The sequence below is a fragment of the Pyrus communis genome, chromosome 1, assembly GCF_963583255.1.
Source record: "Pyrus communis chromosome 1, drPyrComm1.1, whole genome shotgun sequence".
In the NCBI taxonomy this organism is placed as follows: Eukaryota; Viridiplantae; Streptophyta; class Magnoliopsida; order Rosales; family Rosaceae; genus Pyrus; species Pyrus communis.
In genome coordinates, this window is record NC_084803.1 from 34,095,113 (window position 1) to 34,166,149 (window position 71,037).

At 38.0% G+C, this 71,037-nt stretch overlaps 6 protein-coding genes, 1 long non-coding RNA gene and 2 pseudogenes across 7 annotated transcripts in view; 7 read left to right on the forward strand and 2 right to left on the reverse strand.

Moving 5' to 3' along the window:
* The first annotated feature begins 16,832 nt into the window (after positions 1 to 16,832).
* On the forward strand, positions 16,833 to 18,412 carry LOC137730646 (pathogenesis-related thaumatin-like protein 3.5; annotated as a pseudogene).
* Positions 18,413 to 21,882: 3,470 nt separating this feature from the next.
* Positions 21,883 to 24,161, forward strand: LOC137710754 (pathogenesis-related thaumatin-like protein 3.5). The gene is made up of 3 exons (XM_068449879.1): positions 21,883 to 22,516; positions 22,933 to 23,596; positions 23,880 to 24,161. Exons 1-3 carry the CDS (start codon positions 22,456 to 22,458, stop codon positions 24,010 to 24,012), a joined length of 858 nt encoding a protein of 285 aa, XP_068305980.1. The 5' UTR covers positions 21,883 to 22,455; the 3' UTR covers positions 24,013 to 24,161.
* Positions 24,162 to 29,967: 5,806 nt separating this feature from the next.
* LOC137748813 (ubiquitin-fold modifier 1) lies at positions 29,968 to 32,355 on the forward strand. Its single transcript, XM_068489005.1, has 4 exons — positions 29,968 to 30,104; positions 30,227 to 30,324; positions 31,362 to 31,394; positions 32,058 to 32,355. The coding sequence occupies exons 1-4, from the start codon at positions 30,037 to 30,039 to the stop codon at positions 32,153 to 32,155; spliced, it is 297 nt and encodes a 98-aa protein (XP_068345106.1). The 5' UTR covers positions 29,968 to 30,036; the 3' UTR covers positions 32,156 to 32,355.
* A 12,767-nt stretch (positions 32,356 to 45,122) lies between these two features.
* Positions 45,123 to 49,380, forward strand: LOC137737195 (O-fucosyltransferase 10-like). The gene is made up of 10 exons (XM_068476606.1): positions 45,123 to 45,608; positions 46,122 to 46,200; positions 46,370 to 46,437; positions 46,571 to 46,659; positions 47,148 to 47,345; positions 47,447 to 47,651; positions 47,751 to 47,918; positions 48,006 to 48,173; positions 48,281 to 48,471; positions 48,591 to 49,380. The coding sequence occupies exons 1-10, from the start codon at positions 45,228 to 45,230 to the stop codon at positions 48,769 to 48,771; spliced, it is 1,728 nt and encodes a 575-aa protein (XP_068332707.1). The 5' UTR covers positions 45,123 to 45,227; the 3' UTR covers positions 48,772 to 49,380.
* Positions 49,381 to 50,452: 1,072 nt separating this feature from the next.
* On the forward strand, positions 50,453 to 52,015 carry LOC137726696 (pentatricopeptide repeat-containing protein At4g08210-like). Its single transcript, XM_068465670.1, has one exon. It carries the CDS (start codon positions 50,734 to 50,736, stop codon positions 51,454 to 51,456), a length of 723 nt encoding a protein of 240 aa, XP_068321771.1. The 5' UTR covers positions 50,453 to 50,733; the 3' UTR covers positions 51,457 to 52,015.
* Positions 52,016 to 52,371: 356 nt separating this feature from the next.
* On the forward strand, positions 52,372 to 53,268 carry LOC137726316 (pentatricopeptide repeat-containing protein At4g08210-like; annotated as a pseudogene).
* Positions 53,269 to 57,462: 4,194 nt separating this feature from the next.
* Positions 57,463 to 59,481, reverse strand: LOC137714972 (uncharacterized). Its single transcript, XM_068454162.1, has 2 exons — positions 58,550 to 59,481; positions 57,463 to 58,165 (listed from the first exon to the last, which is right to left on the reverse strand). The coding sequence occupies exons 1-2, from the start codon at positions 59,247 to 59,249 to the stop codon at positions 57,528 to 57,530; spliced, it is 1,338 nt and encodes a 445-aa protein (XP_068310263.1). The 5' UTR covers positions 59,250 to 59,481; the 3' UTR covers positions 57,463 to 57,527.
* Positions 59,482 to 67,141: 7,660 nt separating this feature from the next.
* On the reverse strand, positions 67,142 to 67,744 carry LOC137709095 (uncharacterized). Its single transcript, XR_011064842.1, has 2 exons — positions 67,601 to 67,744; positions 67,142 to 67,415 (listed from the first exon to the last, which is right to left on the reverse strand). It is a non-coding gene; the product is annotated as an uncharacterized lncRNA (long non-coding RNA).
* Positions 67,745 to 69,113: 1,369 nt separating this feature from the next.
* The window catches only part of LOC137709103 (serine/threonine-protein kinase MPS1), a 5,695-nt gene continuing 3,771 nt past the window's right edge, over positions 69,114 to 71,037 (forward strand). The window contains exons 1-3 of the mRNA XM_068448233.1: positions 69,114 to 69,472; positions 69,907 to 70,308; positions 70,462 to 71,037. The exon at positions 70,462 to 71,037 is cut by the window's right edge and continues 437 nt beyond it. Coding sequence (XP_068304334.1) covers positions 69,307 to 69,472; positions 69,907 to 70,308; positions 70,462 to 71,037 — 1,144 coding nt within the window. The 5' untranslated portion in view covers positions 69,114 to 69,306. The remainder of the gene's footprint in view (positions 69,473 to 69,906; positions 70,309 to 70,461) is intronic.

The following is a 71,037-nucleotide window of genomic DNA, read 5'->3' on the forward strand; positions in this document are numbered from 1 at the left end:
GCTCGAGTACTAAGCCTAAACTATATATTCTCCACTACAAGCATACATATTTATTGCCGGAAAGAAGAAAACAAGCAAGCTTATCAATGCAATATGTGCAAAAACTCACACCCAGCAAGGCTAGATAAGTTAAATCAAACTTGTCGTGCCAACAACAAACATGCTAATCATGTGAAGTACGAGTGCATACCAATCTGTTAACCTTGCGACTGAAATGCTTTCGAATGGCAGAAAAAATGGTATTTCCTGCACCAATGGTTCAAGCAAGAGATTTGAGTACTTTAAGCCATGCAAGTATGCTGATTCAAGAATTCCTAGCTGTATGTATTTCAACATATCGAGCAAGTCCCAAGCATTATCAGCCTCAAGTAATTCAAGAAATTCAAGCATTATAATTGACTCAAGAAACCTTAGGCAAAATCAACAATGCCTACACCCTATACCTTTTAAGGTTTAAGTTGGTTGCCAAACACCATGTCGATTGTTTACTATAACTACCGCTTCCCCGCCTAGATTTAGTTGTTTCCCTATCCAACTGTTTCCACTATAGTCTTACATGCTAAGCAGCGTCATGCCTTCATATCCAAAAACCACAATTTCAATGAGCAACTTTTTGCGAACACCATTTTCACCAGCAACTTTATGCGAACACCCTTTCTACCAACAACTTTACGCGAACACCATTTCCACTAACAACCATGAGAACCTTATTATCTTCATCATGCTCAGAGCCATCCTCGTCGTCTCCTACATCTAGGTCGTAGTCAGGATAGGCCAAATTCACCTTTTTGTAGAACTCCACGTAGCCTTGGAAGCGGAGTTTGTTGGCGAGCTCCTGGCCAATCGGAATTTAAAAGTAGTTGTCCATGTCTTAACCACCAACCTAGGAGGATTCATCCAAGTCCTTTTGCATGCATTTTTTCTCCTTCCTCAAAGCCTAAGCGGCATCTTAAGCCTCGCCCAACTCCATGGTAGTCTTGAGCTTGCTTGTGGAAGATTCGCTCAACTGCTTTCTTATGCACTTGGTCTTCATCTGCAGTTGAGCAGCCTCTTTCTTAGCCGCCTTAACAACCTTCTTGGTGGATCCGAACTCCATCTGTTTGGCCTTCACAGCATCTTGCAACCTCTTCATGTCTCGCTCGTAATTGGCGCTCTGTTTTCTCTTCTTGAAGAGGTGTCTAAGCCTTCAAAATTGGCGAAAAGAGCCTGCAAAGGGAAAAATAATGAAGATTAGCTAAAGGAAAAATTGTATAGATCATGACATGCATGAGGGAAACATGGAACCTGATGAAAGTTTACCCCAGCCTGAAGATCAAAGGCAAGGGCCACCTGCTCATGGGTGTCCCCTTCAAACCTCGCATGGCGTCCGCGATGCTCTCCCCATGAAAGACTCCCTTACGGATGTTCAAGTATGAGTAAATCTCTTAGGGAAATGCATCCTCAAAGCACACGACAATCACATAGGTTGGATCCTACCTATAACCGCTAAGGGGCGGAAGAAACAACCGCCAGCCTCTTGCAGTAGGGGCGTCCGAGCCGCCAGTAATCAGGCACTTGCCCGAGGATTTGTCCCTCCCCACACTCGGAGGAGTACTCAATACCAGCTTTAGAAGTAGGTTGGGACTGGCAAGCTAAGTGTTTGGCCCGCTCTTACCAACACCTCAGGCGACTATCTACTTTTAAACGCCACCGGGAGCGTTCTTTTTGTGCATAGCTCGGCGGGCGATCTTTTCAACCTCAACATCCATTTCTCCATTTGTAAAGTGAAAAGAAGTGTTGAAAAAATGAGCAACAAATAATATAAATCCACCAAGACCAGACCATAGATGAAGGCATTGAGGTTTGGTTAGTTTACCTCCTAAAAGATCAATCATTCTTAAACGAGATTCGGTATGTATGGTGGCAATGGAAAGCTCTTTAGAAGGCAAGGAAGTGATGACTGTCAACTGAAATTCTTCTTCTTCAGAAAAAGAAACTTGGCCAAACTAATCAACTACAAAAAAAGAAGATATTTTCGTTAAATTAGAAGACTCATACAAACCACGAGATATGGAAAGTGTTAGTTTTGTTTCAACCCTTGTCCCTAAAGCATCTAGCGACTCGAGCGCCAGTCGCCTTGACCTCAGTCGAGCTCACCCAGTTACCGTTTACAAGGAACCAGTTTTCCTTATAGGGCCTTTCGTTTGAAGGGTTGTCGGCAAAAGTAAGCAAGAGCCGAACACATGATAAAACCCAACATGGCCAAGACTGTTCCTCAGTTTATAATATGGGATTTATTTGAAAATATTGCCACCAGAGCACGTACATGCTAAGAAAGAGACAAAAGGCATTAATTGATTGAGTGGGGGCTAAATTGGAGTGGACTATAACACGGTGAAGGAATGAGTGTAAAGGTAGCCGAATGCTAGACTTGAAGAGTTCAGCAGAAAAGGCTACCCAATTGTGTGGTGGCTGGCTAGGTTATTCTCCTACAACTGGTGCTCACATGACAACATCGTTGGGAATGCTATATTGGTTCTTCAACTCTTCCAAATGGGTTATGATGCTGGGAATGTGGTCGACACTATGGTCTCAAGCGTCATAATAATTAAAATACAGTTTTTACAAAAAGACTCTTCTATTCCTATGCCAACTCCTCTCTGAGGAAGAGAACTTTGGCCACGGCTGATATTTTTTTTTTTTTTTTTTTTTTTTTGGGGGGTTTCCACAAAGATCTTTATCATTAATGCAACGAGTCAACATCTTAGTAAGATTTAATCCCCCACTTTACCGATTTCTCAGAACCGGAGGAAGATCTAATAAGGGTCGGATGAGACACCAACTTGGTACATGTATGAAAGGCTTCTAGATCTTCTTTTTGAACCCACAAGAGGATCTTCCTTATCAACTAAGTCTAGCAATTCTTTATCCCCCATCTCGCTAAAAGCCATTGGATCTGTGTCACACTTTAGGTCATCTTCATAGTAGCTAGAGGAGGATTCTTCTCCAAGAACATAATTTGGTAAGTCTGTGATGACTCATCCCTAATTTTTCATGTAACTTTCTCCCTGAGTGTGTAAATTGATGTTTGTCCTTTTTGGCAAAAGTGAAACCTAACGTGGATGTAGTTATTCGACTCTTAAATTATTTTTCTCGTTATCGTAATTAAATAGTACTCGTTGTTACAAATGCGTGAGCACGAGTTAGATCCGAATCGGAGTTGTAACGAAAAAGTTATTCACAGTTAAAGTATGTTAACAACAGGAAAATTTGGTACACGCGTGTGTTAATTTGTCAGTGTGGGCGACACTATTATTGATAAGGAGATAGATTTTTTATGTACGACTTACTGTACAAAATTGGAAATTCTTATCTGCTTCTTCTTTTAAAAATTGGACCCATGCCCTTTTCCTCACCACCAATCAATTACTTTCCCATACTATTGCACCCAATCAGATTTTTCTTCTTCTCAGCGAATCAGAACTCATCTTCTCTCTTTCTTCTAATACTTCTCTCTCTATGCCAAGACTCTCTTTTCTCTACAACCACTAAGATCAACCACCAAACTCCACGGATTTCCTCCATCACACTTCTCCCATCCTTATGAAGCCAACCATACAAACCGATCGTGAAATGGTTGAGTTTTGAACACCCAACTCGGAAGCTCCGACTCGAACGAGTTTTCCCCGATGTGTTCCCGACTGAGTTACAAGCTTTTGGGACATTTGGAAGCCTCCACACAACTCCCTCGAGTCAATAGTCTAAGTTTAAAGTCGAGTTGACATGGAAACACATGGTTTCAAGGCGAAGAAAATAAGTCTGAACCTTTCGAGGCTTTTTCAAGCCACTTTTGTCCACCTTTTAGACTTTGAAAGGTACAATCTTGTTTTGCTCCTCAAGAGCTTCAAGTCGATATATAGTGCGTTGAAAATGGTTGAGAAATGAGCAAGTTATAATGTTTTGAAAAATTTTCCAGAAACCGATGACTTTTTCCAGTTTTCGGGGAAACCAGACAGAGGCGAACGACAGAAGCCACCTGAGAAGAAGGAGAATATTCCGTCAAAGTTGACAGAATATTCTGACGCCGTTACGTTTCGTTACTATTTAACGGAATATTCTGTCAAGTCTGACGAAATATTCCCTAGGTCTATCAGTTTCTGACCTGCGCGTGGGCACGCGTATGGCCTCCGGCCAGTGTGTGCTTGACATGTACGGGTCCGTGACATCGAGTAGAACATTTTCGTATATTTAAATCCTCCATTTGAGCAAACTATAGGGGTTTATCCTAGCCTCTTTGTGTATATGTTAATTAATTAATTATTTTAGTTATTTCACATATAGGAGAAAATCATCCTGAAGAAGTACGAGTTCAAGTTAGGCAAGGAGGCTACAATCTGACCACGTATCAGTGAGTGGGCATTTGTTTTTATATATATGATATATAAAGTTTTATATTTTCCACAAATGCTTTTGAATTGATTCATGCCTATTATGCCATGATTAAATAATGTTATAAGAAATGTTGTACTGTTGTGAAATGCTAAAGTAATACTACGGGATGCGCATGTAAGTTTATTATGTTGACTAGAATTTTAAATTGTTATGGCATGCTTATATTTATGTAGTTTACTCATCATTGCTGCACACGGTGTTAGTGCTCGCCCAGGGCCAGGGCTAGTCTCTCATGTGTATGTTCACATCCGCACCGCACACTCGCCTTGGATCCAAGTAGGTGCAAGTCATGTCGTGCAGGTTGCAATAGGCAACTTCAACATCTTGTCGTACAGGTTGCAATAGGCAACTCCAACTCGTATGTGACCATGAATAGCGCCAGTCTTCACGTAATCGTAGCACTAAAGCGCATACTATTATTACACCCAATCCTGTCATACAGGTTGCATTAGGCGACTTTAACTTGTGTGGTAGCATAGATCGATGAGCATCTGATTTTATTATGCTGCTGTTGAGATATTGTGATTATCATATTTCTGGAATTATTGTTGATTTGCATTTGATTTCATACTTAGACATAGTATGATTTTCTGGAAACTATACATGTTTTACAGTGAGGGGTTAGTATGTTCAGATAATAAATGTGTTTTATAAACCTTTGTTTTTGCCCACTCACCCTTCTGTTTTTCGCCCCTCCAAGTCTTAGATAGCTGAACTCTCTGTGACATATGAGGAATCTCCGATGGTTCTGACATATCTATAATTAAATGTAGGAATTGTTCCTGTTCTATATTAAGTACTTAACTAGTTTCGACTGCACTACCTATGCTATGAACATTTGTGTGTTTTGGGTTCTTCCCACTACTGCACACACATTTTATTAGCTTAAATAAATCCTAGTTTCAATTTAAATTTATCCATATTTTTATGCATCACTTTCCTTTATGGTTACGTCACCTTCGGGTGTCAGCCAACACGCCTCGACTTCGGTCGGGTTGTGTCAGTTTAGTATTAGAGCATAGGTTTGGCAGTCCTGCATCTTTCGTATATGCTATAGGTTCTAATAATTTTGTATCCCTTATGTCAAAATCATGCCACCATGTAAAGCACCATTTGTCCCTCCTGAGACTAATTTTCCCAATTTTGGGCAACTTGGTAAGGCTATCACCAGCGCCATTCAGTCCACACTTCATCCTCCTTAAAAGACTACCCTAGAGACCATGTCTCATCTTCAGATAAATATTTTGTTTGGCAATAAGGGACCTGAGAAATTCAAGGTTTGGATCAACCATGTTGTAAAAACTTTCTGCATTATGCAGCGACAGGGGAATCTTCTAACAGAGAAATAGGTCGAGATAGCGACTTGGTTTTTCCGTCTGGGAGCTGGATCATGGTGGGGTCAGGAGTCACGCCTATTGTCTGCTTAAGATGTCACAAATTTGGATTTTTTCAGGTGCCTATTTAAGGCTAGATTCACACCTCTGGAGTTCAAGGATCGAAAGAGAAAAGAATTCACAGAGTTGAAGCAAGGTAAAATGTCAATCATAGAGTACCACTAAAAATTCACTGACTTATCCCGTTATTGTCTCGAGATCGCTGGGAATACCAAAGAGATGCTCCATTATTTTAAGAAATGGACTGGTAAGCAACTACGTTCTTTGGCAACTTATACTTCATGCTCCACCTACCATGAATTCTTTGAGGTTCTGCTTCGTGTTAAAGATTCTGAGAATACTCCTAATGATGATGATGATGATGATGATGATGATGATGCGGATAACAGTAATAACCAAAGGAATAATAACAGGGGGCAGTCATCCTTTGGTCTTTGAAGAACTCAAAATTTCAAGATAAGTGGTAATAGTTCTGGATCGTCGAGCGGTGGTTCAAGTTCCAATACGCCGCAAAAGGGCGACAAGTCATAGGCAATTCCCACTTTCTGGTGTTTCGCTCTGTCACAAATGCACTAATCGTCATTTTGGTGAATGTAAAAAGGGAAATAGTGGGTGCTATACTTGTGGTCAGATGGGGCACAGAGCTAATCAATGCCCTCAGAATCAAAAACCTTAACCTTCTACTCTACCACCTGCAATTCCTCTCCAACAAATTCCAGAACCTGGTACCTATCAGCAAATAGGTTATGGTGGTGTTTTCCACTACCAAGGCGATGTAACCCAGCATCCAAAATGAGTGTATCAATACCTACCTGATGTTCCCTATTACCAAGGTCGCTATCCACAGCTCTAGAGGGTTATATGCTATATCAGGGTGACGGAACACATTGGTATGTTGAATGACAGTACTAGAATGTTGATGTAGCTTCCAGCAGTGGTGGCTCGACCAGGCAAACTAATCAAACCAACCAAGGTTGAGGTAATCAGGGATGCGGCAACCAGGTAAACAGAGGTCGAGAAGGCAGACAACAAATGCAAGATCGCCTCAACAACATCACCTAGGGTAACCCCGGCTTGATTATGGGTATGTTGAATGTTCTTGGCCATTTTGCTAGAATTTTAATTGATTCAAGTGCTACTCATTTGATCATTTCCCATATGTTTACTCAAAAGACTCAACATCACCCCACTCCCCTCGGTTATGATTTGGAGTTATCGATGCCTAAGGGTGAAACTTGTTATGTTAGTTGGGAGTACCGAGGATGTCCCGTCCTTATCGAGGATGTCGTAATGCCAACTAATCTTGTTCTCTTGGATATCGTTGATTTAGATGTTATCTTGGGTATGGATTGGTTAGATTATAATCGTGCCATGTTGAATTGCCACCAGAAAATAGTTACTTTCCATCGATCGGGCATACATGTTGTAACTTTCGTCAGTAAACATAACGACTTGAAGCACGGAGTTATCTCAACCATGAGGGCAAAGCGAATGTTGAGAAAGGGTTGTCAAGGCTACTTAGCTCATGTAGTGATGACTAAAGATACTCTACCTCGTGTGGAAACATTCGGGTAGTCAAACACTTTCCTGATGTTTTTCCTGACAATTTACCTGACTTACCACCAGATCGTGAAGTGAAGTTCACTACCAACCTAATTCCAGGTATCGACCCTATTTCTCTAACTCCTTATCTTATGGCTCCTGCGGAATTAGGGGAATTAAAAATCCAGTTGCAAGAACTTGTTGATAAAGGTTTTATTCAGCCAAGCACTTCCCTTTGGGGAGCTCCAGTCTTATTTGTAAGGAAGAAAGACGGAACTTTGAGGCTATGTATCGATTACAGACAGCTGAATCGGGTGATGATTAAAAACCGTTATCCATTGCCTCGTTTCAATGATCTTTTTTATCAACTTTGTAGTGCTTATGTTTTCTCGAAAATCGATCTAAGGTCTAGCTATTATCAATTGAAGATCAGAAGTGATAATGTTCCGAAAACAGCCTTCCAAACTCGGTATGGTCATTATGAGTTTCTCGTGATGCCATTCGGGTTAACGAATGCTCGAACAGCTTTTATATACTTGATGAATCAGGAATTCCGTCCGTACCTTGACAAGTTCATAATTGTTTTCATTGATGACATTCTAGTGTATTCTAAGAGTGAGGCTGACCATGTTAGACATTTGCATCTGGTTTTGAAGAAGCTAAGGGAGAATCAATTGTACACCAGATTCATTAAGTGCCAATTCTGGCTGGATCAAGTGTCCTTCTTGGGACACATGATATCAACTTAAGGTGTTCTCGTGGATTCTCAAAAAGTAACAACATTGGAGAATTGGGAGCAACCTTAGACGGTTATTGAAGTTCGGAGTTTTCTTGGTCTTGCGGGCTACTATCGACTCTTTGTGAAAAACTTCTCAGCCATAACCCTGCCTCTGACAAGGTTGACCAGGAAAGGAGTTAATTTTGAGTGGAGTGATGAATGGGAATAGAGTTTTTAACAGTTGAAGTACTGTCTCACTCATGCACCTGTTTTGAAACTTCCCAATGACAGTGGGAATTTCGATATCTATAATGACGCCTTTCTGAATGGTTTGGATTATGTGCTAATGCAGCATGGAAAGGTGATTACATATACTTCACAACAATTAAAGTCCCATGAAATGAATTACCCTACTCATGATCTCGAATTGGCAGCTATTGTTTTTGCTTTGAAAATTTGGCCGCACTATCTTTATGGGGAAACGTGTCGAACCTTCATTGACCATAAAAGCCTCGATTATATCTTTACTCAAAAGGAACTTAATCTCCAGCAACATAGATGGATGGAATTGATCAGCAATTATAACTGCACTATTGAATATCACCCTAGTCGTGTGAATACTGTAGCATATGCTCTTAGCAAGAAATCTCACGATCGATCAATGCTCTTTATGCATGTCGTGTTCTTCTTCTCACCGACCTAAGATCTACTGAAACCACTTTGGGAGTGGATCACTAGAGAGCTCTGCTTGCCAACTTTCAAGTTAGACCCATTTTATTGGATCGTGTTCTTGAGGCTCAGATGAATGACTCCGAATCCCAGGAGTTAAAGTAAGCGATGTTAACTGAAGAAAGAAATACTTGATGAAGCGCATATTTTAGCTTATGCGATGCATCTTGGAAGTACTAAAATGTACCATACTATCCGACCTTTCTACTACTAGCCAGGAATGAAGAGAGAAATTACGGAGTACGTGAGTAATTGTCCGATTTGTCAACAGGTCAAAGTAGAAAGAAAGAAACCATTCGGGTTGCTGCAACCACTTCCCATACCCTAGTGGAAATGGGAAGTTATCATAATGGATTTTGTGTACAAGCTACCTTGTACACGTAATGGCTATGACGATATCTGGGTGATTGTAGATCGGCTTACCAAGTCAGCGCATTTTCTACCCGTTCGTGAAAACTACTCTTTGAGTCGGTTAGCCAAACTTTTCATCTCTGAAATTGTCAAGTATCATGGTGTTTTAGTTAGTATTATTATGATCGGGACCCCAGATTGACTTCAAAATTCTGGGTAGCTTTTCAAAGAGCTTTAGGTTCAAAGTTCCTCTACGGCACCGCTTATCACCCTCAGACCAATAGGCAGTCAGAGAGAACTATTCAAATGTTGGAAGACATGCTGAGATCTTAAGTTCTACTGTTCAGAGACACGTGGCATAAGCCCTTACCTTTGATAGAATTCGCCTAGAACAACAGCTTTCACTCCAGTATTGGTGTGTCACCATTTGAGGCGCTTTATGGGAAACCATGTTGTACCTCGCTGTGTTGGTCCGAAGTCGGCAAAAGAGTTTTGGTGGGCCCTGAAATCATAGATGAGACAACACAGAACATCCAAGTGATAAAGGGTAACCTAAAGGTAGCCCATGATCGACAAAAGAGTATAACTGACAGACATTCGACCGACAGAGTATATAAGGTTGGAGATTGGGTATTCTTTAAGTTGTCACCCTGGAGAGGCGTTGTACATTTTGAGAAGAAATGAAAGCTAAGCCCTTGTTACATCAGACCATATCAGATCATTGAGCGAGTTGGTGAAGTTGCTTACCGACTTAATCTACCTCCAGAGTTGTCAAGAGTACATAATGTGTTCCACGTGTCCATGCTAAGGAGATACGTTTCTGATCCGTCACATGTGATTCCTCCTCACTATTAGAAATTCATCTAGATTTGACTTATGATGAGGTTCCAGTGACGATTCTTAACTGGAAAGACAAAGTTCTCAAAAATAAAACCGTTCGTATGGTGAAAATCTTATGGAAAAACCACTCTATTGAGGAAGCTACCTGGGAGACAAATGAGCGTATGCGAGATCTTTACCCACGTCTATTCTTTAACTATGATCTTTAGTAGTGTTGAAATTTCAGGGATGAAATTTTCTTAAAAAGGGTAGATTATGACGACCCGTCCCTAATTTTTCATGTAACTTTCTCCCTAAGTGTGTAAATTGATGTTTATGTCCTTTTTGGAAAAAGTGGAACCTGACGTGGACGTAGTTATTTGACTCTTAAATTATTTTTCTCGTTATCGTAATTAAATAGTACTCATTGTTACGAATACTTGAGCGTGAGTTAGACCCAAATTGATGTTGTAATGAAAAAGTTACACACAGTTAAAGTACATTAACAATGGGAAAATTTGGTACACACATGTGTTAATTTATCAGTTTGGGAGACACTGTTATTGATAAAGGAGATAGATTTTTGATATACGACTTACTGTACAAAATCTGAAAATCTTATCCCCTTCTTCTTTTAAAAATTGGACCCATGCCCTTTTTCCTCACCGCCAATCAATTACTTTCTCACACTATTGCACCCAATCAGATTTTTCTTCTTGGAAGCCAATCAGAACTCTTCTTCTCTCTCTCTTCTTCTCCTTCTCTCAATATCCTAAGACTCTCTCTTCTCTACAGCCACTAAAAACAACCACCAAACTCCACGGATCGAGCCTAAAATTTCATCCATCACACTCATCTCATCCTTACGAACCCAACTATACAAACCGATCGTGAAATGGTTGAGTTTTGAACACCCAACTCGGAAGCTCCGACGACGAGTTTTCCCCGACTTGTTCCCGGTCGAGTTACAAGCTTTTGGGAAGTTTAGAAGGCTCCACACAACTCCCTTAAGTCAATAGTCTAAGTTTGAAGTCGAGTTGACGTGGAAACACATGGTTTCGAGGCAAATAAAATAAGTATGAACCTTTTGAGGCTTTTTCAGGCCACTTCCGTCCACCTTTTGGACTTTTGAAAGGTACGATCTTGATCTACTCCTCAAGAGCTTCAATTCCATATAGAGTGCGTTGATAGTGGTTGAGAAATGGGCAAGTTATGAAGTTTTGAAAAAATTTCCAGAAACCGGCGACTTTTTCCAGTTTTCAGCGAAACCAGATGGCGGCGGACGGTAGAAGTCACCGGAGAAGAAGGAGAATATTTTATCAAAGTTGACGCAATATCCTGACACCATTAAGTAACGCCGTTAGGTTCCGTTACCATGTAAAGGAATATTTCGTCAAGTCTAACGGAATATTCCCTAGGTCTGTCAGTTTTTGACCTGCACGTGGGCACACGTGTGGCCGTGGGCTAAGAGGCGCGTGAGGGCGCATCCGGCCTCCGGCTGGTGTGTGCTTAACGTGTATAGGTCTTTGACGTCGAGTTGAACATTTTCGTATATTTAAACCCTCTGTTTGAGCAAATTATGGGGTTTTTCCTAGCCTCTTTGTGTATGTGTTAATTAATTAATTATTTTAGTTATTTCACATATACGAGGTCAAGCAAGGCAAGGAGCTTATAATCTGACTACGTATCAGTGAGTGGGCATTTGTTTTTATATATATGATATATAAAGTTTTATAGTTTCCACATATGCTTTTGAATTGTTTCATGCCTATTATGCCATGATTAAATAATGTTATAAGAAATGTTGTACTGTTGTGAAATGTTAAAATAATACTATGGGATGCACAAGTAAGTTTATTATGTTGGCTAGAATTATTGAATTGTTATGGTATGCTTATATTTATGTAGTCTGCTCATCATTGTTGCACCCGGTGTTAGTGCTCGCCCAGGGTCAAGGCCAGTTTCTCATGTTATGTTCACATCCGCACTGCACGCTCACCTTGGATCCCAGTAGGTGCCAGTCATATCGTACAGGTTGCAATAAGCAACTCCAACATCTTGTTGTACAGGTTATAATAAGCAACTATGACTCATATGTGATCGCGAATAGAGCCAGTCTTCACGTGATTGTAGCACTAGAGCCTATATTATGACTACACCCAATCTTGTCATATAGGTTGCATTAGGCGACTTCGACTTGTGTGGTAGCATAGAACGATGAGCATTTGATTTTATTATGCTACTATTGAGATATTGTGATTGGCATATTTCTGGAAACTATACATGTTTTACAGTGAGGGGTTAGTATGTTCATAAAATAAATGTGTTTTATAAACCTTTGTTTTTGCCCACTCACCCTTCTATTTTTCGCCCCTCCAGGTCTTAGATAGCTGAACTCTCTGTGGCATACGAGGAATCTCTGACGGTTCTGACATATCTATAATTAAATGTAGGAGCTGTTCCTATTGTGTATTAAGTACTTAACTAGTTTCGACTGCACTACCTACGTCATCTATGCTCTGAACATTTGTGTTGTATGGGTTCTTCCCACTACTGCGCACACATTTTATTTGCTTAAATAAATTCTGGTTTAAATTTAAATTTATCCATATTTTTATGCCTCACCTTCCTTTATGGTTACGTCACCTTCAAGTGTTGGCCAGCACACCTCGACTTCAGTCGGAGTGTATCAAAGTCCACAAGTAAAGGTTGGGTTTGTGGTTAGCAGAAATAGTTGGTAACTAATTTGACTAGAGGTTCGTCAAGGGTATCAATAAAATCAATAGAGTCGTTAGAACTAGATGTGCCACTACAACTGATTGGTTGTAGTCGTAGGCCTCTAGGCCATAACTTTTCGGCCTTGAAGCGGTCAACATTGCATGTGTGTTCGATATCAACTAGTAGCCCAGGGATCTCAAAGAAATAAAGGTAAGTCACTATAAATTAAGGTGCAAGCGCTTGGGTAAGTGAGCGCTCATTCAAGTGAGATATCCCAGGCTACTTAATCTACTTATGTCAGGGAAGTCTACTCTATCCTGTTCACTAAGGGTATCAAAGTTAGTCTCTTCGACGTGTGCGTGTGACGGCGATAATTGGGAATTTTTATTCTACTACGAAAATAAGCAATTATAGGAACATGTTTTCAATGATCCACAAAATACAACAAACATAGGAAGAGGAAATTTACTTGAAGAAGAGATAATGAGGGGGTAAAGTCTTAAGGAAGCAATTTTCCAGCCACTGAATGAATCGCTAAGGAAAACTAACAAAGTCTCAGTAGAGAATGTGAAGTAATGGGAAGAAGTTGTGACGGGGGAGGTTATATAGACCCAAGTGTATGATCTCAGCCATTGATGATGGAGCACCTGGGTGATGAGATTGTGACACGTGACAAACCATTTACTTCTTTCTGAGAACTGAAAGTCGTCAAGAAACATCATGGTGCACAAGGCCACGCCTATTTGCTAAGTCTTCAATAAATAGACGCCTCGATTACTCACCTAGTATGTCATTGACATGTGCATCGAGCACCCAAATGTCTTTTGAAGTTGCTCTGGATGAGGCACATAAGTGACATAGTCAAGCGACTGATAGAACGATAGGTCAAGAACACTTGAGACACTTTTCCTAATAGAGCACATTTGGGGTACATAACAACTGTACAACTCCATGCCCAAGAAGAAATCATTGACCAAGAAGTTAGGGGACTTGTTAACGTTAGGCACTTCACTGCCCACAAATGGTGCAGGCCTGGAAAAAAGATAGAAAAAGCCCAAAGTAAAGCCAAAGCTCAAGGATGATCAAGAACCCCAAGGTCCAAGGGGTTTAGAGGAAGATACTCTCAAGCACTAAAGCCAACTGCTTACAAGCTCAGCTGACTAGGTTGTATAAAGTACTTTCTGACTGCCAGAGGCACGTAAATAGCCTAACAACTTTCTAGCGCAAGGTTTTATGAGCAGGTTTACTTAGATGTCAATCAGTCCACGTGGAGACTCATGACCATAAGTAAAGGCCTGGGATGAGATATAAAGGTGGCCGGGTTGCTACTCGGAGAAGCAATGATGGATAACCAAGGTCGAGCAAGCCGCTCAATGCGCATCACTCTGAAAAGGTGTGCTAACTAGACTAAGAACCTATCACTTCACCATCAAATACCCAGTCGATAGGTGAAAATGTGTTAGTATGCTTGTCTACATAAGTGGCGCATTAAATGTCATATTAGCGGAACCCAAGCATTCTGGGAAGACCTATATAAAGGTATAGGATCCTCTTGTAATGGAGTCAGACGATTGAGAAAACAGAGAGTTCATGTAATTAGTCAAGCTCTATTTGTAGTCTTGAAATAATACAATCCAAGCAACACAGTTGTTGTAGCTTAGTTTTAAAGGGTGAACCACTTAAGTCTTTGAGTTCATTTCATTTTAGTCACTATCCCAAGCCCGCTAAGAATTTATTATTTTAATTTGTCAACCTGCAAGTTTTGAGCGTTAATAATATGTAGCTACATTTTGGTATCAAAATATCTTCATTGGTGCATGTTTAAAGAGAATAGCCGAGTAGAGTCGACCCCACTTCAACCGTTGCATATGCAACTTTAAGAATAATAGACATATAGGATTGCACAATCCTAGGAGAAAAGGATTGCAGATTTTAGGGCTTCTAGAAGAGGGAGAGGCGCCACCTTTGTAGGGGTTCTAGAAACAATGTGTTTTGTGGCAGAAATTAGGACTTCTAGAAGGGATAAGGGGTGCGGCATGTATTTAGGAACAGATAGGGTCCTTTAGAAAGGGAATTATGGCAGATTTCTAGAAGAACAAGGGCTAAAGGGTGCAACACCAATGTAGGAGAAGGATAAGGTAAGGTTGTTTGGATAATGTTCCATGTTTCTTGCTCTTTCCTTATCTTCTTTGTCTTAAACTTGTTTCTCCAGATTTGTTGCATGTTCCTAGCCTCTTTTGACTCAAAATTCGTCCATCCACCATGCTCCATATGCAAGCTATCCATTCCATTCCCAAAACTGCTCTAAAAGGCTCAAAATTGCCTTTTCTTGCCAACTTTGTCATTAGGACCTACAAACACATGAAAATAGCTTAAAACACTATAATAAGTAGCAATTAGCTAACTAAATGCAAGGAAACAACATAACTAAGTAGCATAAATATGCTCCTATCAATGATCCAAACAATATCAAAAAATCGAAACAGATTACCAATAGCTATAAACTAATCTTAATATAAATTTTCCATCTAATACACATCAATGTCAACATCCTATATGATGAATTTAGACTAAAATAGAAACTTACTTAAATTCAAAAATTAGGGGATTAAGTGGTGGTGGAGATTGGAGAGAAGTGAACTAGGTGTTAGTGGTTGTGGAGAGGAGACATGTGGAGGCGTGGAGCAGCTATTAGTGGCCCGGGGATCGATTGGGTGAGTTAGGAAAAAGGGAATTAGAATTGGGAATTACCCATTTGGAGAAAGTGAATGCAAAATGGAATTGGGTGGAGATCTCAGGTATGAGGAAAGAGAATAGACTCTCCATATTTTTTAAATTAAAAAGGATCCCCTTCACATGGCTTGACTGAAAACTACGTGTTTTGGTTGTCTTTAAAAAACATAATAGTCTTCTTTCTCTTTAATCAATCATTTGTAGAAACTGCAACTGCTGGTCCGCCACTACACTCTACTCCTTCACTACATAGCCAAGCTTGGATGGTCCTCACAGATCCTCATAGCCACTTATCCGGGCCCCGAATGATCTCGTAACCACCTGAATTCCTTAATGCATCTGCCACTGCATAAGATTGAACATTATGCAACAAACTGGGCCAGGAGATTGTTCCAATTGGGTTCTATAGTACACTACCCTCCCAGCCCATGTAAAATCACTACCCGCCGATTCAAGCCGATAATTCAACTCCAACTGAGGTATTGCTTCATGGGGTTTTCTCATATTTTGCTTTTATTGTTCTTTTTCTTTGCCAAAATATGCCTAATTTTGGACCTCAGTTTTCCCATATCAAACAACAGTAGGTACTAGGTCTGTATTTAAGTTATTAAGCGATTTTTCTATAGGGAAGCTTTTGTCCACTAATGTACATTTCGAATCTAATTAACTTATTATGTCAACAGTTTACTGAGCTTGGAAGTTAAATATTTTGAAAAAATGTTAAATAAATTAAAAAGTCATCTCACAAACAAATTACAACTTATATTAAATGATTCTACTTTTGATTATATCGAGACTTTTTGCATAAAATCACACACCTAGTTATTGCGCAGTGGTAAGTGAGAATAGTATCAATGAGATCAGTGGTAGGCCGCTACCCGTCTATGAAACTTTAACAAAAAATGGTGCCTTTCATTTGAAGTCGAGTTTATAGTTTGGCAGACCCAACCGTAGCTAAGTTGACTAAAACAATATGTTACTCACTCTACAGTCTACACCCAAGTTCCAATCATCCGTCTTCATACTTCGGATTAGATAAAAATGTCGAAGACCAAATGATTAAAAAGGAAAAAGGAGTGGATAGTTTCTGCAAGCGTGGATTTTTTAGATGGATTAAGCTTTGATGTGGGAAAAAGTAGAAACGGTTGTAGGGAACCTTAATAAACTTGCAGGAAAGGAGTGGGGAAGGAATCAGATTAACTAGCATTGCCAAAAAGCATCCCATGAATTGCTACTGCTTTGGTCTACTACTGCTTTCTCCACACGTAATCTTCTCCACCCTCATCCTTTATATTGCATATTGTCAAACTTTCTTAGCTCAATGCATTCATGTAATTTCATCTACGTAAAGTTAGAAAGAACGAAAGATTGAAAGATAGGCAGAGGAAGTAAGAAAAATGACAAAACGCTTCAATATGTTAATTTTACCGCTTTTATCTGTTTTTATGGTTCTTTCAGGTATTATTTCTAGACCTTGTCAATTTTTCTGGTTTATGTTTCTTTCACAATTTGTATGGATAATGACAGTGATTAGAATTTAGCATCAGTTCTTTTGTAAACAAGCTCGAATCCTACAATATGATCGAAATTTGAAATATTAATCTGTCACGTCCTTGGAGTAAATTGAACTGTGGAAAAAATTAACTACCCTTTTAGTTAATTTGTTTCATGTCAAATTTTAGAGCAATTGGTTTCTTGGATGTTTGCAGGAGCAAAGTTATCCGAGTCTGCTAGAACTTTCACCATTATAAACAATTGCAAGGAGACAGTCTGGCCTGCAGTGACTCCTGGGGACAACTTCAATGGTGGTGGTTTTGTGCTAAAACCGGGCCAGTCAATGGTGTTCACTGCCCGGGTTAGCTGGTCTGGCAGGATATGGGGTCGAACATGCTGCAACTTTGACAAAAATGGCAATGGCTCGTGTGAGACTGGGTCCTGTGGCAGCACCCTCCAGTGTGTAGCCTCAGGAAAGCCCCCAGCAATGCTCACCGAATTCACATTGGCCGCGGTAGACTTTTATGATGTGATCCTTGTGACGGATTCAACTTGCCATTGGTTGTGATACCTCTAAATGGTACGGGAAACTGCAGTGTATCTGGTTGTGACGGGGACCTAAGACCAAATTGCCCGAATGAGTTAGCTGTCAAAGCAAATGGGAAGAAAGTTGGATGCAGAAGTGCGTGTGATGTGTTCGACACAGATGAGTACTGCTGCAGAGGGCGTTATGGCAATGCTGCTGTGTGTAAACCCACATATTATTCCAAGAAGTTCAAAGAAGCATGCCCTACTGCCTACAGCTATGCTTATGATGCTCCGAGCAGTATCTTTGCTTGCTCAGGCACAGATTATGTCGTTGCTTTCTGCTCAACGAGGTTTGTCATCAGCTAATTACATGCACTAAAAACTGTTTTAGATCTCTCTTTGGAATTTGGATACAGTGATTCTAAAATCCAGGGTCCAAATAAGAAAAGATTTTGAACATTGAAATTTGATTCTCTTGCCAAATATATGTCCGCTCTTGATGGTGCGTTCTTGGCAAATAAAAATTGATCAATGTTTTAGCATTTTCTATCCGATTTTTTTCCTTGTGGTGTCAGTTATCCACTTTATTGTTGATTATATGTATGCAGGAAGCAACAGGCGTGCACATATCACCACCACAAGCTTGTGTGTGGTAATGGATCTGGATCAGTAGGTTTAAAGTCATTGAGATGGTGGGCTGTGATGATTGGATTGTTAATGATGACTAATTTATGGATTAATTTTTAAAAAATAAGCTTTTTTATTCCTCTCTAAGTTTAGAGGTGTGTTTTACTTCCCCTTTGAAATTAGAAGCAGCACTTTAAAAGAACGTCTTTTTTTCAGAGAATTGTCCATGCTGGTTGGTTGTAAAGGATGAAGTTGTTCATTTTATTCTTTTCTTTTCAAAGAGAGAGAATATACTTGAATATAGTTGCTTTACACAAACTTTGTATGTATCCACTCTCTCATCATCAACTTCTTATTATCAAGATAGAAGGTTGAGTTAGTTTGGTATTGTTGTATTTTTTTTTTAAATTGTAAGTATGATCAGCGTTGAAATAAATCAGTTTAAGTGTTTGTTCCTTCCTAACTACCCATCTCGATCTATCTTTCCTAACCTACAACCATACCCGTTTCAATTTTTGTTCTTTAAATTTTCACTTTCATTTTCATAAACCTATTTCGATGTATCTATGTGCACTCTCACAAATGGGAGAAGTAGACTCTTCTCTCTCACTGATAATTTTGCCTTGTCATCCCAGCAAAGGATTTCGATCTAATGAGATAGCAAGCTCAAGCTTGGAGGAGACGGCGAGGAGAAAGAAAGGGCACGATGCACAGAAAGAAAGGGTAGGATCACCATTAAAAATTCATTAAAGAGTCACTTTTCACCCGTGCTGCTTCTGCTTGCCTTTGAAAGAATCTCCGATCCTCTTTACGAGGATCTCAGGAATTCTCAAATTGTGTTCATTCATCGTAAATCATATGGTCAGAAATTATTTAAATATTTTTATTTAAAATTAAACATAAACAATACATGTCAAAAATTGGATGGACGATGTAAGATGAACGGATACGATTTGAGGATTCCTAGAATCCTTACAAATAGGATCCGGAGAGGATTCTCCTTGGCTTTGAATGGCCTTAATTGTGAAAAAAGTAGAATGTTTTTGTTTACAAACATATAATACAGCCCAGTTTTTTTAGACCTTCTTTTGAAGAAAATTAAGCACTCCCAAACTAGTACTAAATCTTTCAAATAAATAAAATCAACTTATTCTTGACAACGCTTCAAAGGTGGTCCTATGTAGAAATCTCATGGATGACAGTTGTTGATTAATTAAAAAGAATGAGTCATAAAAGACCTGAGTTTGTCCATACTCTCTGAACCCAAGTTCCAATCCCATGAATTTAATATTATTATCCAGTTGGTTGTAAAATAAAAGGTGGGTCATAAGTTTGGATCTTTCAAAACGCCGAAGAAGTTTCGTCTAAAACAAGACTTCAGTTCCGCATTATTCACCCCAAAAACTGTGACCAAAGCAGACAGAGAAGAATAAAAAATAAATAAAAATGAGACGGCAACTCGCGATCTATCAATATGGATCAGAATTGCATCCCGAGCAACCCACATATTTTGATCCTGACGATTGGATTCAAATTTCCGTCTAATAAACTCAAACCCAAAGTCTCATACCACTTCAATGTGTTTAGTTTGACCATGTTGAATTAGATTGTGAACAATAGAAATCGCTTATTTTATTATCACTATACAAAAGCATAAGGATTTAAGCTTAAACCTCAATTTTATCATAGCACATTTCATGTTTCGTCCATAATAACTCAAAAATACAATATGGTATATACATCTCGATGCTCAATCTAACAACAAAATTTTGTTTTTAATTCATCAAGTGACAATATTACCTCCAACAAATATAAGTAGTTCAATGTTGAATGTCGAATCAATCCCTATTTTGCATATGTCCCGATAATATCAAGATGTCCATGCTTCAAAAATATAAATATAAATATAAAGAAAAATTCATAAAAAAATATCAAGCGAAGTATGTATACATGTGTAAAATTGTAAGTAGCGGGTAGATACATATACCTACTCAAAATGGATTTAGCCAAAGTGTTTTCCTTACACCGTTTACCTGCCAAAAAAGAATCATAAAGCATGGTGTCTGTTTGCGTTAGAAATACGAAATTATTGTGTCTTATAATTAACTGAGAAAAAGAGAGAGGTGCACAATAAAAAAATAGCAAAGAGGTTGTAGAATGTTTAAGAATTCTTGTGTTGTATTTGTGACATCTCACATCATCTAGGAGAGTGATTCTTATATGTATATTTCTATCTCTACCTAGCACGAGATCTTTTGGGAGCTCACTGGCTTTGGGTTCCATCGGAACTCCGAAGTTAAGAAAGTAGCGCGCGGGAGCATTCCCATGATGGGTGATCCACTGGGAAGTTCTCGTGTAGCATTCCCATGATAGGTGACTCACTGGGAAGTTCTCTCGTGTGAGTTCCCAGAAACAAAACCGTGAAGACGTGGTCGGGGTCCAAAGCGGACAATATCATGTTACGATGGTAGAGCGGGTCCGGAAAGAGGTCCCTCCCGAGCCGGAATGTGACAGTATTTCTTCCCATGCAATGTTTTTATTTATAATAAAATAAAATAAAATTTAACTTATCCTCCGAATAAATACAATCTTAAAAATAAAAAATAAAATGGTAAAGTAATAGTTACATTTATTTTACAATTAAAGAATATCCATAACAGGAACGAAACAATTATAAACGAAGGACCTCTCTCTCGAACACAAAAAATAAAATGGCGGGAGGTGGAAAGTTCCCCTCGAAAGTGTTCGTATCGTACAAACCTAGTCCAATGCCTCTTCCGCTTTTTCTTAATTTTTTATAAATTCAATCAAATTATTGGGAACTTTTTTTTTCCTTTAACGTTAAGCGTTCCGGAAGTAGCCCCTTTCACCGCCGTGCTGAAATTCGTTGCCGAGGAATTCAAAGTGTCTCCCCAAACCAGCGGTACCATCACCAACGGTAATTCGATTTCTGGGCTTTTGCATGCTGCTGTACATTTCGGTTGTCTCGTGAAGTCTGTGACTATCCGAATTGATGATTTATGTGTGATCGCAAATTTCGATTGATTGTTTGTGGGGTTTAGGGCATTGATCGGAATCGAATTAGGGTTTTTGGTTTTTGGTAATTGGGCATCCCATATTTCATATTCCTAAGTATGAGATTGCAATACGCTTATGAAGATTATATCTTGTGGTCTTTTTAATTGACAACTCGAATTTATAATTCATCTAGAGCATAAGTGGTATAAACTCGAATAAAGATCGAATTTTGAATTTAGGGAATGGATAGAGCGACTTCACATAAGTGCACTTTAGAATTTCTATAGAATGTTTGAACAGTTCATAATTTTTCTCTGCTTCAGCTGAGATGTACTTGAAATCCCCTACATTTTTATGGAGAATCAATGTGCACAATTTGAAATGCGTGACTTCATTGCCACCACGTAACGGTATCTCAGTCCTTTTCCCTTTGAGGACAACACGCTTTGTTTTGTTAGCTTAATTACTATATGATTCCCATATCCTAAGAGATCAAAACAGAAATTAGAAGAAATTGATATTTAACAAAAGTAAATGTATGTCAATATCATAGGGAAGAATATTAAGAAAGGAAAGATGATACAGTATCTTGGAAGACAGTGTAGATTTTATACTTATACAGTGGGCTCTGCAAGACCTCTTAATTTTCAGGATATTAATGCCTTGGGTGTTGAAATTTTGTTGTTTATTTCTTCTCACTTTTGTGCAGATGGTGTTGGAATCAATCCTCAGCAAAGTGCAGGTCTGCCAATGCGTTACCTTTATTTCTCTTTTCTGTTCTCCATTTATGTTTTTGCTATTGTATAATTTTGTATCCTAAATTCCTAATCTGCAATTTAGACGCACTATATAGATTTACCCTACCAACCTTCTCTCTGTAGAATTAGTCTTCATAACATTAGTTCAACATGGATGTATTTTATGTTTAAACACTCCAGGCCTTATGAGTAACAGAAAGCGTATTAAAAGATGGAATGGTCGAAATTATGGCATGACAGCTGTTGCTAGTTACCCTGGTAATAATTAAAAAGAAAAAAGGAGTGGATAGTTTCTGCAAACGGGGATTTTTATTAAGCTTTGATGTGGGAAAAAGTGGAAACGGTGGTAGGGAACCTTAATAAACTTGCAGGAAAGGATTAGGGAAGGAATCAGATTTGCTAACATTGCCAAAAAGAATCCATGCATTACTACTGCTTTGGTTTACTAGTGCTTTCTCCACACGTATTCTTCTCCACCCTCTTCCTTTATATGTGCATATTGTCAAACTTTCTTAGCACAATTCTTCATGTAGTTTCATCAACCTCAAGTTAGAAAGAACGAAAGATCGATTGATAGGCAGAGGAAGTAAGAAAAATGGAAAAACATTTCAATCTGTTGATGTTACCACTTTTACCAGTTGTTATGTTTCTTTCAGGTATTACCTAGGTAATGCTAGGGAGACCAAATTTCTAAACCAAATTTTGTAAGATGTTGATGATTGGATTTTACTTTAGTGTTGATTGACGTGCTTATTACCTATCGGTGACACATCATTTGGTTTGTAAATTTGGTTTAAATGTGGTCTCCTTAGCATTATCCTATTTCTTGATCATATCAATTTTTCTGGTTTATGTTTATTTCACAGTTTGTGTGGATAATAGCATTGACTAGAATGCAGTATTGGTCCTTTTGTAAACATGCTCAAATTAATATGATCGAAATTCAGAATATTAATCTGTCACATCCTTAGAGTACATAAAGGATGGAAAAAATTAACAACCCTTTTAGTTAATTTGTGCACCAATATTTCATGTCAAATTTTAGAGCAATTGGTTTCTTGGATGTTTGCAGGACCAAAGTTATCCGAATCTGCTAGAACTTTCACCATTGTAAACAATTGCAAAGAGACAGTCTGGCCTGCAGTGATTCCTGCGGACAACTTCACTGCTGGTGGTTTTGTGCTAAAACCAGGCCAGTCAATCCTGTTCACTGCCCCACTTAGCTGGTCTGGCAGGATATGGGGTCGAACAGGCTGCAACTTTGACAAAAATGGCAATGGTTCGTGCCAGACCGGGTCCTGTGGCAACGCCCTCCAGTGTGGAGCCTCAGCAAAGCCCCCAGCAACACTCGCCGAATTCACATTGGCCAAGCAAGACTTTTATGATGTGAGCCTTGTTGATGGGTTCAACTTGCCGTTGGTTGTGACACCTCTAAATGGTACGGGAAATTGCAGTGTATCTGGTTGTGACACGGACCTGAGACCGAATTGCCCGAAAGAGCTAGCTATCAAGGCAAATGGGAAGAATATTGGATGCAGAAGCGCGTGTGACGTGTTCAACACAGATGAGTACTGCTGCCGAGGGCGTTATGGCAATGCTGCGGTGTGTAAACCCACATATTATTCCAAGAAGTTCAAAGAAGCATGCCCTACTGCCTACAGTTATGCTTATGATGATCCGACCAGTATCTTTACTTGCTCGGGCACAGATTACGTCGTCGCTTTCTGCTCAACCAGGTTTGTCATCAGCTAATTACATGCACAAAAACTGTTTTAAATCTCTCTTTGGGATTTGGATGCAGTGATTATATAATCGAGGGTCGAAATAAGAAAAGATTTTGAACATTGAAATTTGATTCTTGTTCGTATATTTGTATCTTCGGTAATGTTTTCTTGCCAAATATATGTGCGCTCTTGATGCTGCGCGCTTTGCAAAATAAAAATTGATCAATGTTTTAGCATTTTGTATCTGATTTTTTTCCCCTTGTGGTGTAAGTTATTCACTTTTATTTTTATGCAGGAAGCGACCGATGTGCACATATCGCCACCACAAGATTCCGTGTCCTAATGTGTCTGGATCAGTAGGTTTAAAGTCATTTAGATGGTGGGCTGTTGGATTGTTAATGATGATTAATTTATGGATTAATTTTTGAAAAAATAGTTTTTATCCTCTCCAAGTTTAGAGGTGTATTTCACATCCCTTCTGAACTTAGAAGCAGCACTTCAAAAGATGACTTTTTTCAGAGAATTGTCCATGCACCATGCTGGTTGGTTGTACAAGTGAAGTTGTTCATTTTATTCTTTTCTTTTCAAAGAGAATATATTTGAATGCAGTTGCTTTACACAACCTTTGCTTGTCTCCACTCTCTCATCTTCAACTTCTTAATAAACAAGATATAAGGTTGAGTTATTAGGTCTAGTTTGGTATTGTTACGTTTTTGCAAAAAAAATATTTTGGTAAAATATACTTTGTAAAAGTGTTGTGAATAGAAAAATAATGTTAAAGTGTTCGGTAAATTTTTTTGTAAATTTGTAATAACTAAGACAGAAGGGTTCCGGGTAAAGGTGGAGGCTCAATTACAAGAGAATCCCCGCGAACCCTGGAACTAGCTTGCTTTCGTAGGGTCCGAATTTGGATCCTACCAGAGTTGGTGGGCTCATCATGAATAACCAAAAAGGACATTGATTTTAATTTTATTTTTCAGTAAACTAATATAAATTTGGAAATATATTAAAAAACATAAAATCTGAAGTAAAAAAACCTAAAACATAAAATTAAAATTAAAATTAATTTTAATTCCTAGCAGACCCACCCCCCACCCATTCAAACCCCCTCCACGACCAGACCACCCATCCAAACAACCACCACGACCAGACTATCCATCCGAACTGCCGGACAACCCATCCAAACTGCCATCGTGACCAGACAACCCAACCACCACCCAGCCCAGCTCCTACCCTCGCCTAATGGCCCTAACCCACTTCCACAACTCGCAGCCACCACATTGGCGTGCCCATCTCAATTTACCATGGGTGCACGCATCTCGATCTATCTTTCCCAATCAGCAGCCATACCCGCTTCTATATGCACTCTGTCTCGCCAGTCATCTAAGCAAAGGATTTCGGTCTCATGAGATAGCAAGCGGCAGCTTGGAGGAGGCGGCGAGCAGAAAGAAAGGGCCTTAATTGTGAAAAAACAAGATTTTTTTGGCTTACCAAAGATATAATACAGCCCAGCTTTTTTTCAGACACGCTTTTAAAAGAATGAAAGTAGTTGTCCCATACATTCTTGGGTTTATGATCCAAGTGTTTATCGGGGGGCAACTCAATTATTATCAAGAATGGGTTCAAAGCTGATATGAAGCTCACTGTGTTTTTATGTTATAAAGACACTGTAGCTTTCTTTGCTCTGCTTATAGCCGCACTCTCCAGCAAACAAACACCTCCTGTTTCAAAAGGCCATCTTTCATTTTGAATTATCTGCTAGGCCGTATTCGAGTAAGTACCCATATGAAATTAAAATTAAAATTGAAGAACAAATAATTATATTTCAACAATTAATTAGTTTTCATTGAACATGCCATTTTCGGGGCAACTTGCTGTATTTGCAGGGTTGGTTCCCGCCGGCCAGTTTCTCCAGTTGTCTCATCACAGTTGGTCCGGTCTTGACATTCTTTATCCCGTGGTATCGTAGATATTATTCCAAACTACCTGCTAAGTGTAATTAAACTCATTTTAATTTTTAGTTAATGAAGTATTTAAATTTGTTTTCTTCTCGTCAATATATTATACTCATATGTACTTATAGATAGACAATGGATTGGCCCGACCCAAACATAAAACGAATACGATTTGTTATAAGTACCATCTCTATTTAGGTTTTTTTTTTCAAATGGAAAATGTTGACCCCTATCTATTATAGATGCACAATGACACGATATAAACCAACATTAATCCATAACTTAGTCTTGTGTAGTTTATTTATCCGGTAGTGGGTGAGTAGGACTGAATCTGCTTAGAGAATTGGAGTAAATGGTTTGTATGAAAAGAATATTGGTTTTATGATTTTAGTTTCTTTCAAGATTATCAATGTACAATGGGTTGTCCCGACTCAAATATAAAATAAGCACAAAGTTACTAACAAAAGAAGACAAATCAACGGGTTGGAGAATTGGTGTAAATGGTTAATATGAAATCCATATTGGTTTTCAGATTTTTGTTTCTTTAAACATATACTTATAGATATACAACTGGTTGGCCTGACCGAACATAAAACGAGCACAATCTATTAAAAATACTATCTGTAATTTGGGATTTCTTTCAAATGAAAAATGCATAAAACTTAAAGCATTGGGAGGTAAAAAGCTGCATCATTTTCTTACATAACACTCTGTTTACTTTTAACGAGGGGTTTCAAGCTTCATTTCTTTTGACATAAGAAGGTATGAACTTGAACTATAAACTAAACATTTACTTCTTAATTCTATAGAGAAACAAGCAGCTCGAGATGCCAACTCTACAGCAGTTGCCACTCCGGATGTTCCCACATATTAGGTAAGTTTGCCTCTCCACATCCATTCACTGTCCGCCTTTGAAGGACAAGCCATGTTCAAGCTAAAATAAAACCTTAGTAACATGAGCACCAAGAGTTGAAAGTGCTTTGGAAAAGAGCTTGATGAACCTTCCATTAATGAGTAAAAGTGAGTTCAGAAAACAAGAGTCGCACTTTTCAAAAAAAACAGTTCAGAAAATATTTTCTTGTCAAAATTTCGACATTTACTTCTAAACTGATATGTTCAAGAATTCATTGACTGGGACTTCGTTTGTTTGCCACATAATTATGACTTCTTCCAGAATTTGCAATATTATTCTAACTAAGTTTTTTTTTATTGCTATAGTTTATCTGTGGGAAGAATGAAGGGAGTTGTCCCATATAGTCTTGGGTTTACGATTTATTAGGGGCAACTCAATTATTATCAAGAAGGGGTTCAGAGCTGGTATGAAGTTTTCTATGTTTTTATGTTATAAAGACACCGTAGCTTTTTTTGCTTTGCTTATCGCCGCAATATCCAGAAAACGAAGACCTCCTGTTTCAAAGGGCCGTCTTTTATTTTAGATTATTTGCTTGGCCGTATTCAAGTAAGAACCAATATGAAATTAAAATTAAAGTTGAAGAACAAATAATTATATTTCAATAATTTATTCATTTTCATTGAACATGCCATTTTTGGGGCAACGTGCGTTATTTGTGGGGTAGGTTCACGTTAACCAGTTTCTCTAGTTGTCTCATCGTAGACGATAGAATACTAGTACCTCCTTCAGAAAGCCAGACAATGGAAACTTGAACCCTAGACTCAAGTACTACGGGCGAGTACGGATGTTGGGTCAAGTAGGATCCAAAGATTTCGGCAAATAAGCGTGAATACTGGTTCCTCTTCTCTCCAACTCCATATGACAATCCCCAAGCATATCCTGTTTGGCATCATTGAAGCGCATTAAGTCATCATCATTATTGGTAGGTGCAGGCATGGGAGGAATGAATTTCAGATCTCAGACGACAGCAGCCTCCGGGTCCAATGCAGCACAGGCCAACGCAAGTGTGCAAGAATCTATGACGGCCATGAGAAATAGAGGCAAAACATCGAAAGTTTTGAACAAAGAATTTCAAGGAACCCAGAATGCTTAGGGGGAATAAGGGTTTGAATTTTGAAAGCTGAAATTTAGAAGGGAAAAATAATGGGTATGGCTTAAATACCCATCTTGATGGCCCTTCCACGGGGGCGCACGACGGTTCGCGGAAAGGTATGACGAGACACGTGGCCGCCCGCTCAACAAATCAACAGCCGCAAACGACATGCATGGCCCCCTTTTTAATTTTCAGCACGTCACGTCATGCAATAATCGATAGAGGGGAAACAAGGCGTCTGATACACCCTAGGCGCTACCGTACCTTAAGTGTCGGAGTTGTCTTGTGTGGAGGCGTCAAGCATTAACGTCTTCATTTTCTCGCTTGAACTTTTCAATGACCACCTCAAACATCAGAGCGAAAAGAAACTAAAGACATGGGGGCAAGGCTTCACTGGACCGCCCTCACTCTTAATAGTACGTCCCACTTCGTGCGTAAAATTTCTCGAACAACGCTATCGTTAGCAAACGCAAGTCATCTGAAACAGGACTAAAGTCCTTTACATGACTTTGACATAAATAAAGGCCCAAATTCCACTCCAAGAAATGTGTATATGGGCTTGTTTAACGACCCCTCTGAAAACACTTACGAGGATTAGTTAAGGGGCTCACTCCGATGCTGGGTGAGACTACTCCGAACAGAGTAGGCATTCCATGACATAGCCCATGGTAACTGCGTCCACTCAGAGGTTGAACAACTCTTGTCTAATCTAGGCAACGCTTCCTCTCAATCATCGGAGACGTCAGGACAAGCTGATTGGTATCGCAAGCAAGACTGCTCATGCCGTACAAAGAACAGGCAGCTCTGCTCTGACAGACAACATGTCTAAAAAGACATGCTCTGCCACCGACCCCCATTTCCTCTAATGGCTCAGGGAAGTGACAGCCAGCTCGTACTTGCTTTTCAAGGCCTATAAATAGGTGAACCGACTCCTCGTTAAGGGTTAGCCACTCTAAGCCCTAAAACACTTCTTCTACCCATACATACACCCAATCTGACTTGGCCATCAGAGTGCCTACACTGGGAACCACCACCCTCGGCGCGCGACCTAACTGTCCTTGCTTGTCTTTGGTATGTACAGGTTGGAACCACCACGACTGCCCAAAAACCACTCCAACAGATATAAGTAGTTCGACGTTAAACGTCCAATCAACCAATTTTGCACATGTCCCTATAATATCATGATGCTTCAAAAATATAAATATAAAGAAATATTATAATAAAATATCAAACGAAATATATGCACTCGTGTAAAATGGTAAGAAAAGAATAAATAGAAAAACCTACTCAAAATAGAATTAGCCAAAGTGTTCTCCTTACACCATTTACTTGGGGAATTTTAGAAAAATAGCCAAATTTTGGACCATGAATTGAATCTTATCAACCTTTATAACTTTTCGTAATTCTAACCAAAACTTGAAATGGAAATACTACAATACCCTTTTTAACTAATATAATTACAAAATTATATCTTGTCCAACCATTCTTTGTGCAGTCTTTCCGACTCTTTCCCGTAAAACAGTCGATATTGCTCCCGTATTAATTTTGTTTTTTTTCAAATAACTACACCAAATCCTAAAACACCACAGCATCAATCCCCATGGAAAGCGATCAAAACCCTAACCAATTTCCCGTAGATATCTGTTGCAAATTCTGCATATTCTCTCGAGAAAGTCTGTACACTTTACGTTTGGTGGATGACTATTGAAAGTTTAATTCTAGAGCTTTATGAAATCTTGTTAAAAATATCGTCCATCAATTTTAGCTTCAGACATTTTTTTTTCCAATGATATTGATTCAAATTGTAAATATTTCTTACATTTGAGGTCAAGCAATGGGCGATCCCGATTACCCGGCGAAGGAGGCAGTGGTTCCTATAAATTAACAACCGACGTTGCTCTTTTGTTCTCAAAAAGGTGAAGGACACGATTCGTGACAATAATGGAAAACATGATATATTTCTTGAGCTCCTAGAAGATTTCACTTTCAAGGCTCAAGGGTAACTTTAAATTTCCGATCTCAAATTATATAAATTATTTGTGTCGTAACATTGTGATGGATTGGGTGTTGTTATATCCGTCGTTGGATTGATTTTCTTGTTCTTGTCTCCAGAACTCAGGACTCTCACAGAAGATATGGTTGCAGCCTTGCAGGAGTCAAGGAAGTATTCGAAGGGCATAAGTAACAACTTAATTTTGGGATATAAACACTTCGTGCCGGAGGGTTATCGAATAACCCGGATGACGAAGACGTGACTCCGTTGGAACAAACAATTGATGAAGATGAGGAAGTTGCTGGTCTGTAAACTCGACAAACATGAACATAGTTTTGTAATTATTTTAATTAAAAAGAATATTGTCGTATTTTCACGTTAAGTTTTGGTTACTAAAATTCTTTTCATGTCCGAATTTTGACTGTTTTGTTACTAAGAAATACGAAACACATATAAAGGAAGGACCTCTCTCTCCAATACAAAAATAATTAAATAAAAATGGCGGGTGGTGGAAAGGTCTCCTTCAAAGTCACTCTAACCTCCGATCCAAAGCTCCCCTTCAAAGTGTTCGTATCTTATAAACCCACCTCAATTTCTGTTCCAATTCCTCCTCCGATTTTTCATAATTTTTTATAACTCAAATCAAATTTTTGGGATTTTTCTTTTTTCTTTTTTTTTTCCCTTTCAGGTTTAGCGTTCCGGAAGCAGCCCCTTTCACCGCCGTGCTGAAATTCGCGGCCGAGGAATTCAAAGTGCCTCCCCAAACCAGCGCCATCATCACGAACGGTAATTTGATTTCTGGGCTTTTGCATGTTGATGTTGATTTCTTTTTTGTCTCGTACAGTTTGTGACCTTCCGAATTGATGATTTATGTATGATTGGAAATTTCGATTGATTGTTTGTGGGGTTTAGGGCATTGAACGGTATCGAATTAGGGTTTTTGGTTTCTGGGAATTGGGCATCCCATATTTTCTAATCCAAAAGTATGAGATTGCAATACGCTCATGAAGATTAGATCTTGTGGCTTTTTAATTGACAGCTCGGACTTTTGTAAGCGAGAGGTCTTAGCTTTGATTCTTGTCAAAGGCAAATTTGAATCAAATTATTGATAGCTCATTGTGAGGCTAACCCATCCCTTCTCTATTAGTATAAATAATATCGTTTGTTAAAATAAAATTGACTGCTCAGATTTATAATTCAGGTAGAGCATAAGTGCTGTGAACTCGAATAAAGATCGAGTTTTGAATTTAGGGAATGGATAGAGCCGAGGTAAGAAAAATAGGGAATTTGAACTGCTGCTGGCATTCTAGAATTTGATATTAGAAAATATCCATTGTCATGTCTTATGTGATTAAATTCACGTAAGGGGACTTAACATGAGTGCACATTAAAATTTCTCAAGTATGTTTGAACAGTGCATAATTTTTCACTTCTTCAGCTGAGCTGTAATTGAAATCCCCTACATTTTTATGGAGAATCAGTGTGCACAATTTGAAATGCGTGACTTCATTGCCACCACTAACGGTATCTCGGTCCTTTTCCCTTTGAGGACAACAAGCTTTGTTTTGTTAGCTTAATTACTATATGATTCCCATATCCTAAGAGATCAAAACAAAAATTAGAAGAAATTGATATTTAACAAAAGTAAATGTACGTCAATATCATAAGGAAGAATATTCAGAAATGAAAGATGATACAATATCTTGGAAGACAGCGTAGATTTTATACTTATACAGCGTGCTTTGCAAGACCTCTTAATTGTCAGGATATCAATGCCTTTGGTGTTGAAATTTTGTTGTTTATTTCTCCTCACTTTTGTGCAGATGGTGTTGGAATCAATCCTCAGCAAAGTGCAGGTATGCCAGTGCTTTACCTTTTTTGCTCTTTTCTGTTCTCATTATTATTATAATTATTATTTTTTTTTTTTAGCTGTTGTATAATTTGTATCCTAATCAACAATTTAGACGCACTGTATAGATTTACTCCGTAGAATGAGTATTTAATATGACATTAGTTCAACATGAATGTATTTTATGTTTAACCACTCCAGACCTTACGAGTAATAGAAAGCGTACTTTGCTTTTAATAAAAAAATGGAATGGTCGAAATGCTGGCATGAATGCTGTTGCTAGTTACCCTCTCATTCTCATTGCATCTCTCGTCGTGATCAGAGATGAAGAGAGAGAGAGACGGGGCAGGGAGCCCGTTGCATCTAAATGGGGCTGTTGCTTCTATATCATTGTTCACATATGGAATCAGACGCATTCGCACAGCATTTCTAGAACCTAAAATCTATCATCCTAAGCTGAAGTTTATAGCTAAACCAAAGAGGGCAGGTTATCAATATGAAGTTGAGAATTTTCTCTACCAGAACTGTTTAAGTTTCATGTGTACGTGTATATATAAAAACAAACACAGATAGCAAGCTGTTATTGGTGGAATTATGCTATTGGAATCATCATTATTGTTAGCATGGATTAGACCCTGGGTTTCACACAAACGTTGTCTGGCTTTTGCAGGGAATGTATTCCTCAAGCATGGTTCTGAACTACGCCTGATTCCTCGAGATAGGGTTGGGGCTTTTGGAACAATGGACGCAGCGTTACAATCAAACTGAAGAGATTGGTCTACTACTTGATGTCGATCTTTTCTTTTTATGATATGTACCTTACTATTAAGTTGGGAGGATTTTCTAACTTCATTTGATCAGCAGCAGTTTTGTTGACCGTATAAAATCTCCGAGTAAACCAGATAACAGGTGACCGTAATAGATGCTTTTGAATTATTTTGAAAGAATAATTTTACAGTTCTTCTCCATTGGCGATGCTTCTGTCCTGCATTCTTTTTATCCCCTCAGTCTTTGGTGATCCTGCGAATTGCTCGGGACTATTTCATACCTTTTTTTATTAAAGAATTATCACTAGATTAAGAGCTACTTGGTATGTACCAAAGCCACCATGTACGTGCTTGCTCGGTTTGGCTGGGCTTGGGATGTGTTTGTGGTCTGGGTTGATTATTGTTTGTAGGGCCAAACAAGCTAGCACGGGCCCAATGTGGTTTAGATCTCCAGCCAATTTGACTAAAGCGTGTGCTTCTTTTTTGAACCAAATTTTGAATTCTCTTCTTGTAGTTTTGATTAGATTAGAATATCGTTGTGATGAAAAAAAATATTATCTGAAAAGCATTCAGCCAATATAATCTGGGAGCTTTGATGGAACACATCTACAAGCTTCAACCCATTTTTCTTTGTTAGTGCTTGTTGGAATAGATTGCCTAAAAGTTTAGTATATATAATTTAATTCTTGCCAACCAAAATTGTACCCCAAAAACCTCATTGTTTTGATGATGAGTAAAGTTGAGATTATTTTGGTCGAATGGGTAAAGTCGGGATTTTCATTGTCATGTTATACTGTTGAGATTTGAACTCAAAATCTTTTGAAATTAGATGTCACTAAATCAAAAGGTCATTGTCTTTCAACTCTAAACCTTCGAAAACTCGCCGACATAAATATCTCGAGTGCTAGTACAAAGGCCATGAGTGTCTAAAATGGAAGGTAGGACGTCTCTCAAAAGACAAGGACAGATGCATTTAGATTTGGATCTAACAAGAGAGCTCTTAAATGAAGAGGTGAAATCTATCATCTGCCTCCATTGGATTTACTTGTCGCCCTTAACCAGTTAATTTATGCATCGATGGCTAATAGCAATGGCAGCCCCACCATCTCCACCCCCACCTCCGCAGCTACCCTTTTGACATTGTATATTGGGGAGGGTATTAATGCAACATACAGGAAACTGTCTGGACTGGTAAAGATTATGGCATTTATGGACCGTTCTTTTGGTGCATTTGCTCTGCCTACTACCTCCCAACTTAACATGTTGAATTTACCACTTTGATTTTTGGTAGATCTTCCTCAGTGAATTGTACTTTATGTTTTCTTTTTGAAAAAAAAATAAATGGACCATCTGGTAACTTCACCATGGTAGTTCCTCCTTTTAAGGGCCGGGAAGACTCATAGAGACATTTTAACTTTCTCCTAGCCACCATCGTGTTATTGAATAAAAATGAAAAATCAACAATATTTGTGAACTTTGTAGAATCTCTGGTTATGTCATACGTCAAACTCACTTTCTTTGGACTTTATACATAATCTAGCATGTCTTTAATTTTTTTATTTTTTATATACAAGCGATATTAAAGAAGGGAGAATCAAACTTGTGACCGGAGATCAAGATAATGAATACTCTTAAGCAATTGAGTTATAGAGGTTTTTTACTAGTATCCAATAATTGTTTTTGGAATTAATTGTACTTCATTGTCAATAAAAAGTCGGATCAACACTTGATCATTAACTGACTTGTGTTAGTGGCTCTCGACATTCGACTTACCCTAGACATGAGGGTAGCTACCAGTCCATTCAGGATCTACTACAAACTTTTTACTCATAGGGTGGGCCAACCCCTTCAATCATGTATGTATTATAAAACTCACAAGAGAACCATCACTTTACATCTTAAAATTAAGAACATTGCCTATAAACAGGACGATAAAAACATTCTTCTATCGTTGCGGTGTCTCACACTCATAGTCGCTTTTTACTAACATGATGTAACAAATATAAGACTCAATTCATATAATAACTGTAAGAAAAATTTACGTGGTCAGGGATTCCTTGACTCAAGTGCTTTGAATTTGGTTAATGTAGTCATTTTTGCACGGCCGTTAATCTACTTTGACACGTTGACATTTATAAATGCATTTTAGTTAAAATAAATAGAAATTACCAAGATGATAATCAATTGAAACACACTGATCAAACTGAGCAAGTTGAAATCAAAAGAAACACATAGATGAAGAAGGCGCATAATTTACTTTAAAAAAGAATGTTGACAAATGCAAAAGATTAAGTACGGGGAGGATTGAGTTATCTTAAAGCAAGTTGGAACTTGGAATGTGCAATCTCTACTTTTTCTATTGATTTTTTTCAGAATATTTTGGGTCCAATTGAAATTGAATTTTTAAAGGTTGTAAATCAACTCAAAAATCACAATTCCATCTGGCAGTGCACGGCTGCAGATTTATAGGGATTTGACACCTAACATACCCACTAGATTGGATCTGCACAGAGAAATTATTCTGCATGAGTTTACCAAAATGCCATTGAAATTTAAGGTCACTCGCTTCACGACAAAGTGGCCGAACCGCATGTTTCGGAGAGTTCGTGACACTCTTTTGTACCCTTTCTACGCTTTTAACGAACTCATTCTTCTCTTTATCCGTAAAGAACTTTGCCAAAAAGAAGAAGAAAGGAACTCATTCTTCGCACGTGATGGGATCCACCGAAACCTTGATCCGTGGTAACCTCTTTTTTCTTGTGACTATTCTGCCTCTGTGCCCTATTGGTATTTCATAGATTTAACTTTTCACGAAAAAAAATTAGTAAATTTTTTTTTGGTCAAAAGATAGAATTTTATTGAATTAAATTCGAATCGTTACATGAAAAAAAAAATTGTAAATTGATTCTCTCTTTTAATTCACAATTATAATTGTCTTGATTTATTTGCGAGTGGTGAATTCTCCAATTCATTGTGTTTTAAAGTCAAATTTTCACATCCCAGCCCAGGGCGGATCATTTTCCGAGCCCGCTCCACCACCGTAGCACGATATTGTCTGCTTTGGGCTCCGACCACGCCCTCACGGTTTTGTTTTTGGGAACTCACGAGCAACTTCCCAGTGGGTCACCCATCATGGGATTGCTCTTAGTCCATTTCTTGCTTAACTTCGGAGTTCCTACGGAACCCGAAGCCAGTGAGCTCCCAAAAGGCCTTGTGCTAGGTAGAGATGAGAATATACATATAAGGATCACTCCCCTGGGCGATGTGGGATGTCACAATCCACCCCCCTTAGACGTCGGCACACCACGACCAGGGTTAGGCTCTGATACCAAATTTCACATCCCGGCCCGGGGCGGATCATTTTCCGGGCCCGCTCCACCACCGTAGCACGATATTGTCGCTCTGGGCTCCGACCACGCCCTCACGCTTTTGTTTTTGGGAACTCACGAGCAACTTCCCAGTGGGTCACCCATCATGGGATTGCTCTAGCCTCTTTCTCACTTAACTTCGGAGTTCCTACAGAACCCAAAGCCAGTGAGCTCCCAAAATGCCTCGTGCTAGGTAGAGATGGGAATATACATATAAGGATCACTCCCCTGAGCGATGTGGGATGTCACACAAATCCTCCCAATTTCTCTTTATGGATTAATACATAATATAATGTACACTTAAACTTGAAATTGCAGTGACACTCAAATTTTCTATGTAAGTTTTTTTCATACGTTTATATGAACATTTGTGATTATTAACACCCCTCCCCCGCACAGCCAACTCCTCCAATGTGAGATACGAACCTTTTGTGATGAAAATCAAATCTAATATAGACGAAAGAAATGTTACTATGAAAGTGAATAAAAATTTGTCATATAATCTCGGGTGCATGACTAAACTCGTACTTTTAACCTCAAATTCTAAGCTTATATATTATTTTCTTTTTTGTTGTCGATATATATTTCTTATTCAATAGTTATGTTTTCGAATAAAATCATACATCATGTCAAATTAATTTCAACAGTATGGGAATTTCCATTTCCATGTTTTGTTGCATTCACGAAATATCCCAAATGGTCAAACTAATTTCAAATATGCTTTTCATCTTTAATTAGGCATCATCAGCTAGTGGTCCTTCAGGTGGTTTCGTCACGTCAATTCATCTTTTCGAGGGTTAGGAAGACTCATAAAGGCATTTTCAACCCCCCTCAAGTCACCATCGTGCGATTCACCAACGTAAAAAATCGAACTCAAGACGTGTCGTATGAAATACAAATTTGAATTTCATTCTCAACAATTGGGTCATCTCGTAGTGGCTGACTACAAATTAGAAATTGACCCGAGTAGTTTTTAAGCTCATAATTTTCATTTCTTGTGATATTTTTATATTAAAATCTAAAAATAATTTACATGAAATGCCCCATTTAATAATATTGGATGGGGTGTACTATCCACACACCCCTTTTTACTTCTCACACACCCTTATTAATTTGTGTCCGTTGATCTTCTTCAATTCATCTAATCTGACGGCCGGAAATTTAAAAGGTGTGAGAGAAATAAAAAATGGTGTGTTGATATCACACTCCTATTAGATAGCGATTGTGTCACTGAGAATTTTGTGGTGCCTGATATTTGCCTATGGAAATGGCGTGCAGATGAAAGGGATGGTATACAAAAAGCATATTAGAAGATAAATACAGCCCAAGCCTAAGTGCCGATTGTGATATGTTCCACTAGGCCACTTCGGTTTGGACTTAATTTTTGCCGATCATGAGTCGAGATGATGTGACGAGCAATGTGGCAAAGGCATTCGAAGTCGGTTATGGAGGACAAAAAATTACAAGTAACGGGAGGTATATACTTTTTTTCTCCGTCGACATCTTCCACTAGACTAGCAATTGTATTACTTACAATTGTTGCAAGTAAGCATTTCTCGTGAAGAAGTCTGCTTAAGCTCAAATCCACTCATGACTCCCACAGAAAGTTTTGTACTCTAACCTAATTTTGTGGTGCCTGATATTTGCCTACGGAAATGGCATGCGGATGAAAGGGATGGTATACAAAAACATATTAGAAGTTAAATACAGCCCAAGCCTAAGTGCCGATTGTGATATGTTCCACTAGGCCACTTCAGTTTGGACTTAATTTTTGCCGATCGTGAGTCGAGATGATGTGACGAGCAATGTGGCAAAGACATTCGAAGTCGGTTATGGAGGACAAAAAATTACAAGTAACGGGAGGTATATACTTTCTTTCTCCGTCGACATCTTCCACTAGACTAGCAATTGTATTATTTACAATTGTTGCAAATAAGCATTTCTCGTGAAGAAGTGTGCTTGGCTCAAATCCACTCATGACTCCCACAGAAAATTTTGTACTCTAACCTAATTTTATGATGAAAATAATTTCCGAACACTTATTTCTTTCTTCTGCATGCACATCTTGTTTGTTCTTGTCAATTAATTCTCATTTTATTTATTCAATTTATATTGTAGGAAAGAACATGAGTATGTAAAGAAAATAATGAGGTATATGAAAATCACGTATCTTCTACCAAGAATGTGTCATCAATACTTAAGTTGGGGATTATCATATAGCTTAGAGGTTGGATTAGGCTATTAAATTAAGATTTCTTCTACTCTGTTTTAGGATAATTAAGATACCAATTCGAGCTCTTAAGATACTTTGACTATATATATACGTTGTCATTGACGTTACATGGCCATGCATATAGTATTCTTAAGGAATACTCAATATCTTTTTCCTTTTTTAGAGTAACATGGGTAGGGAAACCCTAAAAACCAGCATTGCTCATGCCAATTCCTAACTCCTTGCCACCACCAAACTTCCTCATTTAGTGATTGATCTCTTATCTATTTTTGGGTTAGGTTAGGTTAAGTTTACTTCTCTTAGTAATTTTACTTGTACCCCAAGTCATTGGCTTATAAATATATGTACCTTGAGACGTCAACACAATTTATTCAAGGGAACTTTAACGAAAAGCTCCTAGTACTGTTCACTTTCACGAAAAATCACATTTTTATATTAAAAAGTCAATCCTGGTACTATTCACTTTAACCTTTATTTTGTCCTATCGTTAAAACTCAAGGTTTTCAAGCCATTTTCATTAGTTTTCCTTTTATTTTCAATTCTCTAAATTACACAATTTAAAAAAAGTTGAGACACTCACCATATTGTCAATTAATTTTAAAGTAAACCTCATCTTCTAGTATTGTTAACGAGCGTGTAAGGATACGGATAACATCTCTCTAAGAAATGGACATTGTCTGGTTCCTTATATGTAATTAGTTATCTCTCTTTATATGATGATATCCTATCATGTCACCATATAAACATTAAATAACTTGATTCAATACATTTAAATAAAATAAAAAACTTTAACAAAAACTTCTGGTATTGTTCACTTTAATGAAAAACCACATTTTTACACTAAAAAGTTAATCATGGTACTATTCACTTTACCTTTCTTTTTGTTCTTATCGTTAAAACTCAAAATTTTCAAATCATTTCATTAGTTTTCCTTTTAAATAATTTAATGACTTCTTACATATAATCAACAGAATATTATCTCAAAAAAATTGGTAATGTGCGTTATGAAATCATTAAAGTGTTTCTTGACAAAGCGAAAAGAAGGTCAAGAGACATCCCCGCAGTGACAAACCTCTGACGCCACCGATGCACGTGTTTTGATACTTTGTGCCTGATACATCTAAGAGTAGTGAATATAGTAATTCAATAATTTGTCCCCACAATATTAATTAGAGAATCAAAAAAAGAAAAAGCAGCACCATGTGGAGGTAAAATACGTAATAGTACGGGGTACACGAGGGTATAAAGGTCCAGAAAGTGTTTAAATTATATTTTATGTTGGCAAGTAATGGAAATTTCAAATTAAAAAATGAAAGTGATTGTATAGTGGGAATGTGGGAACGGAGGAGCCTGAGGCGACGCCCTTGTAAACGGGGTTTGTGGCTCAGCCATTATCTTGTATATCTTGCGCTTGCGCTATGAATTAAATACTCAAATGTTCTTCTTGTTATTGGGTGATTTAAAAAATAAGTCGTCATTCACTATGAAATTTGATGTTATTGGTGAAAAATAAATGAATATTCTGATATTAAATTTAACGCTAAATAATCATACTCCAAAGGATTAATTTAGTGAAAAGTGAGTAAAGGTTTATAACCTTCAACATGAGTTCGACCTCCAAGGATGCATTCTTTGGGGCCCGGAGTATGGTTGGCGTACCAGCAAGAACCGAAAACTAAAAGTACACTAACACCTCATACGTGATATCGAGGTTCTATTGGTAGGGGATTAACTGGAAAAAATTCATAGTCATTCACTTTTGATTTTGATATCACAAGTGAAAAAAAAAATAGAAAAGTTGATATAGAACCACTTCCATAAGCACCTTGGATGAATGTACTATAAGGGCATGTTTGTTTGCCCTCCTTAGCCTTCACTAGATTGGACTAGACTAACATTTAGTCTAATTCCGTGTATGTTAGTATCAGGGATTAGCATTAGTGGGATTAGGAGGCACTCGCGTTCACTAAAGCCTTCACTAAAGGGTCTTAGCGAGACCCTCCAAAAATAGCCGGACTGCTAAGACCAGCTTCGTTCACTCCTCTAATCCTCTGCAAGCTTCATCGATCTCGCCTTTTCTGCTTTCAGACCCATGGATCTCGTCCTTCGCACATCAACAGCAACAGCGGTCTCACATTGCAGATGCAAGACGGCGATCTCACACTGCAAAATTAGGACAGCGGTCTTAACCACATGCTCTGACTGTAAACCAAACATCTCAACCTTTTGAAGAATTTACAAACACGAAAAAATGAAAAGAGAAATTGACGAAGCAAATCAAATCAAAGGCATATATAGGCTTTCCTAAAGCTCATATATGTTGAAAATGGAGATAAAATGCTACTAAAGCAAACGATTGAAGGAACAAAGCCAGGCAGTAATAACTTGATCAGATGGAGAAATAACCCATCAACTTGTTTCTAGGGAATGTGAAATTTTGCAAAAAAATAATTTTGAAGGATCTGAAATGCAGAAAAAAGATGGAGAAACGAAGAAAATATGACAGGGTCAAAGAGGGAGAAAAGCAGAGAAGCTTCTAGGGAGAGGGAGAGTTCTTAAGAAAATGAAAAATGTTGCATAATAATAAAATATTAATAAGTATGTATTAAAATATTAATAGATATATATTAAATAATGTAATATTAAAGTTTGTTATTGTTTTGATTTTTAATCTGATAATGCATCAAACGCTTCATTAAGCCAGTCCAGCTTAGTCTAGTCTAAGCCAGTCCAGCTTAATCTCTAAAACTAGTCTAGTCCGAGATAGTTCGGTGTAACAAGCGCACCCTAATAGTGGCTGAAGTGATGGCGCTCATATATGCATTCAAGCTTGCAAAACAAAAGAATTTTTCTAGAATTTCTATGGAGGGAAGCTCTGAGTTAGTTATATATGTTGTGGAAAGAAGGTGTGGTGTCCCTTGGAGAATTTGAGACACGATTGGTACATTCATTGGTTGGTCTCCTCCTTACATTATGTGACTTGGAAACATATTTTCAAGAAATAAACTTTGTGGCTGATGTTGTGACTGATGTGGGTTTATCCCTCTTTAATATGCATATTTTGGATATAAGACTCTTCCCTTATGGGCTACTCCTGCTTTTATATTTGATTGTAATCGTACTAGTTCTTCGCGAGGTTTCTCGCGTTAATTGACTACTTTTTGAGCTAAAAAAAAATAAGCACCTTTTAGGAAAAACCCAATTATTTGAAAATTTTGATTTACACCCATTGGCCATCTTCATAGGTCAACAAACTTTTCTTATTAGTGTCAGATCTTGAACATGATATACCAATATGTTCATCATGAAAGCAACATGTTTTTCTCATTGTATTTCATTTTGATATACCATGGTATGTACAATTGCTAAAGTCAAAGTCAATTGTGTCCACAATTTTATTCCTTTCATTATTTTGTTCCAAAATCTTTACATTGTAATTGGATGAATAAATTTAAAATTACTAAAAAAAATTAAAATGACAAAAATTAAAATGACGGAATTTTATTTTCAGAAATTAAATACAGAATTTGTTATTTTAAGCCCACATTCATAGAAATTGGGAAATGACATATATTTACATGAAATTTAAACTTTGAAATTGGAGGTTCCAAATTTTAAGTTCTTTTTTCACACGAAAATTTTAAATTTCTATATTTACGAATCCAAATAAGAAAATTAGTGCATGTCTCAATTTATAAATTCTAGCTTTTATCTAAAATTCAAATTTATTTTCCTCATCTAGTGTCTTAATTTTAACGGACACCAAATTTTAACGCTAAATAATTGTGAATCATTGGTTATCAAGGGAACGTAACAAGAAATGATTATATAAAATTATTTTTTATGGTGAAAAATGTAAGAATAAGATATAGTATCTAATTTTCTGACATGTAAGTCTGGTCCAGATGAACCGGCTATTAAAATGGCCGCAGGGTTTGCTGGTCGATGGAGCCATCCATGTCACTTCCATTATTTGCAGATCATGTCTTCTCTATTTCTCTGACTATTCTGATCTCATTTTAAGAGCAAAGGCCAAAAAGTAGATCTCATTTTACACGCTAAATAAGTAAAAGCAAAATAAATAATTTAAAATTTGACAAAAATCATCTTCAACATTTGGGTTAAAACATAAATTTTTAAATTTTAAACCCCTCCCAAAGTTGCTTCAACAACTGGGCCTAAAATAAGTTTTGAGTTAGAACTGGTTTTAGGGCAAATATTGGGCAAGATTTCGGCCTGGGTTAAAGATCTTGGCAAATAATGCGTGTAGAGGCGCCGAGAAAAAGGGAGATCACGTAGGCATGATGCGCTCAACACGTAGAAACGTGTGAGTGCTGGGCCCATTCTGATGAGTTGTTGGCCACCCATAATAAGCCCAACGGCTCAATTTTGATTGGATAACATGCGTTATTAGAATGTTGGTTGATCCAATGGTCCAGATTCAAAATTATCAAATTTTAAATTTAAGTTTATAATTACATTAAATCTAACCACTGAGATCGAGTATGATAAAATCTAATGGTAAAAAAAAGAAAAAAAAGACCTAAAGACCCAAAATTAAATCCGACAACTAAAATGGTTTACAAAATTTAATTAAATCAAAGTTCACCTAAAACTTCATAAATACTTATGTATTTATTCAAACATCCACACAAAATCACTTGTTCTCATACAATTGTTCTATTTTTTTTTTCTTTCTAGCCACTTCCATAACTATTTCTTCCTATTTCTAAATTTTTTAAGATGGCAAGAGATCATATTAGAGGACCTAACTGGTCAAATGATCAAGATGTTCCTTTGTGCTTGGCATGAGTTTGTACTAGTGAAGATGGTATCATTGGTACGAATCAAAATAAAAAGGTTTTGCAGGCTAAAATCATTGAGAAGTTCAATTCCAACTCTAACACCAACCCCGGGGGAAGTTGGACACCAACCCAAGAGAAGTTTGTAGTGTTTACGATTAGTGGAAAATTATTAACAAAGCGTGCACTTTTTGGAAGGGAAGTTTGGAGAGAGTCTTGGTTGACATGGCTAGTGTAAGGAGTGCCCAAGAAGTGGTGAGTGTCTCCCTTACAAGTTTATTTTTCATGTACACAATCTTTTTTGCAACTAATTGGTCTTTATGTATTCCTTGCATAGGGCGACAAAGCAATAGTGATTTACAAGACAAGAACTATGCCCAAATATTAAACTTTTAAGTTGCATCATGCTTGGAACGTCCTTAGGGATTGTCCAAGGTGGGAAACCGATGCGGACCGACAATGGGAAAAATTATTTGCTAGTGAAGCCTCAAGCATTAATGTTGACAATGAAGGCGACGATTTGGTGACCCCATCTTCTATTTCAAGGCCCTCGGGAAGAGATAAGCAAAAAAAAAGCAAAGAAAAAAGGACAGATGCAAGATCCAATTGGTACAAGATTCGGTGACCCCATCTTCTTCTAATTAATTAATGACTACATTATTTATGTGGCATGTAATTTAGGACACTTTCCAAAAACTTGGATTCGTTTCCTTATTGTTTTTGTAACATCCCACATCGTCCAGGGGAGTGGATCCTGTAAGCCTTATATGTATATTCTCATCTCTACCTAGCACAAGGCCTTTTGGGAGCTCACCGGCATCGGAGTTCATCGGAACTCCGAAGTTAAGCGAGTTCACGCGAGAGCAATCCCTGGATGGGTGACCCACTGGGAAGTTTTGCTCGTGTGAGTTCCTAGAAACAAAATCATGAGGGCGTGATTGAGGCCCAAAGCGGACAATATCGTGCTACGATAGAGTCGAACCAAGAATGTGGTGGGGGCCCGAGCAAGGATGTGACAGTGTTGGTTTTGCTTAGTTGAAGTTTTGAGTTTCTTTTCAATTGGTACATTTTTAAATTTTAGGCCCTTTTCTTACTTCAATAATTTCATGAAGTTCATGGGGCATCTTATTGGTATTATTGTATCAATTATTAACTTTTGTTGGATGTCAATTTATATAAGCAACAGCTATGAAAAAAGAAATGTAACAGTTATTAGCACCCAAAATAAAACAAAAGGACTATAGAAAGGTGATCGACAATTTTTTTGGAGTGTCGTTAGCAGCTCTGAAAGGAAAAGGCTAAAATTTGGCTTGTAATATGAGTCTAGTATTTTTTAGCAAGTTCATTTTGCCGACGTCTACTAGTTGTTGATACAAAAGGGATTGTGTGGCCTCCTGACATTCTAATGTAACTTTTTTTTCTAGGCTAAGGAAACAAAAAATCGGTTTTGTCTTTAGCTTCGACTTTCAATTTTTGCCATTTAAAAACTGAAATTGACCAATTATATAGGTTTTTTTTTTTTTTTTACAAGTGTCTTAACAAAATCAACCCTATGTCGTTTTCATTTTGAGCCGCCATTTTCTCTCTCGTCTCTCCGATCACCACTATCTCATTTATCTTCTTCCACTCTCCTATCTTTTAGTTATTTCCTCTATTTTCCCCAAGCTAAAGAAAATCAATTGACCGAGCCAAAATAGAACCAAACTAATTATATTATCTGATATGTTCTTTTGGTTTAGGATGTAACTAGGCTTTACCAAGACATGCATACCCCCGTTCTTTCAAGTTAATACTTTTATAATTAAAAATCATTAACCTCAATGATACGATATGAATTTTATATTAATCAATCGACAAAACTAGAAGAAGATAACGTGGACGTGAGAATCAAATTTGAAATAAAATGAAGATGCAGATCATTGAATACAAAATGGTCGAAACATTGTGAAAATGAAACCCTTATCATTTCGCCCCCATGGTTGTAGCATATTCTGAAACTTGAAAAAGAACCAAACAGAGTTCTTCAAAAAAAAAAGAAAAAGAAAAAAGAACCAAACAGAATACGACACTTCAGAGCTTTCAAAGTTCAATTTGGAGAGAAAACACAAGAAATAGAATACAATTGGTTTGAATAAAAAAGACAATAATTGAGATTAATTAATTAATTAATATTAACCCAAAATAATCGAAAAACACACAATTTTTTTTTCTTTTCGAACAAACGATATTAGTTACATTAAAAGGGTAGGGAGTTGGCTAAATCTTATAATGAATTAGTAATAATGTGATTCAAATTCGTTATTGGTGAGAATCAAACCTAAAACCTATAATTTATTAGTAAGAAAAATATCACTAAATTGTAGTACGGCAAAACACACACTATTTTATTTGTCTACTTGTACACATGCCATTACCTGAAAAATGAAGCTGGCCCCCCATCCCAACTGTCCCCAATATTGGCTTGCTTCCAGCCGTCAAGCCGTCAAGCCACGCTCACTCTCTCACCCCACCTCTCCCCCCATATAGTATCTCTCTTAAAAATCTTGCTGGAAGTTGGAACTCTGTGTCAAAGGAAACACCCGTATTCTCTTTTTCCACTCTCTCTCTTTCTTTCTCAAGAATTGTCTCTGCTTTTTCTCTCTCTAAACTCACACACTCACACTTCACTTGATGGGAATGAAAGCAAAGGCCCACCACCACCATTACAATGCTAGTGGTGGTAGTGGTGGTGGAGGCAACGGCAGTGAGAGCAGCAGCAGCACCTCACCTAGCCCACCTCCGTCGCCGCGCCGTCACTCTACAGTCCCTCACTGCCGCCGGAAGCTCCGGGCAAAACCCATCTCCATCGTCTCCAGTTTTCTTCTCCTCCGCCGATTCCTCCGCTTACTGGTGGTTCTTCCCCTGTTATACGTCTCTGGCCTGCTCATGTGTGTGGGCCCGTTCTCTGGTCTAGTGGGTCATACCCCTCTTCCCGGTTCCGTTTACCGAAGTCACGAGATGTTTCAGCTGCTCTGGCCTCACATTCAGGCCGATAATTCCACTCCGATTGAGGTTCGGACTCTTGGGGTTTTCTCATTTTTTATTATTTTCTGTTTGGTTTCCGGGAAAATGCAGGAAAATGGTTCTTCTCCTTCAGCTTTGCCGAGCGAGATGAGTATGAAAAGAAAACAAAATACAATTTTTGGACTTGAGATTTTCACTTCGGAGCTAAAAGACAGAAACTTTACTGAAATAAGACTGTTGTGTTACAGTTTAAACCTTTGATTTCAATTTTTTCCCATGTCCTTTCAGATCAAGTAAGCAGTAGAACAGTTGCTCAATTTTTCCTTTTTTTCTCGTTTCTTTCCCAGTTTTTGTTTAAAGAACATGTTGTCCAGCGGCAAATTAGAGTCTGGATTTAGTACAGTTCATGGTTTCTGAACGTGGATGTTAAATTTCATAAATCTTTGTTTTGTAAACCCGGGATTGTTCAGTTGGATTGAACTTTGATGTGAATTATGAAAATCAAAATTAGTGTGGAATTTCCTGCGATTAACCTAGACGATTTGTTGTTTGTGGATGTAGTTGTCCTCTGTATGGAGATTCAGAAGGAAGTTGAAAGAGCAGAAGCCTTGCCCACCTTCAGCTTCTGGACTACAATTAGGTATGTGATAGCACAATCTTGTGTTAGCTGGCTGCTGCATTTTTGACAAATTGGTAAATTTACTCGTCAAAAATTGAAGGTTTGGTAGTTTTGGAATCAAAGGTCATGAGTCATTTATCTGATAGTATTTTTCTCGGCACATTTTCTAATAGTCTCCGTTGAATTCCAGATTCCCCAGGCCTTACTGGTTACTTGATTGTGGAGGTTAATGGTGGCCTTAACCAACAACGCTCTGCGGTATGTTAATCCTTTATTATTTGCGGGATGCTTCCTGTTATTCTTATTTTGCTCAATTTCAGCAGCTGTACATATCTCCTTTTGAGGGCATACAGTTTGTTTGTGTTATTAATTCATGTTTTTTGTTTCTCAGATTTGCAATGCTGTGGCCCTTGCTGGTCTTTTGAATGCAGTTTTGGTTATTCCTCACTTTGAATTCCATAACGTTTGGAGGGATCCGAGGTAAAGTAACTATTATTGAAGTCCCGACCCTTAAAAACTTAAATCATATGTGTGTATATCCATGTCTAACCAACTTCAACAAGTTTAGAACCTAAATTAGGTTGTCAGGTTCATGTAATGTCTTGCTCTAAATTAGTTGGTTATTCCTCGCTTTGAATTCCATAACGTTTGGAGGGATCCGAGGTAAAGTAACATTTATTGAAATCCCAACCCTTAAAAACTTAAATCATATGTGTGTATATCCATGTCTAACCAACTTCAACAAGTTTGGAACCTAAATTAGGTTGTCAGGTTCATGTAATGTCTTGCTGTAAATGACCAATAACATGTATCAAAAAGCCTGCCAGATGTTTACCTTGAGAGGAAAACTCAGTTTATAGAAAGCATTATGAGAATGCCGTCCTTCTAATCTTTCTTCAAATGATTTTTCAAGATACTCTTATTGTGTTTTCAATTGAAATTAAAAAGCAGTATCTTTTGTTTGACAGCACTTTTACTGATATATACGATGAAGATCATTTCATAGCCACCCTTGAAGGCCATGTTAAAGTGGTTAAAGAACTTCCGGAGATTCTGATGGATAAATATGATCACAACATCTCTAACATACCAACCCTTCGTGTCGAAGCTTGGGCTCCTGTCCGTTATTACACAGGAGAAGTTTATCCTGTTCTGCAGAAGCAGGGGTAGGTGCTAAACTGTTTATTTTTTTCTGTTCCATATCGAACAGGCCGTAAACCCTTCCAAACCTCTAGGTTGTTTTTTCATAGTTGTATTGTTTATGCAGGGTTATCCGCATAGCTCCATTTGCTAATAGATTAGCAATGAATGTCCCACCTCCTATTCAGCATTTGAGATGCCTCGCTAATTATGAAGCATTGAAATTCTCTTCTGCCATATCAAATTTGGCAAATAAACTAGTTGAACGAATGACTGAAATGAGTTCAAGGACCGGTGGAAAGTACGTTGCAGTCCACCTCCGTTTTGAGGAGGTAATACAGCTTGTTTCCATAAACTGTTAAAGTTTTTGTCTATCTTCTGCGTAATGGTCATGAAACTAATCATGTTATCAACTGTTTTTCATCTTGCAGGACATGGTGGCATTCTCGTGCTGTTTGTATGATGGAGGAGAGGCTGAAAATGTCGCAATGAATTCAATTCGACAAAAAGGATGGGGAGAGAAGTTCAAGAGAAAAGGCCGCGTAACTCTACCTGGTCTCAACAGGATTGATGGAAAATGCCCACTTACCCCCTTGGAGGTACTGTACTCAATTCCGCATGCATCTTCTACTTGCTCATAGCTGCCTACCATGGAGAAATAATCCTTTTCTTTCTTGTTAGTGTAGGTTGGAATGATACTACGGGGTATGGGATTTGATAACAGCACTTCAATTTATTTAGCCTCTGGGAAAATCTACTGGGCGGAGAAACATTTGGCTCCTCTGCTCAAGTTGTTTCCCTATCTGCATACCAAGGAGTCTCTTGCAACCCCAGATGAGCTTGCTCCTTTTGAGGTGTCTTACTAGTTTTCATGCAATGTCCGCCCACAAAATTATTTTGATACTAGTGAAACACGTTACTTTGAAATCTACCGCTCTAAAATTTTATCTACTTTTGCTAGGGTTATTCTTCAAGATTGGCAGCTTTGGATTATACAGTATGCTTGTTTAGTGAGATTTTTGTGACAACACAAGGTGGGAACTTCCCACATTTTCTAATGGGTCATCGGAGATTCCTCTATGGTGGGCATTCCAAGACTATTATACCTGATAAGCGCAAGCTTGTTGTTCTACTGCAGAACATGAGTATGAGGTATCTGTCGGTTTAGTTTTTGTAATATAAAAAAGTTTCTGCTTGGAATAACCCGATTTGAAGATTTCTAGTTTATAAACGCTGACATTAGGCTTACGTGAAAACTATTGGTTTTGCAGTTGGAAAGATTTCAAACTTGAGATGGAAGCAATGCTCACAGAAAGTGACCGCAAGGGAAAGATAATACCGAGAGTGAAAAAATTCACACGAAAATCTTCTGTATACACATACCCTTTGCCAGAGTGTAGTTGTCTCCAAAAGCACAACAACACTCAGATTGTACCATCTACACATTCTTGATTCTTTGTGACAAAGCTATGAGAAATGGAGAAACAAACGTCGTGCTTCAAAAGCATCTTCCACGAGTGCCATCATCAGTCATAAGGTTACATTGGGGGCTCTAGCTCTTCCCTTCTGTGGACTTCGAAGAGAGGCTCGTTGCTCTGAAGCCTGTTGGGAAAATGTAGAAAGTATTTTCAGCAGCAGGTTTTCCAATTTTGATTTCCTCATCCCATGTGATTCATTCTTCCCCTTTCGTATGGAGGTGTTGGATCTCGTAGCTGGACAGAGCTGAAGTGCAAGCCTTCTCCGGCAATGTTGGGGCATTGCTCAACATTTGACGCACATAGATTGATATAAAGCATATAAGTTTTCGGGTGGATATATCTAGCATATAAGGAACCTAGGGATTGACAGTTTGTTTTGCAGTTTGATTCTTTCTTGTTGTCAAAGGCATTCCTGAGTACATAATGCTAATACTTTGTACTTGCAAGTTTTTGGCCATTGTATTGTATCGTTGTAACAATTTTGATATAGCAAAATTCAGTGCCTGCATTGTTTCCGGGAGGGCGATATGTGAAAAAACTTGAGCTCTGTTTGGATGCAGGAATTTGAAAGAAAGAACTTGAATTCGACAGCATGGCTTGTAGAATCCATTGGATTAACTGCTTCTTTAAAAAGCACTTTTGGAACGGTGATATGATGCAATGAATTTGGAATCACTTGATGAAACGAAGCATTTGAACCCCAATTGTTCTCTTTTATTAAACAAATTTTGACGAAGTAATGTTGTCTAAATCCCTAAATTTGAAACTCCATGCAAATGGGTGTGATGTGTAGCATTTGAGATAACTTGTTTTTAATGGAGCGTCATTGTGTTTTGTGAAGCTAATTTTGTTGCTGATATTCTTGATAATTTTGTTCAATCACTCTCTTCTGATCATGTTTGGATCAATGTAGTTCCTAATCGTAGAAACAAAGGTCATTCACTTATATACTGTTTATACTGGATATTTTGGAGACTTCCTTTTATTAAATTTTATGCTTTCAAAAAAAAGTTGCCACCCCTTAATTATGTGTATATATGTACATAGAAGGGTGACAAAACACACAGCTTCAATTAATGGTATACCTGATTAAAAATAGTGAGAAAAATTATACTCTCAAATATTACATCACTATTTTTTTTTTCCATTAAATATGGGGCAAGTTGTTTGCTTTGGCAAGACAGTTGACCATTCCGAGGGTCAGGAAGGCTCATGGAGACATTTTAATCTCTCCTTGACTACTATCGTGTGATTCAGCAGCCCTAAAAATCACAAAAGAAAATACATCAATATTTACTTCCCAAAAATATTACATCATTATTTGGTTTTATGACATCTAATTTTCACTTTGTTCAACAAAGATGATTCCTAATAAACAATAAGGAAATACTTTTTTTTTCCCCTGAAGTATAAGGAAATAAGGGTAGATATGACATTTGCAATTTAGTATATTGCTTGTGATTAAAAATATAAAAAAAATTAAAATGTAAAAAATAATGTTAGGATAACTAAAATTTTAAACTAAATTTGATAAATCAAATGATGTGGACACTGATTTCGTGCAACCCTCTAAAGCCCGTCGGCGGAGGTGGGTACTTAAACAGGAGCACATGTTAGAAGCCCACGTGATAACAATGAGTCGGGCCCATAAGAACAAACAAGTGGGGCCCAGTTTCGCGGTGGGTCTCACGTGTGTGTATTAGCGCGGCAAAACCCACGAGCTCGCATTCAATTCACCCATGGAACGCGCGTATTTGAACCGTATAGCCACGGCTTTCCGCCACTGTGGCGGCCGAGCTCAGACCAATCACAGCTGAGCATTTCACTCCCAATTGATCAAGCTCGGCGTTTCGAATGACATTTTTCTTGCTAACAATCTGATCTCTATCCATGTAGCATTTCATATTTGGAAGACGCACGGAAGTTGTTTGATGAAATGCCTGAGAGGGAAGTTGTGACATGGACCACGATGGTTTCTGGGTATACTAATTGCGGAAAACCTGATAAGGGTGTGGGATTGTACAACCGGATGTTGGAGTCTGAATCGGAGATGCCGAACGGGTTCTTGTACTCTGCGGTGCTCAAACCTTGTGGCTTGTTGGGCGACCTGAGAACGGGTAATTTGATCCTTGAGAGGATATGTGGCGAGAGATTGGAGTTTGACACTGTTTTGATGAATACCCTTTTGGATATGTACTTCAAATGTCGGAGTTTGATTGATGCTAGGAGAGTTTTCGATGACATATCGAGTAAAAACACGACTACGTGGCGTGCTCTGGTTTCGGGTTTTACTGAGGCTGGTTTGATGGAAGAGGCAGTGAGTTTGTTTCATCAAATGAAAGAGCCGAGTGTTGTATCTTGGAACAGCATAATTGCTGGTTTTGCAGATAATGGAAGTTCGCGCGCATTTGAATTCGTTTGTATAATGCATGGAGAAGGCCTCAAGTTAGATGGATTTACTTTCCCGTGTGCACTTGGTTGCAATGAATTGACTGAAGCTGTAGAACTGTTTGATCAGCATTCATGGTGCTATGCTTCCTATTTGCGCCCTAAATTCGCCATGCGCCTCCCGGGCATGCTGGGAATTTCAAACAAGAAACTGGTGGGTGCGAGCATGTCACTACTAGTTGCCGCTAGTAGTCGAGATTTGAATGATTGAGATTGCGCTTGAGTTCGACCTTTAACCAAGAGATTATGCCGGGAGTGCCTCAAATTAAGGTTCTTTCTTTGCCTTTAAGATAAGGACTTTACTTATATGGAGAAATGTAACAATATGTAAATGGCAAGTTTACTGAAAGGGTATATGATAGAGGAAGTAAATGAAGGTAAAGGTATTGTAGATTAATATAAATTGCTTGGAAATGTTAATGAATTGAAGTGCAGTGCAACTAAGTAAAGATTATTGAAAAGCAAGTTGATTCGTACAGCAGAAATGTAAATGAGAATACAAGGAAATCGATACTACTCAGAAGAATAGCAGAGCTTTAAAAGGAAATACAAGGCTTTTGTAGAAATGAAGTATTAAAAAGGGTGCATAGATTGAATTAAGTTGAATTGTTTGATTGATTGGTTGAGTGTCCATAATCCCTTTGCCTCTGCTTCTTTATATAGAGAACTGAGAGAGCCTCTTTGCTGAGGACATTGAACTGTGCTGAGAAGCTTCACTGCCAACTTGCATATGAAATAATATTAAAAGAAGCAAATTCGCTTTCCACCACATGTCTATTAATCCCACTTGCAATAAATTAATATTTAAAATAAGCAAGTTGACTTCTTTCACCACATGTCCATCTCTCAAGTATGCCAACATACTTACTTGCAATAAAGCCACCGCTTCAAACCATATGGTGAAACATTCCCACATGCAACTTTTAGTATATTTGCACACTAATCCCCCAAATGTCATATTTTGACTTTAAACCCAAATAAGTAAAATTGTGCATATTTTAGGAGCAAACACTTCCATTTCTGATAGTTTGGCACTTCGGAATTCTATCTTTCAGGATACGTCACTAACGAACGCAATAGCGCAGCTTTGGATTTAGTTTTGAAAATACATTGCTCAGGTACTTGCATGGATTCCTACACTTTTAGTGGTGCTTTAAAGGCTTGTGTCAACTTATTCCACTTGAGACTTGGGCGTCAAAGTGCACGGCTTGGTTGTACCCACAGGGTATGCGTTAGATCATATTGTTGGAAGCATTCTTATAGACATGTATGCAAGACTGGGCAACAATAATAATGCGTTGGGATTGTTTCAAGGGCTTCCAAAGAAGGACGCCTTAGCTTGGTCTGGTTTGATCATAGAGTGTGCGACAACGGGACGAAGCTGGCTTGCCTTTTCGCTGTTTCAGGATATGGTGTATTTGGGTCTCAAAGTAGATCAATTTGTCATTTCGTTTATTCTGAAAGTTTGCTCCAGATTAACTTCTCTTGGAAGCGGAAAACAGGTTCATGGTTTGTGTGTTAAGAGTGGATAGGAATCTGAGGAAGTTGTAGTGACATCCCTGCTTGATTTGTACTCAAAATGTGGTTATTCTGTGGAAGAACGAGACACTGTGTGTTGGACTGGGATACTTGTGGGGTGTGGACAAAACAGAAGAGCAGACGAAGCAATTAGATTTTTCAAGCAGATGACAGGATCAGGATTGAAGCCAAACGAAATTACGTATCTTGGTGTTCTATCAGCCTGCAGACATGCTGGACTTGTTGAAGAGCGCTGGCCATATTTGGTTCAATGAAAATTGAACATCGACTCAAACATCGTTTAGAGCATTATTATTGCATGGCTGACATTCTTGGTCACGCTGGATGTGTTAAGAAGGAAAGCGTTGGATTGAGATTTCGAGTTAAGAAACACTGCATTAGAAATTGCATTGTTCAGAAATTAAGTACATCCGCATCAATGTTTCTGATAAACTATATAGCAGATACTATTTGGGCTCCGAATTCAGCCAGTCGATTCAATTAGATTCTCAAAGAAAATGAAAGAAACATACTAAATAATTTACTTCCGTAGCTAATTATGCTTTGCATTTTGTACTTTTTCTGTCACTGTCTGTCATATTTGCGATCCCTATTCATTGTTGTTTACTTCAACATGTGCAGATTTTGATAGAGCAAACTGTGTCACCTAAATTCATGGGTTGCTCAAAAAGTTCTCGGTATGTAACCCGTATCTCTGGCACAAATTTGATGTGCCTCCACCATCAAATCTGACTCTTTGAATGTTATCCGTGTTCTCTGAAGTTATGCGTATCACTTGTAATACAAATGCTATCTTGTTTTAGTTATCCTGGATGTATGATGTTACCTTCATTTCTGTATTACTCGTAATCAGTTCCCCATCTTGTTCGTATGTTTTGTTTCATCTGCGTAATACGATTTTCAGTAACACAGCGAGGTGCATGTTCTAGTGTTGACAGGTAGTTAAGGGAAAGAATTCAAAGCTAAAAGATCCATGCCCATCAAGGTTGGTGTTCACCTAACGAGAAGTGAATTATCTTTTATGTACCATTCGACCGAAGTTTGAATCCTCATCTCCGTAGATCAGAGTAGTTTAAAATATAAATCGTTTGTGAGTAAATAGATGTGAATATATATGTAATGCCCGAATGATGTTTTTGTTTTGTGACAGAAGGGGAAAGAAAGGAATCCAGTTGAGGTGATGAGTTGTCAATTCTGCATTTGCTGTTGCATTGCATGTGATGTGCGCCAATTGTTGCCATCTTTCAGTCAAACAGCAAAGAAGGATTGCAGCATTGAAAGGAAAGGTAGCCTCGTGAGTCATCGGAGGCTTTAACTACAAGTTATTGCTCTCAACCAAATCCAGGAAGCTGCATCTCTCCGTCAGGTTAAAAGATAAGCTGGTCCAAGCTGCTAATTAAACGCGGTACGCTGGTCCAACCCATTTGAGCCTGACCCAACACAATTCAGCGACAATGTAGGAACATGGATGGGTGCCCTACCTCCACCTTTCGTCAGTGATGGGTGAGTGTCGAATGCAGAGACAGAGAGGTCTTTGCTTTGTAAGGCGTCAACTGTGCAGAGCAACGCCAGCAGAGAAAACTCAACTCATTGACATTGCCACTGCCACGTTGCTTTCTTCTTCTTCAATGATTACCAGTTGGCTTTGGCTATATATGTCCCCCCATAAAGTATTAAAGTGAGAATCAGGAGTGAGGCATGCCCTTGGCTTTATTCTTTCTTTCCAGTTTCCAGTTTTTACTGTTAGCAATGAAGCTAAAGTAACTGCACAAAAGCTTCACGGAAAATTACCTGGAAAAATTTACATTATCATTTTGTGCCTTTCACTTTTGGGCCCCAAGTTGATTCATTCCAAGTGGTTTAGTAAAGTAACACCATAAAATGGCATGTATCCTGTCATGTTTCTCATGGATTTAATCATGTTGTTGGGCGATGAAGCATCAACACATACAAAAAATGGGTGTAGCGAAGATGAGAATGCTTCGTTGGATGTGTGGGCACACGAGAAAGGATAAGATTAGGAACGAGAATATTCAAGGTTAATTAGGAGTAGCCGAAATTGAAGATAAGATAAGTGAAAATCGGTAAAGGCGGTTTGGACATGTGAAACGAAGACCTATAGAGCTCCGATTAGAATATGTGATTATAAGACAGAGACTCAAGGCCAAGGGAGTAGATGAAGGCCTCTAAGAAAAGACTTTGACTACTTGGATCTAACAGAAGATGTGACACAAGATCGAGCGCAGTAACGTTATAAGATTCATATAGCCGATCCCATTTAGTGGGATAAAGATTTGTAAAATATGAGTTTGGTAATTGTTCAAATTCCAAACTTCTCATATGTTTACTAATACAGAAACAAATAATTTGTTTTTTTTTTTTGGAGAATCCGTAATCCGAAACCAAAAAAAAATCAGGAATAAAAGTGAACTTGGTGGGACTTCTTTCCCTGTGACTTCATCTTTAACTTTGGGCATGTAAGGTTCTGTTGTGCTTGGAGTTGTGTTGTGATTTTCTTCTCTTAGAAAAAGATTCGAATATAAGGGTAAATGAATTGAAATGAAGAAAGACGAGGAAGGAGAAGGACGGTGGGAAGGATGTGGAAGAAATGTGGTAGAAATATGGGAGAGATCATGGAAACAAATTGACAAAAAATATTGAAGAAAAATGAGAGGACAAAATTGAGCCACACCGTTTGCATACATCACATTAATATTTGTTAGAACCTTCTAATCAAACACCAAGAGAACTCCAAATCATAAGACATTGAGTACAAAACAAGAGTCAACAATTAGCAAAACTAGGGCGGGGACCACAAATCAAGAACCCCATGCCCTGCGCAACCTTCCATCCTCTATGGTTTGCTCGGTAAATCCAAGACCAGAAGACATGTAAATATGGCACAATTAGCAGGACAAGTGGATGTGTAATGTTATATTGCACCAAAATACATTCTAAAAATTTGGATATTATGAGTGATACGTTAGTATTTCTGTTCAGCTACATCTATTCTTTTCATTTCATACAAATTATATTGGGGAGAGAGGAGTTGAACCTCTGACTGCAGATATAGAGTTAAATGTTCTTAACCACTTGAGTTACAAACGCCTTGCACATTTAATTTTATTTTAAAGCATGTTTCCTTCTAATGAATAAGAAATTTTCGTTGTTGAAGAAAGGATTGTAGCTCAACCGCTCATGTGGATTGATCACTTGCATTCGAAGACTCGTATTCAATTTCTCTTTCCCGGAATCATTTGTATGAAAGAAAAAATTGTCAGTTAAATTATTGCAAGAGCGGAAACGAGAGTTCGTATAGGAGCGGTCTAATATTTTCTTACGCTAATCTCGAGTTAAGATATATAGTCTAACTCTAATATTTGAGTGCTTTTTAATGTGAGAGGCTATGTGTTTGATGAAAATGTAAATGGAGTTTTTCTCTCACTTGACATGTTACAAGAGAAATAAAGAGAAAGAAAACGTACCTGTTGCATTTAAGTTTTCCTTTCAGTTTAGAGTTTGGGACCAATAGGTTGAGAGAATATATTTGCAAATACCATTTGATTAGGACAACTCTCATACTGAATAAGATCACGTAGAGTCGAATGAGATCGTGATAGAGATTAGACATTAAAGCTTAGGGATTAGATAAATGATAAGGAAACTATGTCAAAATGAGACTCTTCATGAACTTTCTGTCACTTTATAATTTCATGTCAATTCTTGTGCCAATATTATAAAATATTGTGCAAAAAAACATAAAATAACAGATAGTCCATATAAAATCTCACTTTTAAAATAATCTTCTTAACATTCAAGGACCTATATTTTACTCCATCACATTTACACATAAAAATGTAGATTAAAAAGAAAGGAAAACACGTGCACACGATCACAAAGAGCTGCCTAGTCAGTAGGATTAAGATAATAGAAATTCCAAAGCCCAATTTTTCACTTAATGTCATCTAGTCAGTAACTCATGCACTTACAATTGCACAAATTCTCATGAAAACCAAAATTATATAGACCATGACTTCTTTGTCATTAAGCATCTGTCTAGCACCAAACAATTTTACTGTTCCTCGTTGACCCAACATCAATGCTCTACACAACTCACCAATCTTACGTGCATGCACATCCTTCAAAGTTCTAAGTTCATAAAGCATTGAGTCATTCACTTCCCACACAACGCCAAATTTTACAAGCCAATTTAGTTGTCTTTCAGTGTGATTGTAACACGATGCAACATATTTTGGTGGATTAATGTGATTGTAACACTTTATAGTGTGATTACAGTGATATATATGTTTTTCGCTGAATACATCAAAGCATAATAAGGGCACTTCTAAATAGAAGTAAATATAAGGAAAAAAGAAATGTGTGAAAATCATTTGTTTTTGTCAAACTGAATCAAACAGGTTAAGGTCGGTTTGAGAATTATCTTTTAAGAATAATTTCCTTTTCTCAAACAGAATACACAATTCTGACTAAATAAATTAAAGCCAAAGTATCATAAGGCCGAAGCACGTTGAAATATTTCTGTAAGATTCAAGTTTTTTTTTTAAGAAGCATGTATAAAAATCCTAAATCTTTTATGTTCATAAGTACTTTTGTTTGTAATTGTTTTTAAACTTTTTATATCAAATATCGTCAATAACGCATAATTATTTGGAAGTCAAACAAGAATTTCTAATCACCTTTAGCCATTTACAACATGAGTGTACCAAAAACTCATTGAAAGTTTTAGTAACCTCCATATATGACAACAAAACAAGGCAAAATAGCCTTGGGATTAAACACATACAGCTCATCCAAATTAGAGTAAACTCCCACAGCTCCGGCCACAGAGTCGTACTCTTCCATGCCGACATTTATATTTCCAACACTACCCTCCACGTTCTTCTTCACCCTCCCTGCAATCACACGGCACACAAGCATTGCCCTCTTGTCACCCTCCTCCGCCGCCGCCGCCTTATCATGAGCTCTGCCGCTTGTCGCGGTTGTCAAAATCCCCTGCTCCGTCAACTCCCCAGAGAACTTGTTGAAGCCGTTTTTTATGATGCTGCAAACATCGCAGTGTGGGATTGAGTTGCAGAGGTTGGAGGAGCCGTTGAGGCCAAGAGAGCAGGCAAAGGTGGTGCAGTGGAAACGGAGGAGCTCGTTGCCGTCGGCAATGCAGCGGGGGTGTTTCTTGGGGAGCTTGGCGGCTTTTGCTTTGATGGAGTCTCTATACTCTTCGAATTTGGTGATGGTATTTTGGGTGCTGTGGACTTTAAGGATGCGGTCGATTTTGCAGATGGGGGTCTCTTTTTTCAGCCAGCTGGACTGGAATATGATCTCCACTATGTTCTTGCTTGTGTCTTCAGGACCCAATTCAGAAACTGTGGATTTTGTGACGCACGGAATTAGAAGGAAAAAAAAAAAGTGAAACTTTGGACTTGGTTTTCTGTGATTGGATTAAAAGAATGAAAATTTGAACATGGTTTTCTGTAAATTTTGCATTCATTGTTAGTAGAAATTGATGTTGCATTGATGTATGAGAGAGAGAGAGAGAGGTCCTGAAACTGAAAGTTGATGGCTTTCACAAGTTCCAGCTGAAATTTTTTACTATAAACTCAGAGTGAAGAGAAATTTACTTTTAATGGACCATTTCTGTTTTAAGTCCAATTTGTAAGTGCTTCTAACAAAAGTGCTTATGGACAGAAGTGCTTCGTAAAAAAAGGCAGTCCCCAACCGAGACAAATGGTTGAGAATTGTGAGGGTACCTGCATGTCTAACAGCCTGATGAAGCTCCAAGTTCTCAGCTTTCATGAAAATCTCACCACATTCCGGACAAGGACAGATGCTCCCCCTCAGAGAAGGGTCTCTAGCAAACCCAAGAACAGGATCAACCACCATTCTGCACTCATAACAACCCGAAAATCGCCGAAACGGCATTGCTCTAAACGACCCCCCGCCAGCAGCAGAAGAAGAATTATTAGAAGAAGAAACTGCAGAAAACGAAGAAGAAGATGTGGAAACAACCCCATTGATTTCATGGAGTGGAGCTTTCATGGATCTGCTTGAAGTCTCATTGCTGTGGCCTGAAAAACCCATTGAAGAAGAAGCCCTTTTCTTATGGACTTCTGGAGATGCTAACATTTCCGGCCTCTGCATTATTTTTGTGTTGTTACACAACGAGCCGGAACATCTCATTTTCTTGCATTTCTTGGCTGCATTGTTAGCTTCCTCCATGGCTTGTTGCTCATTTGGTTGCTTTTGTGGTAGCTGAACCGGTTGGAGGTGTTTGCAGGTCAGTAGGCCTCTCACAACTGACCAGTAAGGCTTCTCTGCCGGGTTCTTCTCCGCCTTTTGGGGCTTCGGGTTCTTGTTCTCATGGTGCTTTTGAAGCTTTTGATGTGTTTGCTTGGTGGGTTTTCTTTGGGTTTTTGGTTTATTAGAGCTAGCCATGGCTGAGGAAGACATGTAATTTGTGATGGAAAAAATGGTGGGTTTTTGGATTTGTTTAGAATTGGAGGAGATGGGGTGCTTTAAGAGACATGAGGGGAGGTTTGGCTCGCAGAGAAGCTCTCTTTGGCTTTGGCTTTTGCTTTTGTAGAAAGCGATTTCTGGATTAGGGTTCTATGTGGGCTTTTCTTGTTGTGTGTACAAACTACAAACCATTGATTTGTAAATAGATAAGTGATTGGTGATGTGTGCAAAGTGTAAGATATTGTTATTTGTTAATGGTGTGGGAGTGATGGTTGGATGGCAAGAGAAGACAGACCATGTGTTCCAAATATTTAATATATAATGTGTCTAGTAAATTAGTCACCAAAAAGAAAACTTGATGAAGATTCGAAACTTAAAATCGTATAAGATTTAATGTTCAGTACTACGATTTTGTGATATTCCTCTTCGTTTAAAAGTGAGAGGTCTTAGGTTCAAATCTCGTGGATGGCGAATTCGATACCAAATTGGCTACCATTGTATGACTTAGCCGAACTCTCCCTACCCCTAATGTAAAAATATCGATGTACTAAAAAAAAAAAAAAATCGTGTAAGATTAAAAAAAAATTTAAAACTTATACTTGATTATCAATTGAACCAAAGTTATAATAGTTTTATACGTTTGGGGAAACCTGAATCTATGGGAGCTCTAACTCATTGGCTAATAGTATAATCGAACACTACTCTTCAAATTCATGAAATAGTTTTAATCACTTAAATTACATATTATTTGCATGGACATTTTGTCATATCAACAATATTAATTAATTGAGACCAATGTAAACTAAATGAGTTTTAACATAAATTGTGTTCGCCTCATCAGGAACCTTAAAAAAAGGTGAAATAAGACATGAACCTTTAAAAAAAAATTAAAAAAAAAAACATGAACCTTACCTCTCATAAAACAAGAAAAGATAATAAAATGAAAAATACAAGAAAAGAGCAGAAGACATAAACATGACTCCTCTTACGAAAACAAATAAAAATACAAGAAAAGAGGGGGACATCAAGACTAAACCTCTCTAAAGAAAAACAGAGAAGGTGTAAACCTAGCACCAAATGCAATATGTTAGGAAAATAAACACACACACACACACACACATAATGAAGGAGGACAAACCTGTAAACTAGAATGCACCTTAATCTGAAAATCAAAAACCAAGAAAATATAAATATAAGGAAGTAGAGACCGTTAGTGAAGCGGAGTCATGCCAAACCAAGGTTGAAGAAGACAAGCTCGTGTTAGCAAATTTGTCGAAAACCACATTCCATTCTCAATAAATGTATGAGAACCAAAAAGTCATCTCCCGAATTCAATCCAAGCAAGTAAACCATTGAGTTCGAAGTGGCCAAGGAGGAACAAAATCCTTTGAACAAAGATAAACAAGAGCACTAGTAGAATCACTTTCCAACCAAAGAAAGTGCCACTGTTGATAAGCCAATTCTACACCATAATAACAACCAATAATTTCACCAAAAAAAAAAAAAAAAAAAAAAAGGAATTGTGATGACCAATACCTTGATAGAAACCATCAAGAAATCAACCATGATAATATCTGGAAACTCCTCCACAAGCAGCAAGACCAGGATTTCCTTTAGGCAAACCATCAATGCTAAGCTTAATCCAAGGAAACCAATGAGGAGACCAAAGCACAGGACAAATAATTGAGGCCTTCCAAGGGATAGGTTAAATACCCAAAGAAGAGAATGAAGATCCAGCCATATGATGTCCAGGGATAACCTTGCCATTATAAACAATCCAGAAGCAATAGACATGCGAAGACGATGAAAGAGATTGGCCGATCTTTCAAAGATAGCTTATTGTGTGTTTTCCAAATAGTATAAACGGTAAATAGATCCGTGAAAAAACAAAGATTAAGCAATTGATGTGAAAAAGGCTTACTATATTAGTAAGAAATCAAAAGAGAGCAAACAAGTACCAAATTGACTAGCTAACCACATCCAAATTTGTTAAATATTGAACACCATAAGAAACGATGAGTAACATATTCCTTAGAAGCACGACATAAAGGACAAATGGATGCCAAAGAAAAACTCGTCGTTGAAGTGCAACCTCAGTGAAATTTTTATCATGAAAAAGCTGCCAAGTCAAAATAGGTAACCATAGGGGTTTAAAATGTCATCGAATAACCTTTTCCCAATCACAAACATTATGTTTACTGCAAAGAAGCTTATAACCAAAAGCAAAGGAAAACTGCCCTGAAGAAGAGGGCCCCAAATTAGCTTGCCATCCTGCGCAGCCAATGGCATAGGAGAACATAATACCTTGTCCGTCACTGAAGGAAAAAGGTCCATAAAATATACTAGCAGAGTCCTGCAAAGCTTGAATGACATTTGAAACCCAAAAAAGTACCGTAGGAGAAATTGTCGAAGATAACGAAAGATTTATAATGGGCTTGTCTAATCATTTATCAAACCAAAAGGAAACTAACCCTTCATCCTAGTAATCTAGCAACTATGATTATTAAAAAAAAGGAACAACACGCTTCAAACCAGGCCACACTGAGGAATGCAAGTACACATTTTTTTTGTAAGATGCAAGAGGAAATTGTTGATGAGCAAAAGGGTCTTTAAAGAGACACATCATTCCCAATCAACTCATCAGTGCCATTTAGGATCCAAGTCATCAGTACAGTCAGTAAATACTTAGTGTAGAAGTTTTGTTTGTTGTAACTGAATTGTAACTAATCATAGCTTAAGGTTAATTAGTTACATTAGCTGTTTTCTAATATTTATTAGTTGACTTGTATAAATACCCCTTGTAAAACTCATATTAAATCAATGAAAAATATCTTTCTAAATATGGTATCATCCATTTCTACTTAACCGCCTTTCTTCGATCCTCTTCTCCTTTGCTTCTTACGATCTCTGCGATCTGTGATTTCTGGATCTCCGATCTCCGATCGTCTTCCTCTTTTTGCTTTCTGCGATCTCTGTGATCTGTAGTAACGATGCCATCATCGAGTTCATCTCCGGTGAATCCTGAAGTTCTTGCCCTGAATTTTGATCCGATGAACCCTAATTTCTCATCAGTTCCTCTTTCTTCCCCAATTTCTTCAATTTCAATTCAGAATATAAGTTGTATGGTTCCTACGAAGCTCAAACGAGACAATTACCTCATCTGGAAAGCCTTATTTGCTCCGATCTTTCGTCGTTATAAGCTCACAAGAATCATTGATGGCTCTGAGGTTTGTCCCTCCCCATTTGTTCTTGATGACTCTGGCAAAAGCAATGGAATTCCAAATCCGAATTTCGATTTGTGGTATGAAAAGGATCAAAATATCCACATTTGGCTGAATTCTACACTTTCGGAAGATCTTATTCCTTTCACAGTTGGTGTTCAATCCTCTCGTGAACTTTGGCTCACGCTTGAGCAGCATTTCGGAGATGTCTCAGCCGCTCACATCCATTAACTTCGATCTTGACTTCATTCTGTTCAGAAAGGAGATCTCGCAATTTCTGAGTACATTCAACTCATCAAGACCATTTCTGATGCACTCATGGTTGTAGAAGCTCCAGTTTCTGAAAGTGATATGATTTCAATTACATTGCAAGGGCTCTCTGATGATTATGAGTCATTCAGTGACTCGATTATGCTTCGTATCTCGTCCACCTATTTGGATGAATTACATGGCATGTTGATCAACAAATAGTTGTTTATGAATCGCAAAAAGAAGGTTGTTGCCTCTTCTGTCTCTGAACCTTTTTAGGCTTATGCAGCTTAATATTCTCAGCCTCAAGCCCCTCTTCTTCCCAAACCCCAAGGTTTTGCTGCACCAAATTCTTGTGACTCTAACTATCGTGGTAAAGGTCATTACAAGGGTAATAGTTATCGTGGCAACAACTCTCGTGGTCATTATCGGGGTAATTACAGGGGCAATTCTAATAACTTCAATCGCAATTCTGGTGGCTATAATCGCAACTTTGGAAGCCATTCTTTTGGTAACAACTCTGGTAACAAATTTCCCTGTCAAATCTGCCATGCTTCAGATCATGAAGCTATTGATTGCTTCGAAATGATGAATCATGCCTTTGCTGGTAAAATACCTCCTGCAAAACTAACAGCTATGCTCACATTAGCTACAAACACTCTGCTCCTACTTGGCACATGGACTCTAGAGCCACATCCCATATTACCAATGATGTTTCTGCTATTCAATCTCCTATCCCATATAATGGTCAAGACAAGGTCTATATAGGTGATGGTCTAGGTATGCTCATTTATCACATTGGTACTGCCACTCTTAGCACTCTTATTGCTAATTTTCGTTTAAATAATGTTCTCCATGTTTCTGCAATGAAGCATAATCTTCTCTCTGCTTATCAATTCCTAAGAGATAATCACTGCAAATTAATCGTTGATTCTGATAGATCTAAAATCAAGGATCGTATTTTGGGAAAGAAGCTTTTTCGGGGGCCAGTTAAACATGGCTTCTATCCATTTCAAGGCACACCGATTGCATTCAACTCTCATTCGGCGCTTGTGAGTACTAAAGCTTCTTTGCAAGTCTGGCACAACAGACTTGGTCATCCATCATCTGCCATCTTCAGGAAAACTTTAAATAATAGTTCTATTGCCTATACTGGTAAAAAGTTCACTTCCTTCTTTTGTTTAGATTGTGCCATTGGCAAGAATCACAAACTGTCATTTACTACCAGTGTTAGTTTAGTGTCTGTTGCTTTAGAACTTGTGCATTGTGATGTCTGGGGCCCTGCACCTACATTTTCTGTCAGTGGTTATAGACATTATGTTTTGTTTGTTGATGAGTTTACCAAGTATAGCTGGATCTTTCCATTGAAACTCAAATCTGAAGTGTATTCCATATTTGTTCATTTCAAGAGCTATGTAGAAAACTTGATTGGCAATAAAATCAAAGTTCTCCGAACGGATTCAAGAGGTGAATTCACCAGTTCTACTTTTAAATCGTTTCTACTACAACATGGTATTATGCATTAGCTTTCTTGTCCTCACACACCCGAACAAAATGGTTGTGTTGAGAGGAAACATAGGCATCTCACAGAAACTTACCAAAAACTAGTGAAAATGATGTTAGTTTAGGACATAAGGTGTGGCAAAAACTTACCAAAAACTAGTGAAAATGAAGTATTTATAGGAAGGTGGTAGGCCTAGGGTGTAGAATTTTGGCCTAACATGGTGGCATCCCATTGACCAAGATGAGTCATCCATAGGATGAATGAGAAAAGAATAATCTCAAAGATATTTTATTGTTAAATAATATTTTGAGATTATCTTGGAAATATCCTTGATTGAATATGATTGTGATTCATCGCTCGATGAAGTTGACCTTCAATTAGGAAGGGATAAAGATAAAATTTAGTAATTAATCTTATCTTTAATACATTTTCTGAGCAAATGTGGGACTCGCCAGTTTAATGAGGACGTCAGTCGCCACTTGTAAGTAAAAATTTACATGTTTGCTCCAGAATTTTATGTACTATTTTTTGCTCCATAATATATGCTCAAACTTATGTGGCTATACCAACTCTACTGGTACAGTTATAGCATATTTTGGAAGCAGAGCACCCAGCCATGGCTCGTTTACAGAAACCCAACATGAATTTATGGCAAGGCAGAGGGGGAGCACAGAAACTAGAAACTAGGCTTGGTATCACCCTAAGCCCAAGGCAATACTTTTTGGGCGCACAATAAGGTATAGTTTTAAACACACTAATTACACAATAATATGGTTTAAAGTCTTTTGGGGAATAGCTGCTTCATTTTTTATTTGATTCCTTTTGCTCTTAGATCACACCATTCCAATAAAGTTGTCCACTTTAATAACCAAAAAAATTAAAAATAAATAATAACATATATTTATTAGGAATATATATACATAATCACCCTCACCTTTTAATCATATGAGTAATGAGTTTGACACTTCACATTACAATTTAATAATATTACTTTTCATTTATGAGTGAAAATTCTTAAATTTTATTTTCAAAAATACTAATTATTATGACTATTTCATTATTTCGTTTAGCTCATATCTTTATCTTTTTAGTGCATAAATTTTTAGAATTAATAATAATATTTAAAAAAAAAAAATCTTATGAGTCATTCCACCACCAAGTTGTTCATGTTAATTAAGTATTTTATTGTTGCTTTTCAGATTCTATGCTTTAACGCCGGCATATTGAAAAGTAAATTTAACTGTATGCCAAAAACATCAAAGGATGTAAACCTTGCTTTGCTTGGTAACCGTTGCTAGGTACAGAGTATGGACTCTGGGAATCAAAGACTTAACAATTCGAAAATCAGTACTATTGAAAACTGAAGGAATACCAATTCAAATTTTGGGTAGGACATTTGAATATAAAAAAGAGTTTAAAATGTGGGGGAAATGACAAAATAATGGTAATCTTAAACGTGTAGGTGAAAGTTGAATATTTGGTCACTTACTTATGCTGAGAATGACTTACATGATACAGGTATACTGTCACGTTGACATTTTATGTTAATTGATACAAGAGCCATACCATGTAAGTAGTTATCCTAGTAAAAGTTGTAGTGAGATTTATGACAATTGTTAGGTTGGCATATGTTGTTGGTCAACTACCTAACAGTTTAAGTTTGTAGGGTTGAATTGTTATCTAACTTGGTTCAACGTTCTAACTTTGGGAAGTTGTGGTATCAAGCTTAGAGTACCCACCTAATGAAGGATATTAGCTTCATACCCTATATAATTTCCCATCATCTATATTTGGAGCCTCCAAAACTTCGAACTCACCCTCCTTTCAGAACCAAAAGCTTGTTTTGCACTATATGAAGCGTTTGAGTGTTAAAAACTTAAATTGTAATGCTTATGTTGTAAAGTTGTAGTGTTCTTTTTTGTCAGCGATAAGAAATTTGTTAGATTCGAATGAAAAAATTTACATTGGATGCTAGCGTATTAAACAACTATAGAGCCCAACCTGATCCCATCAATAAAAACCACCATTATGTGACACAAAAGAAGCCACAAGGTGCGATACCCGGTTACATTCACAGGGAGCAAACACAAACACTATACTGACCTCAGTTGTTGTCTAAGCCTTAGTATATCATAAAGCAGACCTTTTAATACGACTTCAAACTGGATGTTTCCATTTATCATATCGATTAGTGTCATCGAATCTGACTCCACTTCAAGCTCCATGAGTCCTTCCTCCATACAAACTATTAGAAGCCCGCGCCACCTCCGCCTCCGCCTCCGCCATGAGACTAGATGTGCATGGAAATTATGCCACCATACCACCATGACACCAGCTGCTTGAAACCAACCAGCTTATGTTGTAGTGTTGAGTCTTAGTTCACCCTCCATTCATAAGGATTCTATTCAAATATTCATGTTGTAATGTTAAGTGTTAGAAACTTAAATTGGGTTGATACCCCCATGAGATTTCCCATCATCTATATTAACTGACCTAATCAAGGTTCTACCTCACATTTAATTATAGTGTTCCAGTGTTAAAAAAAACAAATGATGGGTTCAAAACAAAAATTTCCCATCTTAGAACTACACTAGCACAGGTATCCGCGCGATGCTGTGGGGTTTAAAAGCGAGTATAAAACATACAAAAGTTCTATATGTATGTACAGCCATCTTAGGTGTTCAACGGTGGAGTTTACAACCCTATGTACACAAATTTCCATGAAATCAATTGAAAAACTTGACAGTTGCATTGCTATTGCTCTAGTGCTTTGCATTTAGTGCTATCTACTTATACGAAGAAAAAAAATTAGCATTTGCTATATATTTTCTTTAAAATTTTAGGCATGATTAACATTCACATTTTCAACAATATATAGGTTGCCCACATACACGTACTAAGGGCACAAACGATCAAGTGGAATTACATGACATTCACAATGCTCTTGTCTGATACAATCTGGTCTCAACCAAAATCTAGTATCATTTACATGAAAGGAAAAAAGGTGTAGTAGTAATATACCCATAAATCATAATATGATGCAAGAAGCCTTGCCTTTCTCAGCACCAAGTTTCGGCCCTCGGATAATCATGTCAGCATCCACAATCACAACCCCATTAACATTCTCAGCATCTACTGTGCTTAAGCCAGTGCACAACTCCAACTGGTTTGTTAATTGCAGGGTACCTGCAAAATTAGCATCTTAATTAAAACTTAATCGTGAAAGCAAAGTCCTTCCATTTAAATCAAATCCATCAAATTAAATGAACAACTAATTCCAACCCAGAATTCAAAATTCAAACTTTATATCAAATTAAGGAAAAAAAATAAAAATTTAAGCTCACGTCAGTTGCCAGTTTTTGGGTACCTACTCATGGAAGTAACCCCAAAAATGGGAGCCAAATGCATCCTTTTGTACTTCTTATTGTCTCCTCATCTTCCTATTTGTAAAGTCCATAAAGCTCGAATCAGAATTCCTTCAATATATTTCCAGATTTTGCAATTCGAATGGACACGTTTTTTTAATGAACATACCAAGATATTAGTAGTGGACATAGATGATTAAAATCAGTAATAAAAACTAAATAAAAGCAAGAAAGACAAAATTTGATGATTGATAAGACTTACAAATTCCCATCTTTACGACCTCAACCCAGATCACCTTCTCGAGTGTTGAAGGTACAGTGATCCAACACCTGTTTTTATCAAATTCAACAAACAAAACCATCAACAAAAACATTTTAAATTTAAAAATAAATTAAAAGAAAGGAAAATTTGAATTTCTAGAGACGGAGAGAGATTGAACCTGGAAAGTCTCGTGGTAGGTGTTAAGGTGGCGGTTGAGACGACGAATCGAGCTGGGCGAGAAGAGATTTTTCAGTGTGATCGGTACATGAAGTGGTACACCACGTGTCATTATAGAAATAGTGGGATATATATGCTAAAAAATTAATAACTTAAAAAATAAAATTTCCCACCACTTCTATTGAAACACATGATGTACCACTTGTGTACCCGTCACAATTAAAAATTTCTTCGGATGAGGTGAGCTATGGAGACAGCAAGAGGAAGGTCGCGGTGGTGACAGCAAGGTGTGCGAGGTTTACGTCAAGAAGAGACATCGTCGCACGAGGTGGGGGAGGTTGGGTAGAGTTTAGGGAGCTCTCTGTTGCCATGTTGGATTACAATTTTTTTTTTTTTTTTTTTGGCAATCCAACATGCTAGATTGTGCCATGTGGGCACAATGGCTATATGCCAATTTTTCTGATTTTTTCCTTTTTTTTTTTTTTTTTGGAAAATTTTAACCCTAAAATTTTTAACAAAATCTGGATCGTGGGATGATATAGCAATTATAAATCTAATAGACCAAATCATGCCACATGTCATAGCCGTCAGAACTGAATTAAAAAAAAAAAAAATTGGTGGAAATCCAACGTTTAAGATATTTTAAGATTAGAAATCTAATGGTCCACGTCGCCCTAGATCTCTTTGAGCGTAGTGCGCTACAACACGAGCCCCACATTACTTTTTTGTCCCCCCATGTGTCCGTCATGCGCACGTGTATTGCATGCTTTTGACACCAAATAAAATTAAAAATGTGACTGACGTGATGCTGACGTTAGATAGGGGCACCTCTTAGGGGCACCCGAACAAGGGGTGGGGCACGAATTGCCTGATTGTCCGGTCCGGCGGGCTTGGGTCCACTCAATTGCCCGACTTTATCATGGGCTGGAGCTGTTTTGATAGAGTTTGGGCAATACGCGATTTGTAAGCCTAGGCTGATCAGTTTAGCGGTCAGTAAATGTCAGGCCCACAACTTATAAAATGAACCATAAGTAGCCCGAAAGCGCCAATATGCGGAAATTTGAAATTTCCAGTGCTTCCCTCACCATCTCTGCTGTGTGGTGTGGGTTCAGGTGCCTCTCACTCCGCTCCTACTCATGGATACCAAAATCCCAATTTCAAACCGCAAAACCCAAATCCCCAGTTGAATGATTTCCCCCCATTTCCTTCTTCTTTTCGAATTCGCTTTTTTCCCTCCTCCCTCCCTCCATAGAAATGCCGCTTAGACGCCGCCATGGACGGGGAGGCTAACCTTCCAGTCCGACCCGCTTCGGCGAGGAATTTGATCCGTCCGGTCAACCTGGATTCCACATCGTCATCGTCTTCGTCGTTCTCGTCCTCCTCCCCGCCGAACTTTCTCCGGAATGTCCAGGCGGCCTTCAAGCGACACCGCCCTCTCGGTACCTCTCTCTTCCTTTATTAATCTCAAAGAAGTAATTTAGGGTTTCATTTGTGTTTTTTTTCTTAAATTTTTGGGTGAAATTGGGAATTCGATATTTTGGCTTTTCTCGTTAGGGTTCTATATTTTCTTGATAAAAACAAAGTTTGAAATTTTGGTAAATTTTTTGTGGTAAAGCATCTGTCTTTGAAAGTGAGCTGATGAGATTTGGTTCTACTGACCCTTGTATGCTTTGTGATTATGTCAAAAAAAGCCGGCGGACCATTTGTTTCAATTTGGGGACTTGGGGTTAAAACTTTGATGTTTAAAGAAATTCAAAACATGTATTTCTATGATTAAGATTAGATTTTTTGAATTACCTTGTTAGTTCTTCAAATGCAATGAGTGAATGTACCCTTAAAAATTCTCCAAGTGCTGATTTCGAGAAATATTTAGGAGTAATGCAGTCAAATAGCATAAGACCTCGGCGTATGGTGCTCCCCCAGCGAAGCGTATCCAAAAGTGCGGATTCAAGTGTGGCTCCTCTCATTGAATCAAAGCAGTTGAGAGATGCAGCTTCAATGAGTCAGGGTAATACTGCAAAGGATTCAATTGCGCAGCCAAACAACATGAAGGAAACTCAAGAAGATGCATCTATTACACCATTTTCCACTTCAGGCGTTAGCACCCAAACCTTTGATGAACGATTAAATCCATTTGATGCGCAAATAGATCAAGCCAAAATTGGCGTTAGTGGTAAAGACAATAACTTGATGTCTCCCTTGCACTTGGAGTCCCAACAGATTGATGGTAAAAAAAAGGTCCAATTTTCAACTGGAAGCGTTCCCATTCCCCAGGGTAATTATTCTTTCTCCTGAATCTGCTGGTTTTGATTTCTGTGCTTTGGTGCTTTTTAGGCGTCTTTGTTTGTGACATTGTACCATTTATTGCTAATATTCCATAGAATATCAAAAACAATTTCGAATTTCGAATTTGTCGCTTAACATGCAGGGGCCGATGATCATATGGCCACTGAAATGGAGTTATCATCTTACATGCGTTCGCTTGCGTTAACAGAAATGGAGTGGATTTCCGGCAGTCAAGTGGATAGATCAGCTGTCATCAATCTTGACTCAAAGCATCAGAATATTCAGAACATGGAATCCGATGTCTGTTTGAAATCTGATGGTGGAATTTCTTCTTCATTGGCAAAGAGAACAACTGCCATTCAGGACCAGTTGCATCAGTTTAGGAACTTCTTAAGCCAGCCTGCAACTCAATCCTCAGTTGTCGGGCCATCTTGTGCTACAACAACGTCTGTCCATGCTACTTCAGCACCCATGCTTAGTACAACAACTTATTGTTCTCATTTTCATAGTGGTCCTCATGTGGCAGTCGATCCTCAACCAGTAACTCAAGGGAATATGATGCATCCAGCAAAAGCTTCTTTAAAAGTCACCAGTGGAATGTCACCTGCCCAGGTAGCTGTTGCAGACCAAAGTTGTAACTCTGCAATTGATACCCAAATGCAAGTTAAGGAGTATGAACTCTCTAAGGATCCAATTGGCTGCATGTCAAAGGAAAGTA

Excerpts from the sequence above, each read along its gene's own strand:
- LOC137714972 (XM_068454162.1), bottom strand. The coding sequence starts at position 59,249 with ATGTCTTCCTCAGCCATGGCTAGCTCTAATAAACCAAAAACCCAAAGA. Across the intron at positions 58,166-58,549 it reads TCAGGCTGTTAGACATGCAG|TTTCTGAATTGGGTCCTGAA; the intron begins GTACCCTCACAA and ends CAAAATCCACAG.
- LOC137737195 (XM_068476606.1), top strand. The coding sequence starts at position 45,228 with ATGGGAATGAAAGCAAAGGCCCACCACCACCATTACAATGCTAGTGGT. Across the intron at positions 45,609-46,121 it reads ATAATTCCACTCCGATTGAG|TTGTCCTCTGTATGGAGATT; the intron begins GTTCGGACTCTT and ends TTGTGGATGTAG. Across the intron at positions 47,919-48,005 it reads GCCCACTTACCCCCTTGGAG|GTTGGAATGATACTACGGGG; the intron begins GTACTGTACTCA and ends TTGTTAGTGTAG.
- LOC137710754 (XM_068449879.1), top strand. The coding sequence starts at position 22,456 with ATGGAAAAACATTTCAATCTGTTGATGTTACCACTTTTACCAGTTGTT. Across the intron at positions 22,517-22,932 it reads AGTTGTTATGTTTCTTTCAG|GACCAAAGTTATCCGAATCT; the intron begins GTATTACCTAGG and ends GGATGTTTGCAG. Across the intron at positions 23,597-23,879 it reads GTCGCTTTCTGCTCAACCAG|GAAGCGACCGATGTGCACAT; the intron begins GTTTGTCATCAG and ends ATTTTTATGCAG.
- LOC137748813 (XM_068489005.1), top strand. The coding sequence starts at position 30,037 with ATGGCGGGTGGTGGAAAGGTCTCCTTCAAAGTCACTCTAACCTCCGAT. Across the intron at positions 30,325-31,361 it reads CAGCGCCATCATCACGAACG|ATGGTGTTGGAATCAATCCT; the intron begins GTAATTTGATTT and ends ACTTTTGTGCAG. Across the intron at positions 31,395-32,057 it reads CAATCCTCAGCAAAGTGCAG|GGAATGTATTCCTCAAGCAT; the intron begins GTATGCCAGTGC and ends TGGCTTTTGCAG.
- LOC137726696 (XM_068465670.1), top strand. The coding sequence starts at position 50,734 with ATGCCTGAGAGGGAAGTTGTGACATGGACCACGATGGTTTCTGGGTAT.